General features: G+C 37.1%; 5 protein-coding genes across 5 annotated transcripts in view; 3 read left to right on the forward strand and 2 right to left on the reverse strand.

Moving 5' to 3' along the window:
* Nucleotides 1–4567: 4567 nt before the first annotated feature.
* LOC132558196 (inverted formin-2-like) lies at nt 4568–41743 on the forward strand. The gene is made up of 15 exons (XM_060222727.1): nt 4568–5347; nt 15161–15276; nt 15712–15871; nt 16156–16337; nt 16603–16682; nt 17011–17711; nt 18018–18181; nt 18528–18578; nt 19618–19782; nt 37047–37304; nt 37563–37744; nt 38496–38616; nt 40680–40844; nt 41032–41113; nt 41298–41743. The coding sequence occupies exons 1-15, from the start codon at nt 4867–4869 to the stop codon at nt 41441–41443; spliced, it is 3054 nt and encodes a 1017-aa protein (XP_060078710.1). The 5' UTR covers nt 4568–4866; the 3' UTR covers nt 41444–41743.
* On the forward strand, nt 28669–32622 carry LOC132558195 (uncharacterized). The gene is made up of 4 exons (XM_060222725.1): nt 28669–29276; nt 29959–30066; nt 30945–31016; nt 32362–32622. The coding sequence occupies exons 1-4, from the start codon at nt 28709–28711 to the stop codon at nt 32583–32585; spliced, it is 972 nt and encodes a 323-aa protein (XP_060078708.1). The 5' UTR covers nt 28669–28708; the 3' UTR covers nt 32586–32622.
* An 8111-nt stretch (nt 41744–49854) lies between the features above and the next one.
* Nucleotides 49855–51910, forward strand: LOC132558189 (uncharacterized). Its single transcript, XM_060222721.1, has 4 exons — nt 49855–49919; nt 50081–50202; nt 51012–51170; nt 51396–51910. Exons 1-4 carry the CDS (start codon nt 49855–49857, stop codon nt 51908–51910), a joined length of 861 nt encoding a protein of 286 aa, XP_060078704.1.
* Nucleotides 51911–54930: 3020 nt separating this feature from the next.
* LOC132558190 (spermine oxidase-like) lies at nt 54931–57800 on the reverse strand. Its single transcript, XM_060222722.1, has 3 exons — nt 57682–57800; nt 56670–56819; nt 54931–56071 (listed from the first exon to the last, which is right to left on the reverse strand). Exons 1-3 carry the CDS (start codon nt 57798–57800, stop codon nt 54931–54933), a joined length of 1410 nt encoding a protein of 469 aa, XP_060078705.1.
* A 3792-nt stretch (nt 57801–61592) lies between these two features.
* Nucleotides 61593–72089, reverse strand: part of LOC132558191 (solute carrier family 49 member 4-like) — a 12313-nt gene continuing 1816 nt past the window's right edge. Inside the window, 11 exon segments of the mRNA XM_060222723.1 lie at nt 61593–61711; nt 62721–62903; nt 63320–63438; nt 66938–67005; nt 68755–68863; nt 69213–69342; nt 69847–69935; nt 70129–70183; nt 70418–70530; nt 70532–70573; nt 71792–71882. Coding sequence (XP_060078706.1) covers nt 61593–61711; nt 62721–62903; nt 63320–63438; nt 66938–67005; nt 68755–68863; nt 69213–69342; nt 69847–69935; nt 70129–70183; nt 70418–70530; nt 70532–70573; nt 71792–71882 — 1118 coding nt within the window.

A 72089-nucleotide genomic window follows, 5' to 3' on the forward strand; every position in this document is an offset into this window, starting at 1 on the left:
AACTGAGCTGAGCTTGTGTACTTTTGCTAGACTGCGGTATGTCCGTTCAAAGCATGCTTTAATCGACAAAGTTTCTGTAGAAATACAACACCGATGTAAGAATGTCATTTGGATACCAGTGCGTTGCTTTCGTTTAGAAAAGAATTTCGCGTACAGTTTTTATTTAAATAACAGGATGTAAAAATTTTACTGTACCACTAAGATAAGAAACAGTAAGGCCGAGAGGAAGTGAGGTTTAGAGGGCTCAAGTGACAGGGTAATTCTCGGTGAGAAATTCCTTAAAAGCACTTATATATGTCGACGTGTTTGGCAAAATCCGCAAGGAAAACGAGCTGTGTTTAATAGACAAAGGAAAAGCGTTACCATCATAATTAAAACCTCCTAATAAAAAATGTATGAAAATCATAACACGTACAATATACAGAATACACAGTCCTTTTAATCATTATACTATAGCATTCTTGACTTATATGATACTTTTCTTTGTAAACGCAGATGTTTGGCATTTGACACATTTCTTAATTAATAACTTTTGTTTTGGGATTGTTGAAATTAAAGTAAATCAATTATACTGATAGCAGAGAGGCAATGGACATTGTCGGTGGGTGCGGTGATCACGCACTCTCCGTCCACCTAGGCGTGTAGGGTTCGATTTCCCAGGCGGATGTGAAAAAAAGTATTGGATCAACTGCTCGACCGCGTGGGTTTCCCCGGTTACCCCGGTTTTTATCGCGCGCTTAGAGATAAAGACTACGTATTTTTCTATCTTGGCCAATCTCAACTTCATATTACGAGGATAACTACAATAATCGGATTTCGGGGTATGAACTATTCATGCGTATCTAATAACTGAACACTTTTTGTAAATCAATCACACACATTGATACCAGAGACACAATTATGTGTACTTTTGTATGACCTATATTTGATATATCTTAATTCAATGGGCTGTGAAAATTATTTCGACTCAAACGGAATTTCGACTCTAGCGATTTTGAGACAACGAGTTTCAACTGTATTGTTGAATATCGAATAAAAATATTGTTTAAAAATAAATGAAAATCGCTCTTGTGCTGATAATTTCTAGATATCAGACAAATGAGTCTTTCAGATTGTTTATTTATTTAACGGTTTTACGTCCACTATTAGCTGAAGAGGTAGCTCACATAAGTAAGTATGGGTTACCTCCCTTCATGTAAAAAAAAAAAACCCACACACACACACACATTCGGAACACCTTGCCTCGATAGCAGTGCCTTCCATCATAGTTAAATAACGAATCAGCCGAGGTGTTCCGACTGCAAAAAACAGTTTTTGAGTTATCTCCCTTTTAATAGAAAATCACTTGTCTACCATTGAAATGTTAACTTTGCAAAGTAATAAATAAATTCGGGTATGTATGAAATCGCTCTTGTTTCACATCGTCTACTTATTGGTGAGTCACATTCGACTGATATTCTGCTATTAGGCTTAAGACGAATGTTTAATGCATTTTTTACTCGTTCTAACCAGTAAATAGTACTATCTGCTGCCAAATTACATTCTAAAAATATCGTATTCATTCTATAAATAAGCCTTAGTGAGTTACGACATAGTTCACTGAAAAAGATAAAACATGGGAATACCGGAATGTGTTTTGGATAGTCTTAACAGTTCTTCGTATGATGTTTTCTCATCTGCTTTTATAGAAACCGAATCCAGATTTGTCTCCACTATTAATGTTTCGGTTCTCTGAATTAAAGAACAATACACTTGTTTGCTGGTAAATAAATCATGGAGATCCTACGTATTACGGTGCCAATATCAAACAAAGGATGAAAGAAATTGAATACGGATCTTCAAACTGACGATTGTTAGGATTATCTCTAGTAGTGTGTTTTTACATTAAAACATTTCAAAATACAAATAGATAAATAAATAAATAAATAAATAAATAAATAAATAAATAAATGAAAGAAAAACGTATTTATGAATGACTTGGAAGTGGATCCCAACTTCTCCAGTGTCGGAGGTTTCTTTGTTGACACTGAAGAGCTTAGAATTAATCAGGATACCATTCAACTATATTTAAGAATTTTCAGTTCTAATATGATCTTGTTGACGTCTGAATGTCCAGCGGTCCTCGTATGACCTTTAGCCGAGTGAAGTCTCCCCTGACTAGTCGTCCTATGTCCTTAGCTGTTTATGTTTCAATGTCCAGTCGTCCTCTCTTGACCTAAGCTGTTGATGTTTCCATGTCCAGCCGTCCATTCATAATTAGTTGCTGACGTCGGCTTGACAAGCCGTCATAACATTACGCTATTTTCTTACGTCTCCCTGACTAGCGGTCAAATGACACGCGTTGTTGCAATGACGTCATATAATTAAGGATGCACTTCTTTGACGTTTGACCGGAAGTAAGACATGATACAATACAACGTGAATTCCAACATGATATCTTGGACTTTTGTGTTCTAATAAATTTTGTTATCTATACTTATACCTATTACTTCAAAGAGAGCGAATTTTATGATATTCTGAAGAAATTTCACCTGTGGACTACTTTTTTTGACGGCATAGTTGCCGTTGTGATTCGGTTTACAGCATCAAAAACAACGTCAACGTTTTCTGTTTGCTACTCTTGAGTATAAGTCTGGAAGTCCTGAGTGGATTCCAACTAAATTTTGCACGAATTATCAACACAAATCACAGAATTAAATTTAGGAAATCCGACTTGGCATACCATTTTCCTGATAAAGCTTAAAAATATTAATTCTATGAGTTGATGAAGTAAAGGATTTAAGTAATTTCGGAACTTTTTCATTTTTTTGTTGCTATGCACTTTAACGCTCGTTAAAACAGAGTTTTTTTCACATTATTTTTTCCTTTGCTATCAAAGTATATATGTACCTTGTAATGGAAGACGAAATATTGTTTTAAAATGGTTGCCGCGAAAATAACAGAGAATGTGTTTTATTCAGGAAGAAATAAGAATGAGATGTGAAAATGAATTGTTTCCCGCCACAGGCATGTAGTCGGAAACATGTTGAATTTTTGCTTTCAATCTAATGTCTAAAATCAAAACTTCCCAAAATTCATCAACAGAAAAACTCTAATCTTATCACAAAACTTTAGAGAGCCCATTTAACGTAGAATGTAATTTCAATTTGCTATTAAGGACCAGACGATTCTAGAAAACCTATTGGTCTAATGCCTTAAAAGACAAACAACCCCCTGGATATCTATTCATTAAGACCAGTCACAGGATAACGTAGATGTGAAATCATTCTAGGTTGATATAATCGTGTCTTTGTATTGTTCCTGAAAGAAAAATATGTGTTCTGTTTACTTGGTTCTTCTTGCTGTCATACCTTTATTTAACCTTGTCTTCTTTATAGCGATGACTGTTAAAACTATTTGTGATGGAGGCTACCAAATGTGTAAAACACTTAATGACCATTTCAAAACATCCATCTCTTAATGACTTCAAAGTCAATATTGTCGATTCAGGTTCAACCGCGTTGTTAATGACAAGGATCTCGAACAAATGTACTTCATAATAAAATCAGTGAATTTTTGTTTGAACTTAAAATATCAAAAATAAATAAAAATTGAAAGAGCAAAGAACTAATTTATTTTCAAAGACTCGAAGGAAACTTTATAGAGAGAGAATCGTGTTTACCATTAGAGGTGATAGAAAGATGAATGGAAATAGCGAATTAAAAGTAATGCTACCCTTAAAGTATGTCTGTTAGAAATCACTCTACCTAAGGAAGACCTGGTGATGGTTGTAGAACTTTGTAAAACTCAAGGACCTGGTATATTTAATTATATGACTGCGTTCAAAGAATAACATCGAGACATGTTCAAAATATTGAAAAAAAGGGCTCCAAATGCACACAGATACGAATTATAAACGACATTGGGGATTGGACTTTTCTATCGAAGTTACACAGAAGTGATACTTTTTATTAATCAGACAGGCTTGATTTTTCTGGCCAGTTTTGACGGAATGTTTTCGCATTGCTATCTAAAAATATCTACAATTTACACCGTCTAAAAAAATCTTGTATGGTCATTGAATGTTACATAATATTCTTTAAGACAAGGTAAACAGTATGGACATGTTGCCCAGTACTATGTGACCCGCGGGAATGTCGTGATATCGTGTCCAGTGACCCGCTGAAGTGTCGTGATATCGTGTCCAGTGACCCGCTAGAGTGTCGTGATATCGTGCCCAGTGACCCGCTAGAGTGTCGTGATATCGTCGTTATAGCACAGTGAAACTAAAATTTCTGTAGAAATAATTCTGCCGAATTTCAAGGCCGCTGATCTCATTGTGCCGTACAAGTGGTAAGGCAACGAATGCATTTTTCACACTCTTTTATGTCATGAGTCAGTCTAACCACTAATATGTGTACGTACACATCAGTGAATGTGTTCTCCTGTTCCTGTACGAGAGGTTCCGAGTGTGCCGATGCAAGATAAATGTCATTAGTCGCCTGAGTGGCGCTATTTGATCGGTCTGTCATCAATTACACTACTGTATACTATAGACCGCTGTATAGGTAAAACCATACAGTGCTAATACAAGTATATGTATTGTTTGTGTAAAAATTGCTGCGATGTGCTGTATAACAGTTATATACACGTGCCGGTAGGCAATTTGTGCACTCCCTCCGAGAAGCTGTCTGTAAATGTGTGATATTATCACGCACCAACAACAGGGATGTTCCCCGCTTGTGTATACTGGAACATAAGGCTTCTCAAACTTCCCAACAAGTCTAAACTATCCATTGCGCACATGCATACCGTGTGGTTCGGATGCGCATTGGTACCTTGATGAATACAATCGGGGATTGTTTTGGTTACCATCGATAGGGAACAATGGACACACCAAAACATTCAAACGGAGTGGTCAAAGTCACAAAGGCCAGCAGGTTCGCCAACAAACGAAAACAGAAACGAGTCCAGCGGCACCGATCTGATGGATTTGTTGTGGGATTGGACTTGGGGAACTCCGAGGACGAGAGCTCTCCGGACAGAGGAGCCGGGGGCGCAGACGCCGTCAACTTTCTCCAATGGATTCGGAATCCTACCATTGCTAACTTGGCCAAATTACGGCGGTCCATCAAGGGAAATGACCGCGACTGGATGTCGGAATTCCTGGAGTTTGACGGTCTCGGATTCCTTTTCCAATGTCTAAAGAAGCTTGGTGAGATTGGAGGGACTCATTTCTCGGACATGGTTCTGAGGATGGAGTGTATCATGTGTATTCGGGAAGTGGTAAACTCCCAAAGTGGACTAGACTGTCTCCTTACGTTAAAGGGCCGTAACGACAACCTGTTTGGAAGGAGATTCGCCTCGGGTAGGTAGCTATCTCTAACCCCGACCTCACCTTGCTTATCATTGGTAGGTAGTTATCCCTGCCCTTCTCCGAAAGGCAATGCCCAATCCCTCACCTTGGAAGGTACCATGCAGCTCCAGGTAGGTAGTAATCCCTTATCCCCATCCTGTTGGTAGGTATCTTTATTCCCTCCCCAACCCCTACAACCTTGTAAGTAACTGTGGGGTAGGTATTTATCCTTAACCCCTCCTTGGTAGGTACATATCCCTAACCCCTCTCCAACTTACCCTGGTAAGTACAATGCAGCTCTGCGCCAGGCAGTTATCAACATTACTTCCCTTACCCCTCCCGATCTTAAACTGGTAAGTAGCATTGCTGGAGGTACTTATCCTTAACCCATTCTTGGCACATAGTTATCCCTAACCCCGGTTTGTTAGATAATCCCTATTCTTGCCGATCTCACTCTTGTAGGAAGCTCCCTGGTGGGTATAGCAGTTATTCCTCCCCAGTAGGTGGTTAACCTTAGCCCCTCCACAAAGCTCTTAACCCCTCCCCAGTAGGTAGTTATCCTTAGCCCCTCCACAAAAGGTCCTAACCCCTCCCCAGTAGGTAGTTATCCTTAGCTCCTCCATAATAGGTCCTAACCCCTCCCCAGTAGGTAGTTATCCTTAGCCCCTCCACAGTAGGTCCTAACCCCTCCACAGTAGGTAGTTATCCTTAGCCCCTCCACAGTAGGTCCTAACCCCTCCACAGTAGGTCCTATTCCCTCCCCAGTAGGTAGTTATCCTTAGCTCCTCCATAATAGGTCCTAACCCCTCCCCAGTAGGTAGTTATCCTTAGCCCCTCCACAGTAGGTCCTAACCCCTCCACAGTAGGTCCTATTCCCTCCCCAGTAGGTAGTTATCCTTAGCCCCTCCACAAAGCTCTTAACCCCTCCCCAGAAGGTAGTTATACTTAGCCCCTCAACAAAAGCTCTTAACCCCTCCCCAGTAGGTAGTTATCCTTAGCCCCTCCACAAAAGGTCCTAACCCCTCCCCAGTAGGTAGTTATCCTTAGCCCCTCCACAAAGCTCCTAACCCCTCCCCAGTAGGTAGTTATCCTTAGCCCCTCCACAGTAGGTCCTAACCCCTCCCCAGTAGGTAGTTATCTTTAGCCTCTCAACAGTAGGTCCTAACCCTCCACAGTAGGTCCTAACCCCTCCCCAGTAGGTAGTTATCCTTAGCCCCTCCACAGTAGGTCCTAACCCCTTCACAGTAGGTCCTAACCCCTCCCCAGTAGGTAGTTATCCTTAGCCCCTCCACAAAGCTCCTAACCCCTCCCCAGTAGGTAGTTATCCTTAGCCCCTCCACAAAGCTCCTAACCCCTCCCCAGTAGGTAGTTATCCTTAGCCCCTCCCCAGTAAGTCCTAACCCCTCCCCAGTAGGTAGTTATCCTTAGCCCCTCCCCAGTAAGTCCTAACCCCTCCCCAGTAGGTAGTTATCCTTAGCCCCTCCACAGTAGGTCCTAACCCCTCCATAATAGGTCCTAACCCCTCCCCAGTAGGTAGTTATCCTTAGCCCCTCCACAAAGCTTCTAACCCCTCCCCAGTAGGTAGTTATCCTTAGCCTCTCCACAGTAGGTCCTAACCCCTCCCCAGTAGGTAGTTATCCTTAGCCCCTCCACAAAGCTCCTAACCCCTCCCCAGTAGGTAGTTATCCTTAGCCCCTCCACAGTAGGTCCTATTCCCTCCCCAGTAGGTAGTTATCCTTAGCCCCTCCACAAAGCTCCTAACCCCTCCCCAGTAGGTAGTTATCCTTAGCCCCTCCACAAAGCTCCTAACCCCTCCCCAGTAGGTAGTTATCCTTAGCCCCTCCACAGTAGGTCCTAACCCCTCCCCAGTAGGTAGTTATCCTTAGCCCCTCCACAAGTAGGTCCAAACCCCTCCCCAGTAGTTATCCTTAGGTAGCTCCTAACCCCTCCCCAGTAGGTAGTTATCCTAGCCCCTCCACAAACCTAACCCCTCCCCAGTAGGTAGTTATCCTTAGCCCCTCCACAAAAGGTCCAAACCCCTCCCCAGTAGGTATCCTTAGTTAGGTCCTAACCCCTTAGCCCCTCCACAAAAGGTCCAAACCCCTCCCCAGTAGGTAGTTATCCTTAGCCCCTCCACAGTAGATCCTAACCCCTCCCCAGTAGGTAGTTATCCTTAGCCCCTCCACAGTAGGTCCTAACCCCTCCCCAGTAGGTAGTTATCCTTAGCCCCTCCACAGTAGGTAGTTATCCTTAGCCCCTCCACAGTAGGTCCTAACCCCTCCCCAGTAGGTAGTTATCCTTAGCCCCTCCACAGTAGGTCCTAACCCCTCCATAATAGGTCCTATTCCCTCCCCAGTAGGTAGTTATCCTTAGCTCCTCCATAATAGGTCCTAACCCCTCCCCAGTAGGTAGTTATCCTTAGCCCCTCCACAAAGCTCCTAACCCCTCCCCAGTAGGTAGTTATCCTTAGCCCCTCCACAGTAGGTCCTAACCCCTCCCCAGTAGGTAGTTATCCTTAGCCCCTCCACAGTAGGTCCTAACCCCTCCCCAGTAGGTAGTTATCATTAGCTCCTCCATAATAGGTCCTAACCCCTCCATAGTAGGTAGTTATCCTTAGCCCCTCCACAAAGCTCCTAACCCCTCCCCAGTAGGTAGTTATCCTTAGCTCCACCATAATAGGTCCTAACCCCTCCCCAGTAGGTAGTTATCCTTAGCCCCTCCACAGTAGGTCCTAACCCCTCCCCAGTAGGTAGTTATCCTTAGCCCCTCCACAAAAGGTCCAAACCCCTCCCCAGTAGGTAGTTATCCTTAGCCCCTCCACAGTAGGTCCTAACCCCTCCACAGTAGGTCCTATTCCCTCCCCAGTAGGTCCTAACCCCTCCACAGTAGGTCCTAACCCCTCCACAGTAGGTCCTAACCCCTCCACAGTAGGTAGTTATCCTTAGCCCCTCCACAAAAGGTCCAAACCCCTCCCCAGTAGGTAGTTATCCTTAGCCCCTCCCCAGTAAGTCCTAACCCCTCCACAGTAGGTAGTTATCCTTAGCCCCTCCACAAAAGGTCCAAACCCCTCCCCAGTAGGTAGTTATCCTTAGCCCCTCCCCAGTAGGTCCTATTCCCTCCCCAGTAGGTAGTTATCCTTAGCTCCTCCATAATAGATCCTAACCCCTCCCCAGTAGGTAGTTATCCTTAGCCCCTCCACAGTAGGTCCTAACCCCTCCCCAGTAGGTAGTTATCATTAGCCCCTCGACAAAAGGTCCAAACCCCTCCCCATTAGGTCCTAACCCCTCACCAGTAGGTAGTTATCCCAAAGCCACCACCCCTTGTATTTACAATACAATTATCCCGAATCCGTCTCCAGCATAGTCTTTACTATACCAGACCCACGGAATTCTCTTCTTTTTCCGAACTCCAAATATAGTCAAGTTATTCTGATCTGGAATACAAGTTACACCATTTGACGTAAATTGTCGAGATATACGTGTTTATTTATATTGGACTGCAATACCACTAAAAAAAGTAGGTACACTGTACTGATTACCGAGTAGAAACAATGAAAGTATACAAATCTACACGTATAAGGACATTTTATTCTGTAATGTCACGCGTACTGAATGATAATGTGAATTTTAAACCACCAGTTAAACTACAGCCCTGTGGCTATTTCACATTTCAACATTATCAAAACATCGCGTTTTCCCGCAGTAAGGTGACTATCGACGCGTGCGGTGAAGAAAGAAAATATGTAATTTCTTAAGATCGCTGAAGCCCTAACTACACTAACAGAACTCCGTACTACCTATACAGCTATGTCTGGCTTGAAAAATATTTCTAGGTTTACTCACTTCACTGTTTGTGGTAGCGATCTATGAACTATGCTGAACACGTGTGTTACTCGTGAGGGACCTTGACGGTGATCAGGGTTCAGGACCCGGTTTGTCTAATTCGAGGAGTCTAAAGGCATGACTAATGGCTACTAATATCATCTTTTTGTATCGATTGTTTGATGACGTCATTGATCAGCATTTTGGTCAGACCAAACAGGTCATCACTGTATCTGGATTATTTAAATCACAAATAAAATGACTCCTGTCATGACGAAAAATATTCACAGGAAGGGAAATAAATTCGAGGAGGGATTTTTAACAAAACTAACTAAGAGGCTTTGAGCCAGTATTACTGTACACTGGTGACATGACAGTACATTTTTTCTAAGTAGATTGCAGAATAAAACACAAAATGGTTAGGTCATGAGCTACAGCTGTGTCGGAGAGCTCCGACGTTTTCGAAATGATGTAAGGGAGAGTTGTACTGGGAAAGGTATATCCAACGGAGGGCTCATATTTCATGGTTTTAGACGACGCAAGGGTAAGTTTGACAGCTGAAAGCTTTTCCACAATGTCTACGGTAGTCCGAATTATACTGACGTTCTATCGATTTTTTCTATATCGATCTGGAGTCGATAAACTATAATTCTGACGTCATTCATCGTCTCCAGACCGATCTAAAAAAAGTCGATAGCATATTAGAATAATTCGGCCTATACTTGTGAGAGAGCTCCGATATTTTCAAGATAATGTAAGAGAGCAAGTCTGCCGGCACAAGCCTTATCCATGTCCACCGGGAAAATTCCAATGTTTTTAGATTATGTAAGGGAGAGTTGGCGCGGGAAAAGAAAACTCTTTCGCGACAGTTACACAGAAAAAAGAATAGTTAATAAAAGTGCAACAAATTTCAACTTCCTGAATACAGCATCCTTCTTCTTAAGTGAAATCATGGGGTCGTAGGTTAATAACCTACTCGTTTGAACCTCTTTAGAAGATAATACGGTAGAATATCTTGCTTGTTATTTTGTATGTTGAACTGGAGGCCAAAAATACATCAATGATGAAGAGGGAAGTACACGACCCAAGAATGTTAGCTATGTGGTTGAAGTATATTGAAGTTGTGATGATTCTCGGAAATATAGGCTTAAATTATTAACAGTGGTCTTTACATGTGGTTTATAAGTGGCGGTTTACTCCATCGACACACAGTGAACTTTCTAAAAACTTATGATAAAACAGTAGTTACATTTACATAGCGGAAAACGTCCGTTAGCTACTGGTGACGTTTTGTGGTCTGTTTAATTCAGTGTTTGTCACATGATCCTACCAAACGCGTTACTAATACTACATGTACGTACCGTCGAATATTACCTCTAATCTGAAGAGTTACGATTTCATCTCCAACATGCATCTGTTATATGATATTGCCCATGCTAAGAATTGCACCTAACACAAAGTAAGGATATTATCGGCAAAACATTCAGCACAATTTTGGGTCTAATTCATTCTCACTACATGTTTTACTAGAGAGAAAATGAACGATATTTTTAAGATATCAAAAACCACCTTTAAATATTTCATCATGTAGCTGGTGTATTGGTGTGTACCGACTGGCTGTGTTATTTAATAAGTGCCATGTTTTGGATCGTGTTTGTTTGTTTCAAGTTACATGCACCTCCGACAGACTGCTCCAGTATTGTATCTGGTTAATAATTTTAAGAATATTTGTTCTTATAGAAAACAGATATCTCGTAAAAAAGATAGAACTCTTTTAGACGAGAAATTCCTGTTTGTTGTGTAAGTACAGTGGTTTCTAATAAAGATTCTTACTGTGTGTTTATTACGTCATCGTTGTAGACGTACATATAGTGGTGATTCTGGCAGTTTACCTTAACCTTGTATACTTATATGACGATTTCTCCAACTGCCAGTACGATGATTCATAAATAAGCGTTTCTCCCTACAACATATGTACATTAAGTTTATTTTTGTTGGGTTTTTGCGTTGTCGAGCTAAGATTTTCTGAAGACGGATGTAGACAGGTATTCTGATAAATAGAGACATTTATTTACTCATCACACGATTATAATTTATAGTTGTAACCTACCTTGTCCGGGTGTTATGTCTGTAAGATGTGTACAGATCTTACTGATGATTCACAAAACGTTACATTATCGTGGTTGTCTGTAGAACTAGTGAGTCTGACACCGTTACACAAGGTTCCCCTATCTCATCACTGTTGACATTTAATGTCATTATCTGTTGTGTCCTTTTATCAAACATCTGATTATATCATCCCACATGTTGTAGCTGTGTATATAGAACCTTTGGAACCACACAACTCCACAACCACTACTATTATACCATATAATATATTTCTGATCAAACAATGCATTACTTTTTATGCTACAATAGTACAATAGTGTATTATCCTAACATTACATAATATCTTGTTTTAGACAACATTAATTCTACTTCTCATTATAATGCATTCTTTTCATATATTACCTTTTATTACATACGTGGTTAAGTTCATTATTCGACCTTGTTATACATTGTAATAGTACATTATTAATAACACGATGCATTACTTACACTTAAAATGTATCACAACACATTGCTTATTACACAACACATTACGTATTGGGCAATGCATTAACTATTACAAAGTGTATTAATTATTACACAGTGTAATAAATATTATACAGTGTATTAAGCGTTACACAAGGTATTGATTATCACACATTCTATTAAGTATTACACAGTGTATTAAGTATTACATAATGTCATGCTTAATACAAAGTGTACTAATTATCAGATAGTTCAGCAATTATCACAGTGTATTAAGTATTTATTATCACAAAGTATAATATTACGTTGTGTATTAATTATTACACAGTTTATTAAATATTACACAGTGCATTAAGTATTGCACAGTGTAATATTTATTACAGTGTATTAATTATTACACACCCTATCACTTTTTACACACACAACTAGTAATCATTATCACTCTGCATCTGTCTACTTACCACACTCTACTGTGAGTGTAAGTGTACCTAGATATACCAGTATTTTACATTCCTATAGAAATATACTTTCAAGTAAAGACAATGATATTATAATTGACACTATCTATTAAATCATTACACCATGGAAATAGTTATATGTCACAAGTTCTTCCAACCCTAATGCATCGATTGTACAGATAGAACGTGAAAACAAAAAAGTACCGGGAAACTTGCAGTTTACATATGATACAGCTATTCTGTGTTAAATCACCACAAAAAATACCCCCCTACATATGATACAGCTATTCTGTGTTAAATCACCACAAAAAATACCCCCTACATATGATACAGCTATGTTAAATCACCACAAAAAATACCCCCTACATATGATACAGCTATTCTGTGTTAAATCACCACAAAAAATACCCCCCTACATATGATACAGCTATTCTGTGTTAAATCATCATAAAAATACCACCCTACATATGATACAGCTATTCTGTGTTAAATCACCACAAAAAATACCCCCTACATATGATACAGCTATTCTGTGTTAAATCACCACAAAAAATACCCCCCTACATATGATACAGCTATTCTGTGTTAAATCACCACAAAAAATACCCCCCTACATATGATACAGCTATTCTGTGTTAAATCACCACAAAAAATACCCCCTACATATGATACAGCTATTCTGTGTTAAATCACCACAAAAAATACCCCCCTACATATGATACAGCTATTCTGTGTTAAATCACCACAAAAAATACCCCCCTACATATGATACAGCTATTCTGTGTTAAATCACCACAAAAAATACCCCCCTACATATGATACAGCTAGTCTGTGTTAAATCACCACAAAAAATACTCCCCTACATATGATACAGCTATTCTGTGTTAAATCATCACAAAAAATACCCCCCTACATATGATACAGCTATTCTGTGTTAAATCACCACAAAAAATACCCCCTACATATGATACAGCTATTCTGTGTTAAATCACCACAAAAAATACCCCCCTACATATGATACAGCTATTCTGTGTTAAATCACCACAAAAAATACCCCCCTACATATGATACAGCTATTCTGTGTTAAATCACCACAAAAAATACCCCCCTACATATGATACAGCTATTCTGTGTTAAATCACCACAAAAAATACCCCCCTACATATGATACAGCTATTCTGTGTTAAATCACCACAAAAAATACCCCCCTACATATGATACAGCTATTCTGTGTTAAATCACCACAAAAAATACCCCCCTACATATGATACAGCTATTCTGTGTTAAATCACCACAAAAAATACCCCCCTACATATGATACAGCTATTCTGTGTTAAATCACCACAAAAAATACCCCCCTACATATGATACAGCTATTCTGTGTTAAATCACCACAAAAAATACCCCCCTACATATGATACAGCTATTCTGTGTTAAATCATCCTAAAAAATACCCCCCTACATATGATACAGCTATTCTGTGTTAAATCATCATAAAAAATACCACCCTACATATGATACAGCTATTCTGTGTTAAATCATCACAAAAAATACCCCCCTACATATGATACAGCTATTCTGTGTTAAATCACCACAAAAAATACCCCCCTACATATGATACAGCTATTCTGTGTTAAATCACCACAAAAAATACCCCCCTACATATGATACAGCTATTCTGTGTTAAATCACCACAAAAAATACCCCCCTACATATGATACAGCTATTCTGTGTTAAATCATCACAAAAAATACCCCCCTACATATGATACAGCTATTCTGTGTTAAATCACCACAAAAAATACCCCCCTACATATGATACAGCTATTCTGTGTTAAATCACCACAAAAAATACCCCCCTACATATGATACAGCTATTCTGTGTTAAATCACCACAAAAAATACCCCCCGACATATGATACAGCTATTCTGTGTTAAATCATCACAAAAAATACCTACATATGATACATATAAATCATCAAAAAATACAGTGTTATTCTGTGTTAAATCACCACAAAAAATACCCCCCTACAGCTATTCTGTATGATACAGCTATTCTGTGTTAAATCACCACAAAAAATACCCCCCTACATATGATACAGCTATTCTGTGTTAAATCACCACAAAAAATACCACCCTACATATTACATAGCTATTCTGTGTTTCACCACAAAAAATCCCCACACAATTCTGTGTTAAATCCACAAAAAATACCCCCCTACATATGATACAGCTATTCTGTGTTAAATCACCACAAAAAATACCCCCCTACATATGATACAGCTATTCTGTGTTAAATCACCACAAAAAATACCACCCTACATATGATACAGTTATTCTGTGTTAAATCACCACAAAAAATACCCCCTACATATGATACAGCTATTCTGTGTTAAATCACCACAAAAAATACCCCCCTACATATGATACAGCTATTCTGTGTTAAGTCATCATAAAAATACCCCCCTACATATGATACAGCTATTCTGTGTTAAATCATCACAAAAAATACCCCCTACATATGATACAGCTATTCTGTGTTAAATCATCACAAAAAATACCCCCCTACATATGATACAGCTATTCTGTGTTAAATCACCACAAAAAATACCCCCCTACATATGATACAGCTATTCTGTGTTAAATCACCACAAAAAATACCCCCCTACATATGATACAGCTATTCTGTGTTAAATCATCATAAAAAATACCCCCCTACATATGATACAGCTATTCTGTGTTAAATCATCACAAAAAATACCCCCCTACATATGATAGCTAAAAATACCTCCCTACATATGATACAGCTATTCTGTGTTAAATCACCATAGACTCTAGACTACATCAATGTGCACTCTGAGTGTAATTCCTTTGAAACCAATGTCGATTTTAGGAGTATAGAATAAATGCTTGTAGACAGTTATTTAGTGTATAAAAGGCCTGTACTGTAGCCATTGAACGTATCTGTTTCAGCTCTGGAGACGAAGAACCTGATGGTGAAAATGCAGGTGTTCGAACTGCTGTCCGCACTATGTGTGTACTCAACAGACGGTTACTACCTCACACTGGACGCCCTCGAAAACTATAAGGTGCGTCTGTACGTAAGACAATTCTGGGAAAAGAGACGTTATGAACTGCTGAAATTATTATGAAAATACAAAAATAATCAATTCTCTTTTCAAAAAATGATTTAACAATCAAACACGAATAAAAAAAATGATTGGCCAAATTCCCGGGAGATCAGGGCTCGCACTACCGACAGCGATTATGTTATTTGTATCGACACATACTGGCGTCAAAACAATATCCTATTTCTGGGATATCACTCGAGGTCCTTGGTGCATCAATACATTTAGTAACACCATAATGATCTATAGGGTCGTATCTACAACAGACAAAGTAAATCCAAAGTATTGAATTAAACTGCATCATACAGCTGCTTTATCATTAGATATTTAACATTGCTGTCAGATTACTGTAGTGTTGCTGATAAAAAATCTTTAAATGCGAGTGTGTTGTTCCAGGTATTTAAGAAACTACAGTACCGCTTCAGCCTTCTGGTGAACGAATTGCGGAATTCTGATCTGACTACGTACAACACAACCATTATGGCGTTAATCAACTCCATCATTGTGGCCAATGAGAGACTCCAGGACAGACAGCGAATCAGAAACGAGTTTATATGTACGTGTCGTCCCAAACATAATATGAAAAAAACTTCATTTGGTACAGTACTTGATGGGCTTTTGTTGTATCCAAATTAAACTTTCATTTAAAACAATGATGCATAGTCATTTAAGTGACATCAACCTTAATGTGATAAGCTCATTTGTGAGAAAATGCACAATTATAAACACGCAATACATCCTAACACGACAGGAAAGGATAAAATACCAAGGATGGCATTCAGTGACCTTTAATCACACATTTGTATACCTCCTTGCACGTATATTATTTTTATAAACCAGACCTTGGGATCGTTAGTACCATAAAGAGCCTGCGCATTGAGGATGACCCTGACCTTAACCTACAGTGTGACGTATTTGATGAGGAATATGGCGCCGATATGGAAGCTGTGGAGGAGATGCGAGAAACAGGAAATGTCAACATAGGTGACCCAGAGGCCTTGTTCAAAGCAGTCTACACAAGGGTCGGGTCATTTACTTTAATGTTTTATACATATTTTGTAATAAATTCTGTAAGATATTTTTCTAAATTTTAAAACTTTAAAATGAGACATTTCTTTTCGGAACTGCGTTTCATTAGAAGGTGATGTTCTTGATACATTTTTGTAAGCACAAACTGCACGTGGAAGAACTTTGTTTCACGGAATTGTCTTTTGTTAATGTACAGAACTGATTTCATAATGATTTGATAAATATGTCCTCCTTTCATGTCCGTTATGAACATTTTAGGTGCGAGACACGCCCATTAGCTCCTCCTTGCTCGGTATCCTCTACAATATGTTCCAAATAGACGTTGGTACCACGCAGAGGTAAGATATTTACTAACACAATGCATGTGCACAACGCACATGTGATAGCAAAAAGAGATACAAATCAGGGTTCAAAGCGGAATTATTTCAAGATTTTCGAAAACAAGAACTATTTTTTCTTAGCATAGAGTTTAAAGATTCACCAAGGTCTCCATACTGATACCCAGCAAGTAAAACTGACCTTAAATGTAAAGAGAGGTATCAGGTTATATTAAGTTCTGTCAATACCAGAGTGTTGGCATCCGTTTATTTCACGGATGTCACCTGTCTGTCCGTCTTACAGTGAAGGAATAAGATTACTTAGTGTAGTGTATTGTGTATGTTATAGCGAAAGTACCTGGTGTTTCCTAGAGAGATTGACACAGGATGTTCTCACCGCAAAGTCCGAGCAAGAGAAACTCCGAGTGAGGAACGCGGCCAAAGTGAAGCTTCAGCTAACCTCAGATAAACGAGTCCAGACGGACGAAGTGCCATGCAGCCCGAAGTCTTCGCGCCATATTAACAGGGGTAATCCGCTGTCTACGGAGGCGTACCAGGGCGTCACAGATGTATTGAATGCGAGAACAGCTACGCTTCCAAACACATCAACGTATACAATTCAACTGGCTAAGCCTTTTGTCACTGTGACTCCTCCACCAGCACCACCTCCACCTCCAGTAGTTGGAGGAGCGCCTCCCCCACCTCCTCCGCCACCCCCTGTTCCACCTGGAAGTGGAGTTCCTCCACCACCACCTCCCCCACCTCCAGCTCCAGGTTGTCCTGCCCCTCCACCTCCTCCACCTCCTCCACCTCCTCCAGGTGGATGTCCACCACCTCCTCCACCTCCTCCAGGTGGAGGTCCACCACCCCCGCCCGGTGGAGGTCCACCACCTCCTCCAGGGGTGCCCCCTCCCCCAGGATCACCATCTCCAGGAATGGGATTTCCTGCCAGCCCAGCTGTTCCTCTTCCACCGACAATATCTACACCAGAACCTAAATGCAAGATGAAACACCTCATGTGGAGCAAGATTCCAACTACTGCCTTTAATAGTGAGTATCGTATCCTCCCTCACGTATCATTTAAGTGGACACATCTAAAACGAATCTCCCTAAACGGCGCGAGTCTTGTTAATGTAACAAAGTTATCACGTATGAATGTCACCAGTATCCGGGAATGGTCTCTTGTCCGATATTGTAACTAATTAAACGTTCCTGTGTATGCCATCAATTTCAAGGTTATGATAACGTTCTTTCCGTTTCTAGATAGCAACCTACTAATAACTTTCTGCCATTAACAAAAATAATTTCTTAGTTTAAGATTTTCTGATATTAATTAGAACTTGCTTTTGTGACTAGATGACAGTGTATGGGGCGATGTCAACAAAATGGCTGACGATATACCGGTTGAGTATAAGAAGTTAGAAGAGATGTTTGCTCAAAAATCCTTACCTACAGTATCTGAACTCCGACCAGACTCCGGAAAATCTCCGTTGGCTCGTAGACATTCCGGCGCAGCAGAGGTACACTTACCTTTTGTACAATGAAATACATGTTTAATTATTAATCAGGATAACAAACGATCAGATATTTATCAATATAAGTTTGATTACCGCTAACTCTCTGTGGTATAGTTCGTTGACCTATTCAACTTAAAAGGTGAAAAATGAGGAGCCTTGTGGCGAAGTAAAACACCAGCTACTCTTTCAACATGTACTCCTGCACATATGCATACAAAACGATCTGACATGCGAATATACAGCCAAGAAAGATATAGAGAATATTCTCTGTAATGGCGGCATACAAGATCCCCGTGTTTTAGTTCATAGTGTATGAAAATTGGCATCTCAAAGAAATTTTGTTTTGAAGGATGATACAGGGACTGTGAATGAGGATAGTCCTGGAGGTAACACGAAGAAGGTAGTACATGTCGAGTATGAATCTCTTCACAGCAGTTTTCCTTTTTTCCTGTAGATAAAGCTGCCCATTTCAGCTATGACTGGTGCATTATTTGACCATAATACCGTTACCATTTCTACATTAATTTATTATACAGTTGAACCTCGTTATCTCGAACTCGTATAACTCAAAGCATCCTTTTCAATCGATTAATTTCATCGGTTCTTGTCTAACTGCACACAAAACATTTGAGTTCGCTTAAATTTAACACTCGGTTTTCTCGAAGTTTTCCCATGGTTCCACCGAGTTCGAGATACAGATGTCCGACTGTATGTGCAATGTCTGTATGACGCTTCATTTTCTGTGTTAATGCTACACGTGATATGATGATGTATACACTGCCTGCCATGTTTTTTCCAATCACAGTTGTCAACGTTGACCACCGTTTAAAAGTGTGTTCAAAGGGATGGTTATGCATGTAAACCATACGACAAGAAGAGCATACCTTCTCAGCAATATTACGAAATCTTTTTGAGTTCTGCTCCACATCCTTTACTGTCCATCGTCCATTAGTTTACACAGACATCAACAGGCTTAGCTGTTAGATTGACGCCCTGGCTCCTTTTGCTATCCACATCTTTCGGTCTGTCCTTACCGCCATTATCTGTCCTTGTACCCTGGCTCCTCTTGCTAGTCTATCCACATCGTTCGGCCTGTTCTTACCGCAATTATCTGTCCTTTAGAACTCCCTATGCACTGTTTCTGTGATGCACTCAAAGCTTCCCATGCTCCTTTTTGATTCTTGTATTTCCTTTTCTAAAATACTATTAAAAATTCCGGATGGATACGGCTAGGTCTAAAATTAGTTGAGTATCATACATAAAACAGTCAAGACTTGATATCTATGTTCCATTAATGTTAACGTCTATTGAACTTGAATAAAAAGTATTACCTATCGCTATGCAACAGATCACAAGTCTACGTTAACATTTACGCATTTGTTTCATCACAAAAAAAAAATTAAATTAAATATTGCTGTCTCTGTGATTGTGATTTGCAGATCGCCCTCCTTGACCCAAAGAAGAGTATGAACGTTAACATATTTCTGAAGCAGTTCAGGAAGCCGACAGAGGTTGTTGTAGAGCTCATCAAGATGGGCGACAGCCGATCTTTCGGTGTAGAGAAACTAAAAAGCCTTCAAAAGATCCTGCCTGGTCACGACGAGGTAGGTGTGTGTGTGTGTGTGTGTGTGTGTGCGTTTGTGCTGCTAACATGCCGAGGTAACTCATTGAACTACACACCCACGTACCGAGGTAAGGGAAACTACCGAGGTACTTTTCTCCATTACCTCGGTAGGTATACCTCGCCAACTACTTCGGGAGTTCGTCTTGAACACGCTCGCTAAATTTCGTGACTACCTCCCTACAACGGTGAAATGTTTGTGCGCGTGTGACGGTTACATGGGATCAACTTTTTCTTTTCAAACACACACGACACCGAACACCACACACTACGTTCGGAATGCGCGCGCAATCGCGCACGCGATTCGGAAGTCGTCGGAACTTATCCCGACATTGTACGGAAAAGGCGCCAGCACGAGGTGACGGTCCTCAGAAGTGTCCAGCGAGGTAAGATTTGGGTTTTGGGTTTATGCAGGTTATGGAGGCAAAGAAAACTGCAGGTTATATTGTTACACGACATTATAAGAATTACGATCAATGTATTTGCTACTGCCTGTTTCACTCACTGGATTTTAATAACACGTTCAGGGCTGATACCCAGGAATTCTTCGTTGACGTATTTTCTACAAAGCATCTGTTGAAATTAGCAGAATTTATTGCACGTTTAAACATAGAGGCACGGTTGGTGAATATTGTGCATGATATGCCATTACATAGCCAGACTTGTGGTATGTATTGACGGCCATTTATATATATAATTAGATATTCAAGTTGAAGCAAATGTGATCGACGGGTGTCACTTACACTTAAAAGTCAACTCGTCTATGTTTCAGGTAGGCCCAAAATGAATGACAACAACTTTAATGTCAGCATTTTAAGCAAGTTTGTGTATGTTTCAAAAATTACAGCAAATGGGCAACCCAAAATTTGAATATAGATATAGTGACAATAAAACCTTAATATAATAGGCCTAGTGAGTATTTAGCTTCATCAGCACTGTGGTTGTGTCTTGTATGTGTCACTTGCTACAGGTGACTGGTCATTGGAAACTCAACTCAGCAACTAAAATTCCACTGACTATTATGGGAAACGTTTTAGTGGATAGGTTAACGTTGGCAGTGATTTTTTGGGGTACATTTGGGGCCGAATAAATGCCCCTCCCCCTAGAGAAATCTTGTTACATTTTATCAATTTCATGTTCATATTTTCCCAATCAGAAAATATAAAAAAATGTCCCTGTTCAATTTGAAGAAATTTTGATTAAAAAACCAAGGAAAATGGCCCTATAAACATCTTATTCATTTGAAGCTAACTACATAAGTGTAAAACAAATATCTGTTCATGGTATTTTTCCATTTCAAAAGAAAGAACATGTTTTCCCAAATGCCAGAAAATACCACTGTATTTTCCCAATTAAAAAGGTACAGGCCCATGTATAAAAAGGGTAAGAAAATCACTGGTTGGTGAGTATTTTACTAGTGTAACAGGAAAGAGAATAGTGTGCCTCAACCAGGAGTCGAACCCTCAATCTCCAGGTTACTTGTCACAGTAGTCAGACGCTCTACCACTGAGCTAAAGGGAAGTTCCCCCTAGCTCAAAGCTAGAAGGCGACCTAAGGAACGAGGAAAGGAGCCATCAGAGATTTTTTTTATTTACACATACATGGGTGGCTAGTAATATGTTGTTGAGCAGTTATTTGATTGAAATACATCACAAAATACTCGCCAACCTGTCCACGAACACCTATGATGGTCCGGCTAGTAACCTGGAGATCTCCAGGTTACTTGTCACTATCATTTGAGCTAAAGGGAAGGCTCAAAGCTGACCTAAGGAACCAGAGATTTTTTTTATTTACACATACATGGGTGGCTAGTAATATGTTGTTGATGATTGAAATACATCACAAAATACTCGCCAACCTGAGAAAGTAACCTGGACAATGGTAATACAAACATTAATAACTCAAGCCCCGACAACTAATGAATTGGTCAGCTCCAACCACTATCAAAATCCTAGACCTACTGTTATTGTCACTATGTATATGTACTGTAATAGGAAAGAGAATAGTGTGCCTCCACCAGGAGTCGAACACTCAATCTCCAGGTTACCAGTCGGACGCTCTACCACTGAGCTAAGGGAAATCTCCCCTAGCCCGAAGCTAGAAGGCGACCTAAATCCTATGTACAATTAAACCCTGCCACACTACTCCCCCCTTTTAAATGTGTTTGCCCTCAAACACCACAATCCAGGTCTAGCTCCCTATCATTTCAGGGAGGGTGTCCGACACCATTTGTAACAGGAAAGAGAAAAGTGTGCCTCCACCAGGAGTCAAACCCTTGATCTCCAGGTTACTAGTCTGACGCTCTACCACTGAGCTAAAGGGAAATTCCCCCTAGCTCAAAGCTAGAAGGCAACCTAAATCCTATATATATGTAAAATTAAAACTGAAAAAAAAATTAATCAATTAAATCTATTTCATTCACTAAAAGTAGGACTTAAAGTACATGTACATGCCTAGGCAAGCCTGGAATGCAGTGTTAAATGTTGAAAAAGCTAATTAATGTCAGTTTCTAGCTTCTTATAATTTCATGTCGCCATTGGCATTTCCTGGCTACGATCACACATACAAGAACCACTTATATGTAAAGGTCAGTTGTCTCTAAGGATGTTTAACTTTGAGGAACAAACATCATATTATAAGGCTAAGAATACTTTTTTTTTTTTTGACAGATTGATGCGCTTTTTATTTCATTGATTTTGTTTGCATTTTGTTTGACCATGGATGACAACATTCCTTTTGGTTTTATTGGTTTTCTTTCTGATTTTGAGTACTCCCAACTTTGTTCCTTTTGTTCTGACTTTGAGTTTGATGTCTTGGAAGTATTTCTTTGTGGTTTCAACTTTTTGATATTTTACGGTGCAGCTGGATTTTACGCCGCAATTTACTTTTGTTCTTTTCGTAATTTTAATGTGTTTGCTTATGAATTGGCATGATGGTTAAAGCATTGCAATGGTTTACTTTAAAGGTAAGATTAATCATATCAGGCACAGTAGTGAAATTAATAGTACTACCACAATTAGATAGTTGCTGAAGTATTATTTTACATTAAGGCTAAAGCTATTTATGATCAATAGAGATGAGGATTCCTCTCCAAATAGCTACGTGGGAACCAAACAGGTTACAACAAAGCATTTTACCACCTAATGTCAGCAAGTTTCATTAAAAGGTTTGGGTGCTGTTATTCCTAAGCTTGCTCTGGCTCTATTATTTTTATACCACATTACAAGAAAAGGATCATTTTAAAATGTTTTGGTGTCTAGGTCTCTATCAATGATGATTCACTCAAATTTCATCTCTATGTGCAAATGTATGAATGCATTTGTTCAGCTCAACAATTTCGGAAATTATAAATCTCTTGTTTTTCATTTAGATGGGGAGGAAAAGGAGAAAGACAAATCTCAAAAAGAAAAAGCAGAATGGTAAGTGCTTTTCTACATGTACGCTTGGTTTATAAATCACAGGTCCGCTGTATAGAACCCCCTGAAGAAAATGGGACCTAAATTAAAATACTTGTATTGTTTGTTTGACTCTGACCGACCATCCCAAAAATAAACTGCCAACTGGAAAAAAATTATTGGGTTTCTGCATGAGTACATATATATGTACCAGGAATGTTAAATGGTATTGTATCACCATTTTAAACAAGTTTTGTTTAAAAATGAAATTATAAAATTATTTGTAGTAGCTACTCATAAATAATTACTTTTACATGATGAACTTTTCATACTTCATCCAAATGAAATATTTTTACTACCTTGGCTATATCAACCAAAGTAACAAGTTGCTGCAAGGTTGCATCTGTCAGAACCAAACAAAGATTATATTAAGGATTGCCTGACTGCAGATCTTTGCATATTTTAATAAAGCTAGCTGTTTTCTTTATGCCAAAGCACTCCTATTACTTAGATGTTATTTATGAATTCAATAACAAAATATTGATAATTAAAATAGTCAGATACAATAGTGTAAGAAGAAATTTGGATGTCATGTAATTGAAAACACGATAGAGTCTGTAATTGAAAACACGATAGAGTCTGGTGACATTTTTATTACAGATTTGCATGAGCCTAATGGTAATCTGGGTGGAATACTGATTAAGATAGATGGAGGCATCTGGTGGCCAGGGTATGTGGTTGATGGTTGCGGAACATTTCTTAATGAGGAAGAGGAGGTTAGGTAAGTTATAAATACTAAGTAAAGTGTTTATCATATTAATAATTATTGGGCCAATACATAATTATGTATGCTTCAGAGGTAACCCAACCATTTTGAGATTTTCAGTCTGACCCCAACATTTGTACTGCCATTTTCAAATGAAATCAAATGCACATGTGTTGTCAATAACACCGGACAAACCTGGCAGAGTAAACTATGTAAACAATCCAAATCTAAGACAGAAAAAACAAAAACAATTAATTTTGCAGAAGGGAATACCTGCCTATTGAAGAGGGTCATTAGAACCACCCTATCGACACCCGACCTTAGACCTAATTATTGCACAATAGTTTTCATTTTGCTTCTTTGTATTTTTTGCTTTTAACTGGAATTTTATACTGTATTTATAATCTATTTCATTATTCTTTTGCCTTGTAGCATTCCATTGACATGCAGTAATTGGTGTCCCATTCCACCATCTGCTGATGATACCAGAATTAAGAAGTCTCTAGGTAAATGAAACATACATTGTTGTTATGCATTGCATCATCATATTACAGGTAAAGGTACTGTATTATATAAATTAGGGCTGCTACAAGTAAAATGTTCTACTTTAACAAAAATTGTTAATATTTGTTTGCTATTCCATTATTTTGTCATTTCACATGACACATCTCTATCCACTGTGAGACGGTATCTTGGAGCAGAAACATTCCTCTTTTTTTATCGACTTTAAATGTGTGGTCATTGAGTCAATGGTGACTGCAGATATATATCTTAGTGACTGACAATTTATCAACGGCAAATACTGAATTTAATATTATGGAAGTAATTCTTTGAAAGAATTATATAATGCAATAATTGCAGTCCAACAGCTAATTTCAAACAATGCTGATCATCCTGGAAACAGAGCTGTAATGAAAATTTGCCAATTCATACAGGTGAACCAAAATTGATTATGCTATAGTTTTGTTCCCTGTCATAAATATAATACAGTATATAAATTGATTACATCTACTTCACTTTACTGTAACTTCAAAGCCTACCGATGGGGCTAGAGATAAATTAAGCAGACATTGTAGTGACTGTTTTCTGGATTAATTGCAATAAGGACTGCTAATCTACTGTTTAAGGATAATCCATTATTCTTAGCTGCCCTAAATATCATTTTCATGCTTTCAAGGAAGGAAGATGACTTAAGTTGGTAGACATGTTTACTACATGTGACCTAGTTTTACAGCAAAGTTTAAGTCTAAAAATAACAGATTTGGATATGGCTGCCGGTGGCCATCTTGAATTGCCACTTGTATTATATGTGCAAATGGCATCTAACAATTAAGAGTAAGAATTATTTATCATGAAACATTAAATGATATACATACATGTATTTCAAGCCACATTGAGGAGGTCACCAGTCTATTTCAGGCAAATTAGAGTATTTCTAATTCAATTTGAATTTTACAATGTACAGTAACATCAAACATCATAAAATATAAAAAGCTAGTTATTAGTTTTCTATGTTGTAATATATTGTTTAGTTAAATGTTGATTATGAAGGACCTCAACCAAATAGGTCAAAGCAGCTGAAATGTTTTATAATACATCTTAACCTTACAGGAAAACTGTCTGCAGAACACAAGAAGTCATATAAGCTGGACCTTATGAAGCTTCAAGGAAAAGGTAGGAATTTTTCCCCATGTACATTATGCATACTCCCTGTTCATGTTAGGAATCACAGAGTTTGTTGGGTTTAATTCCTCTTTGGCAAACTTTGAGCCCCCCCCCCCCCCCCCCCCCCCCCCCCCTTGAACTGATAAAGACATGTTTTTATTGCCGTGTTTTTAAAAGATAAATTTCATTGCACCCGTCCTTGATCAATTGGTTCATTTTCTAATTGGGGTCAATTATCAATTTATATCTGAAATGCCAATGATTTGAACTTCCATGTTGCGTCCCCAAATTCTAAGCCATAGGCGACTGTTGAATACCCGATCAAATGTGAAAAGGTTTGGGGTCACCTGCCCAACCACATGGATTTTCTGTGGGGCCTTTGGTTTCCTCCCACATTAAGACTCCTGCACGCTATCATCCGGGCCAAGAGTGATTAATGTTAGTTAAGATATCTTGTTTCCTACTTGTTGTAAAATAAATAATATTTATAGTTAACAACTAATTAAAAGGCTTTGATTGCCTAAAATAATTATATCTCGACAACAAAATCAGAAGCTGGGAAGAAGCAGATAAGTTTGATGTACGATTAGTGGTAGTATAAATTGGTTGAAATTACATTAATTAATGGTCAGAATTGATTGTTTGTAAATCAACATCAGTTTTGCTCATATTCTTAACAAATTTGAAAATGATGCAAAAATGTTGCAAAAAACACATTCCATGTATTAATGGTTCTAACTATTACTAACGATGATTTTTATGCCACAAAACTCTCATTTATATTTATCACACTTACATTCATAATTACACAAATAGCTGTTATATTGTTCTAAGATAAAGTACTGCCTATGCCAGCTATATATTACTTAAGAGACACTAATTTGATATTAAACTTAAAAATTGTACAAATATAAGATCAGGACCTTGTTACAAATACAGGGTCATCAGACATGCAGTCTTCAGACATGGGCCAATCATCAGACATGCAGTCTTCAAAGATGGGCCAATCATCACACATGCAGTCACCAGACATGGGCCAATCATCAGACATGCAGTCTTCAGACATGGGCCAATCATCACACATCCAGCCTTCAGACATGGGCCAATCATCACACATCCAGCCTTCAGTCAGCCTTCCGTCAGTCAGACAGCCTTCAGGCATGCAGTCACCAGACATGGGCCAATCATTAGACATGCAGTCCTCAGACATGGACCAATCATCAGACATTCAGTCTTTAGACATGGGCCAATCATTAGACATACAGTCCTCAGACATGGGCCAATCATCAGACATGCAGTCTTCAGACATGGGCCAATCATCACACATCCAGCCTTCAGACATAGGCCAATCATCACACATCCAGCCTTCAGTCAGCCTTCAGTCAGTCAGACAGCCTTCAGAAATGCAGTCTTCAGACATGGGCCAATCATCACTCATCCAATTATTAGACATGGGCCAATCATCACTCATCCAATCATCAGACATGGACCAATCATCACTCATCCAATCATCAGACATGGGCCAATCATCACTCATCCAATCATCAGACATGGACCAATCATCACTGGACCAATCATCACTCATCCAATCATCAGACATGGACCAATCATCAGCCAGATGCCAGCCTTCAGCCAGCCTTCAGTCAGTCAGGCAGCCTTCAGACATGGGTCAGCCTTCGGGCATTCAGCAATCAGTCATGGCGAAGGCTTCAGTCAGCCAGCTCTTAGACATAGATCAGCTTTCAGATATAGACCAACTTTCAGACATGTACCAGCCTTCAGACATGGAATTTAACGATTGGGAAGATTTTGATGCTGATCCAGATTTTGTGCCAAAATCAGATTTGGAGGATGATTCAGAGGATGAAAAAATGTCAGAAATATTTCCAGAATTAATGTGGGATAACACTGAGGTTGAAAGATTGTCTGATTCGAAATGCAGTGTATTACAAGTGCAAATATCTAAAAATCAGGATGGTGTTCGGTTTTGGGATAAGAAGCATTTCTGTTTATATTGCCATGAAGGTTATACAAACATTACAAAACACTATTTAGGCCCCCACAAGAATGAAATGGAAGTCCAACGAATTTTATCCCATCCATTAAAGTCTGAGGGAAGAAGGCTAGGCTTATTGAAACTTCGAAATAGTGGGGACTATCATCACAACACTGATGTTTTGAAAAGTGGAAGTGGAATATTTGTAACGTGGACAAGGAATGAAGATAACACACTTTCACCACATGACTATTTGCCATGTGAGGATTGTCTTGGTTTTTTTCTTAAATCAAACCTATGGAGACATAGAAAAGTGTGTCCACTTCGAAAGGATGCCACACACATACCAAGACTGAGGTCAGAAGCTAACCTTTTGCTACCTGCTGCTGCAGATGTGTGTGAAGCCATGCAGAAAGAGGTCATTGGCCGTATGAAAGCTGATGAAATTACACAAGTTGTCCGCAATGATGCCACCATAATTCGGCTAGGGGAGAAACTTTTCCAAAAGCATGGACACCTGCCTCATCTGTTTGTGTATGTAAGTCAGAAAATGAGGGAGTTGGGTCGGTTCTTAATCAGTGCACGGAAAGAGGATCCAGCAATAAACTCTCTTGCTGATGTTCTTTTGCCAGAAAAGTTTGCTACTGTTGTGAGATCAACTAAAAACCTTTGTGGCTACAGTTGTGATGACAACAAATACGCCAATCCATCGCTTGCTTTAAAGATTGGACATCTCTTAAAAAAATGTGCTATGATCCAGAAAGCGAATGCTTTGATGACAGAAGACACATCATTGGGATCCAAATCTGATGCTTTTCTGTCGTTGTGTGAAATGGAATGGACAGATTCTGTGTCAGGTATGGCCCTTCAGACCCTGAGCACAGCAAAGATGAATAAAGGACAGCTTTTGCCATTGACAGAGGACATCAAAAAAGTTCAGGATTACCTGAAAGAAAAAACTAGTGACCTGACAGAAAACCTGAAAATCAGCTTCTCCAAAGACACCTGGAATACTTTGAACCAAGTAACTTTGGCCCGTCTTGTTTTATTCAACAGGAGAAGAGGGGGTGAGGCAGAAAGGATCACCATGAAAGATTACCGCGAAAGACAGAAATCAGGGAGTTGTCTAAAAGACATTGAAGAATCATTAAGTCCAATGGAAAAAGTCCTTTGTTCTACCTTCGAAAGAGTAGAAATCCGTGGAAAAAGGGGACGTATTGTCCCAGTTTTGTTAACTGCTACCCTACAGAAAAGCATAGAGTGTCTTATGAAATACAGAGATGCAGCTGGTGTTCATCCGGATAACAAGTATGTTTTCCCAAGGTCTTCATTTGACTCGCTGAATCCAATCAGAAGTGCAGACAGCCTGAGACGTTTTGGTAGGGAAGCCAAACTGTCGGTACCTGAAAACCTTACTAGCACCCAGCTTCGAAAGCATGTTGCAACAGTAAGTCAGGTTTTGAACCTAACAAAAAATGACTTGGAAAATATTGCTGGATTTATGGGGCATGACATTGAAATCCATAGGTCATTCTACAGGTTACCACAGGAAACTTTGCAGGTTGCAAGAATGGGAAGGTTACTAACAGCATTTGACAGTGGAGATGTGGCCAGGTACAGTGGGAAATCAATCGAAGAAATTCCAGTTGATGAGGGTATGTACATAATTATATTGATTTATTACAACTCTGCAGGACTGAAACTTGTGTTGATGATTGATTATAATCAATGTCTAATCGAAAAGGCAACCCATTCCAGACGATCAGTTAAATGAGATGGGCGTTTTCAAAACCAGAAGTGCAAGTCTAGTAATCTGAAACAACAATCATTTCGGTGTTTTTTTTGTTGTATTCACATAATGACACTTACTTCTGTGTCCATGAAATGTCATTTGAATTGGGAATCTGTTTCTCATCAATACCTTTCTAGTTTTTGCACACTTTTTAGCTCGCAGAGATAGAGCCTGCAGAATTATCTTTGAATTTTTGGGGTAAAAACATATATTTTTGTACATGAGAGGTTAAAGTTTTTTGGTAATCCACCAGATGAAGTAGGGCCAGCATATTTCTAGTGTTTTATACACGTAGTCATGTACCTATAAAATTGTCACTAAATATATTTACCTTTGGTATACATGTATGGGAGAGAAAGGCAAACTCATCTACATATCCTAATTAAAAGACTTAATTGTCAATAATTGGCAATGTTCCTCAGATAATTTTTCTTGCATGAATTGATCTTTCTTATTGTAAAGGGTTGTAGGATTTGGAATATAATTGTTTAACCATGTAACTCTCATCATTGTCTTTATATGTGTTAGCTTAATCTATATTATAGACTTGGAGCTTGATGATCAACCTGAAGGTGGTGATGAACTTCCAATTGATAACGAAAATGATCAGTCTGAACCTAGTAATGATGACATGGAAAACGTTTCGCCTGATGGTAAGGAGTTTGTGGAAATTATATAAATAGTGATTTCGTAGTATTTTTTGTTGAATACATTTGTCAACTATTATTAGGTCAGTTATCTGATGTCCTGCTGCCTTCATGCTTCGTCCATAGTGGTTGCATACATTAGACATTTCACATAATTGGAACTCCTTCCAAAGAGGCTGTTTTTCAATGACCACAAGCTCTTAATTTCTTCAAAAATCCTTTAGTAGTTCCAGAATTGCTAGTACTAAAAACTCCAATTAGTAGATTTAAAGATATATAGTGCTTTATCAGAATTGTGAGTTTCGGTCCTGGTATGTCCCTTGTTGCCCCCTGGGGAGGGAGTACTGTGAATGTTAGTGAAGCATTTTAATAGTATCGCCTCTTACATAGTTAGAACTTTCGTCAATAAAATATCTTCTCCATGCATGTGAAATGGAACTCAAATACATTGCTTTTGAATTCATATTATTGATGAAATGTTTTTGAAATATGAGCAACAGTGCTGATATTAACATTTGCACCTTATGCCTTAATGGTTACATACTGTATCCACAGTACTCCATGCAGTCTCATTGCAATTAGCTTGTAACTTTTATCCATTATGGAGGTACAACATCTCTAATTTAAATACTGACCTTCCTGTTGCTAGGGGGTAACAATTTCAGTAAAACAAGTTTCTGAGTTTATAACTACCAAGAACACGATTGCATACAAATGTTTTCCCAGACACTTCATTTCAAAAATATTCATTTACACATTACATTTTTAATTACCGCATCCCTGATAAATCTGCAGTGATTTATAGACATTCTTTGTAATAAAAAGAACAACATTTGTGTATGTGTAGCAATATATAGAAATTGCTCTATTGTTATATATTCCAGTGACACCTAATCCCAATCCCCAGCAGAACCACACTGTTAGAGTAGCGAGACCATGTCATTCCAATAGAAAAGGTACTGTATATGGAGTAGAAACAGATGGAGTCTTTGCTGTATTCGTGTTCTATTAGCTTCCCTCCTTTTTTATGGTCTTTTTGTTTATGAAAATACACTATCGAAAAAGATTTAAGGCCTGTTACATAGTAAATACTGGATATAAAGTTTTAAATAATTGTTGATTGTATAATTCCTAAATATGTTTGTAAACAACTTTTTTTATGTCTTAAGTGTTCCTCTGTCATGGTTATTTTGTCTTTTTAAAATTACCAAATCAACCACCCTTTTCATCAAAAACTGAAACATGGGTAAGTCATCTGTTTCCAAAAATGAAATCACAGCCACCTTATTAGATTGACTGTCAAAACAAAGAAAGTGTCAACACATTTTCATAATAAAAATTTAGCTAAAATGTACCTCAAATCATTGCAGATCTCATATGAATATTGTTTGTGAGATTTAAGCAATATCATAAATAAAATCTCCAGCTTGACAAAGGCCACCAATCTAGAGATCTCTAGCTTGCTATGAGCAAGGCATGTCATACTATTTCATTACCATTATAGCATACTGTATTCGACCCAATAGAAGTTTTCTAAAACTCCATAATATGATTTGATAGCCATTTGTCAAACAAAAATTAAAAAACAAAAACATTGTGACATCATAATAATGTCTGTGTTGTTTTATTTGCAATTCCCCAAACAGTTAATTTTGATGTAATCAATTATATCATTTTTTATTAAAGCATTAAACCTCTTATATGAAGTCAAAATAATACTAGTATAAGCAATTTTGTAAACTTATTCCTGTATGTCCATTTCATGCTTCATTCTTTAACATTTGATCAAACTTTATACATTTATACAAAGGTCATATATGAGTATACATACTTAAGATTCTGTGGTGATTCAGGGTTTTAAAGTCAAGGTCACTGTTACTATATATAAAGAAAGTGATAACTAATTCTGTTGTTTCAAACTACATGTAAACACTTCTAAAAGTAAATTCTTCGACAGAATTTGATAAAACTTTATGGGAAGGTCAAGTATGAACATTTTTAAAATATTGTTATAATTCATGGTCCCAAGGTCAAGCTAAGGCTACAGGTTACTGTTGCTATATTTAGAACAAAATCATGAAATAATGCATCCTGTCCACATTCAGTGTAAACATGGCATCAGGGGATTTATGTCTTCCAGAATTTAATTTTTTTTTTGGGGGGGGGGGATGTCAAGAACAAAGCGATATTAAAGTGACTAATAATTTACCCTTAAGTCTTGTCTAAAATTGTTTTAGTTCAAGTGAAGTTACCTATGACATAGTGTCTATGACATCTTGAATTTGTACTTGTCATTTTCAGGCCAAGTGAAGCTAAACGTGACTCAACAGCAGTGCCTAAAGCTGATTTTTCATGGAAATGTCCACCTTCGCAAGGAACTCAAAAGGAAAGAATGTGAAGAAGCTATTGCAGCACATAGCTGCCTTAAGGGGTTGGAATGGAAGAAAATAAAAAACACCATTCATAATTGGATAACAAGCAAAAAAATCAAAACCAAAAAAATGTTGAAACAACAGGAAAGGTAGGTCGCTATGTGGGCCCACAAAAGTTTAGAAGTTTTGAACAACTATCAAAGTATGTAATCACATTTTAGTCATTTCATTGAAATGATTTTATTTTTTTTGTACTTTGGTAAGTGTTATAATTCTTGTTATCATTGCGTCCATCAGTATGTTCATCAGCATTTTCGCCAAAGATTCTTTTCCTGTTTGATTCTTCTACACATACTTGTAGCTTCTACAGTATGAAGATTGGTAAATGCCCTAGGTGGCAATATCTTTTTTAATAACACTTTTATTGGATGAAAGAGGACCTGAGAAACAAGTACATTTTTCTTTAGCCTATTGCAAAGGTATTGCATCTGAATAAAGTATAGAAGTTGATTCGAATTAAACACCTGAGTGAGGGGAGGGGTGAGCAAACAAGGTGATACAAGTTTACATTGATGATGTAATGAGAGAAAGAGGTTATTATAGAAGCAATTAATTCAAGGGTCCTTCCCCAGGGTTGATGTTTTGTAATAGCCCTTATGAAGTATGTAGTTTCCGCATCTATGATACATGAGCCCTATCGGAACTACCTTGTCTGTCTGTCCATTTATATTTGGTTTGCATAGATTATTTAAAAGTGCACATGGTAATAGCCTATGGTTTGTAGATGTGCAGTAATCGTTTAATTTTTTCTTGGTAATCCAAAATGGTCACCAGGGCCTCACTTCCAATGTGGAACATTTTGGAATATAATTACTGTTCTAGTAAACCAATTCTGATTACACTTAAAAGTGATAAGAGTGATTCATAGGGCAATGGATTTAAATTGTAATTCAATTAGTTTAATGAAGGCTTCTAGTTGGTCAAAATCTACTTATTTTTTATGTAGATCAAATTTGCTTTGTAGAACTTATGACTTATGTCTAACATAGTCATAACAGTTTGGTTGCCATGTTAGCAAAAATGGAAGCCTCTTTCTAATTGGTCAATTTACACACCTGTATTTCTGAATTTAGAGTTGCAATTGGCTGGGGGCCTTTTTTTGATGAAGTACATCAGTTTTCTAGTTTTATTTTGTATGATTATATACAGTAAATCAGGTTGGCAATAAAGTCTGATATTTTTCAGAAATAACTGTATAATTCTTGATAATGGCATTTGGTGTGGGTAACTTGCCAAAGGAGGTGCCCATATTAGGTATAATTTTTTACCATAATTTTGTTATGCAGAAAATTCTGTTTCTCTTCAATTGCTACTTTATATGTGGTTTTGCAACTGAATCAGATACAGAATATTACATGAATATATTCAAAATAGCTATATGATAAAATAAAGATTGCTCTCCAAGTGGCCAAGCGTTAGATCAAAACTTTCTAGCACAACATGGCATTTTACTATCTTATGTTTAGGAATTTTATTGAAAAATTCTGGGAGCCTCCTTATTAAGAATGATGCAATGTTTTACAGACAATTTTATCTATGTTCATGTATCTCTTTTTATTTTATTTTTTTCTATCTGAAAATAAATGTTAACTCAAGTGAGTCAAGAAATTGCAATGTTTGTGACCTTATGGTCAAATTCTGTTTTTTTTCTGTTGTCTTACTCATAATGTTTTCTCAATTTTGTAGTTGTGTTTTTCTCTATGAATATAACTTGTAGTTGTTAAACATAAATAAAAATTACTCGATAGTTTACATCCGCTTCTAATTTTCAATATTTTTGTAAAACAATCCTGAAATGGATCCATGGTAATTGGGTCATTTTAAACAGAATAAATAGCAACACAAATCACACTTTTTGCATGAAAGGTTTTTCATGAATATTGCAATAACATATAATTATTATCATATTTCCTGTTTTATTATTCTGTACTTGGTTTGTTCCAATGCTGTTATGTAAAGATGAGTAAATGTGTGTGCAGAACTACTAATTTAATGGTGGTGAATATTCCTAAACTGTTTCCTGTATTTTTACATACACACCATGATTTGGTTTAGTTGCTTTGCAGGTTCCAAACTTCATTATTGTCATGATTTTTTTGTTTTTATCAATAAAAACTTTACATCATGTCTTCTTAATTTTCTTTTTCATATTGACAGTAATTTTATATGGGGTCTATTCTTATTACTGAGTCACATTTGGAACTTCTGGTTGCAGTCAATTAATTTTGATTGGTAAAATTGTAATATATTCCTGGTGTTCCAGTCACCTCTTGTTTCCTGGAAAAAGTGATTAAGGGTCAAACATGATTTCACAAAAACACATTTAATCTCATGATTTGGTTCATTACACAGTAATTTGAAGTAATGAAATAATAGATGACCAAGTGTGAATATATTGCTGTCGGCATAGGTTTGTGTCTGCATGCTTTTTTTAATGTCATCTGACCTGATTGCTCTTCTAGAGTTCCACCGGTGGGATTCTGCTCGGACTTGTCAGAAATGCTGAGACGGTCCTGACAAAGTGTTGATGTTTATATAAGGGGTCTGTACGAAATTTGAAATATACACTCAAGTCTGTCAAAAGTGAAAATACCTCGGGAATATACACTCATGTCTGTCAAAAGTGTTAATACCTCGGTAATATACACTCATGTCTGTCAAAAGTGTAAATACCTCGGGAATATACACTCATGTCTGTCAAAAATGTAAATACCTCGGTAATATACACTTATGTCTGTCAAAAGTGTTAATACTGTACCTCGGGAATATACACTCACGTTTGTCAAAAGTGTAAATACCTCGGGAATATACACTCACGTTTGTCAAAAGTGTTAATACCTCGGTAATATACACTCATGTCTGTCAAAAGTGTTAATACTGTACCTCGGTAATATACGCTCGTGTCTGTCAAAAGTGTTAATACCTCGGTAATATACACTCATGTCTGTCAAAAGTGTTAATACCTCGGTAATATACACTCATGTCTGTCAAAAGTGTTAATACCTCGGTAATATACACTTATGTCTGTCAAGTGTTAATACCTCGGTAATATACACTCATGTCTGTCAAAAGTGTTAATACCTCGGTAATATACGCTCGTGTCTGTCAAAAGTGTTAATACCTCGGGAATGTACGCTCGTGTCTGTCAAAAGTGTTAATACCTCGGTAATATACATTCAAGTCTGTCAAGTGTTAATACCTCGGTAATATACACTCATGTCTGTCAAAAGTGTTAATACCTCGGTAATATACACTCAAGTCTGTCAAGTGTTAATACCTCGGTAATATACACTCAAGTCTGTCAAAAGTGTTAATACCTCGGTAATATACACTCATGTCTGTCAAGTGTTAATACCTCGGTAATATACACTCAAGTCTGTCAAGTGTTAATACCTCGGTAATATACATTCAAGTCTGTCAAATGTGTTATCAGATCTTGATATTAATTAAAAGTCCTAGATATCTTTGATTACCTCAGTACTCCATATACTATATATAGCAGAAAGCTTTCATATATTTAAAAAAAAAAAGGTAACACATTGAATTTTGCAAAATAACGGCCATTGTATCTTTATAGTTATGGCAGGGTTCCCTCACTTATTTGATGTCAGAATTCAAGGCCTTTTCAAGGCTTTTCCAAGGTCATAAAGAGAAATTCAAGGTAATCTACAATCCAAGGTTTTGGAATATATAACATTGCATGCAGCTTCTTACTGTTCTGCAAAGATGTACTATGTTGTAGTCAGATTCAACAAATAAATACATGTATTACTTATATTTGGTTAATCCAAATGAGTCATGTTGGCTCTTTTACACCAGGCTAGTATATCCTTTGTTTGATTATTGTTGGTGCAAATAATTTTCATCAACTGAATCAAATAATCAAAACTATAAATTATGAAATTCAGGCTTTTTTCTTCTTTTTTTTTATGATATTTCACAAAGTTTTCCCAACCAGGAAATTTGTTTTCTATTTTCCTGGCTTTTTCAAGTTTTCAAGGTTGTGTGGGAACCCTTTTATGGATCAAATTCCATCAATAAGTCTAGTTTAAATATTGTGTTGGTTTTTACCATTATTTTTCATTAATAGAACCTGGCGACTTTAACTATAATTTGCAATTATGAGCTATATTTTTATCCCTACCTCGGCGAGATAGATGAGTTTTGTTACGGAGTGTTAATATATTCTATATCTACCAATACCTCTGTAGTATTGTAGACTGTTGTAAATACCTCTATAACAGTGCGTAGTGTTGATGACTTTTATGACGTACTGGATTCTCTTTTTATCGTATTGAAATGATTTTTACCAATCACAAAGCATAGCCTTCGATGCCGTGTGGCACAGTGGGTGATTTAAGTAACGGAAAGTAATGACCTCGCTATGTAAGTGTAAATGTATGTACCTCTTCATGTTTGTCGCACGGGTATGTGTGTGTGTGTGTGTGTGTGTGTGAATAAATGAATTAAACCAAATTATCTCTTACACATGCCACATCAAGTAAAAATCAAGATGAGTTCCTTAATTTATCTGATTAAAATCGTATCTTTCAGGTTGAGATGCTTCAAAATTTTGACGGAGATTACAAACGTCTTGGTGAAGCAGAAAAGTTCTTTTCCCATCTTATCAAGCTGGCATCCTACAAGGTACGAGTAGAAGGGATGATACTGAAGGGAGACTTTAACGCCCAGTTAGGATCCATTCGTCCGAACGTCACCACACTGAATACAGCCTGTAGACGACTGTTCGACAATGCGTCTCTTAAAACAGTGCTCCGATACGTCCTGCACGCCGGAAACTTTATAAACAAAGTATGTGACTTCGAATAAACTTTTTGCATTTTTCAGAATTTTTGTGATGATAATTTACAGTACTTTTGAGTTGTATACTTACTAGTTTTGGATAGCCATGTATATACAAACTTCTAAATTTAGTTTCAACGACAACAATTCTTCGAAATATGTATGTCAGGTCCCTTTATCGATCGATCCAAATTAATGTTCAACATTTTGCTGGCATGTAAATTGAAAAAATAAAATGACTGACTGATTCACATTTCTATGTTAAAGGGGAGTGGTTCTGGAAATGCGCTCGGGTTCAGAATCAGTTCCCTCAATAAGGTCGCTTCCACGAAGTCTAACATGGGGCGAGTAACACTGCTCCACCTAGTGGTGGAGGAGATGGAAGCCAAGGATGAACACGCACTTGCTTTCGTCGACGATCTACTGGACGTTTTACAGAAGGCAGCGAGGTAAGCTTTCTTGTCAGAATACATGTACCATCTCGTGTGATTTAAACGGTGTACAGTTGTTAAGCAATTGATTTTGGCGCGAGCTTTTGCCTAGACTCAACCAACAGATTCATTTGTTTTGGCACACCAAATATCGAATATTTTCTGTAACTGCCAAGTCTTAGAAGGAGAAACAGCTATATGATGCAGTTTAAATCATTGTTTGACTCTACTGTATCTGTCTAAATTTGTATGAAAATGTGCCATTCACATTTGTGTCCATTGTGCAATCTTACTACTGTCATGATATAATCTAATGTATTGATATGGTCCCTTGCTACCTTTTACGGTGTATCAAATGTACATGTACATTTATATGGTCATACTAGTACCGTTACAGAGCATTTACTAACTTATTGTTCTGTTAATACCTTCTTCACTTTGATATTATTCCTAAATATTGTAAAGTAAGTAATTTCAGCCTATAAAATAAGTACAGTCGAACTTTGTTAACTCGAAGGGATCATGAGAAAATTTCGAATTATCCGAGTATTCGAATAAACCGAGTTCGTAAGTTTGGATCAAAGTGCTTCGAGTTAAACAAGGTATTAAAGTTTTCTGAGTTCGAGGTAACAAAGTTCGACGGTGAAGGGAAGTGTTTCTGGATATGCAGTATTCCATTGATTGGCCTAGTTTGATACATTTTGTTTATCCGTCAGATTTTTTTGTTTACATAACATATTAACACTGATGCTTCTGTACACAATGACAGGTTTACACTAGAGAGTACAGTAAACGAGTTCTCACAGCTGAAGAAGAGTGTACAAGACTTACAGAAACAGATGGACCATGTTGAAGATGATGTAAAGTCACAGTTCTCCGAATTCCTTGAGGTACATAACAACACTATCTTTCGTCAATCGTTCAAACTCTCATTCAGATCCTGATTTCAGTCAGACAATATCTCCTAATATTTTGTACTATCCCCGTATATTTACTTTAATGAGTAGCTCTTGGTGATGCCGATACTGACATGTATTTTGCCATGACAATAGTTTTACTAACTGTCCTGTTATCAGTGTTATAACACTCGTCGTTTCTATATCTTTATCAACATGCGTTAAACGACCTAGGGGCGTTATTTTGTTAACTGAAAATTTTCGTTGCTTCCAATGTTATGTCATATATTCATGACATTATAATCATTGTGACGTCACCAAAGAAAGAGATATAGATTGGGAATATAATTTTTTAGAATAATATTTCCTCTCTAAGTTGTGTGATGAAGATAATCTAATATTCGTTCAATCGATATTTAAAAAAAGAACTCCAATCGATTTTTTTTTCATTTCACCACGCCAAAGTCTCGGTATAGTGAAAAGTTGCAGATTAATTTCATATAAGTGGAAAGTCATGTGACATTTTCTATTTATACAAATACACAGAAGCCTAAAATGTCACGACAGTCACTAGACTTAAAACAAAATACAGGATACGATAACACCAGGGTCTGTATTCATGAAATTATTCTCATGCTCAAGCCTTGAATTTGTATTCAAGATAACTTTTTTCATAATTCACCTAAATCATATCCAATGATATAAATGTCAAATATAAACATTGAATATAGAATTTGGCTTGAAACCCTTACAAAATATTTTCAAATCTTTGACAAAATTGGTCTTTCTTATCCATTTTAACTGAAACAAGATACAACACTTGAGTACAAAATCTATGCTTGAGCATGAGTTGTAGTGGACATCTTAACGACGTCATGACGGTATCAGACAGGATAGTGTCACAATTTCACTAGAACACTAAAGCTGTGGTCATATGGTGACATATCAGACAGGATAGTGTCACAACTTCACTAGAACACTAAGCTTGTGGTCAGATGGTGACATATCAGACAGGATAGTGTCACAACTTCACTAGAACACTAAGCTTGTGGTCATATGATGGCGGTATCAGACAGGATAGTGTCACAATTTCACTAGAACACTAAGCTTGTGGTCAGATGGTGACATATCAGACAGGATAGTGTCACAACTTCACTAGAACACTAAGCTTGTGGTCATATGGTGACATATCAGACAGGATAGTGTCACAACTTCACTAGAACACTAAACGTGTGGTCATATGGTGGCGGTATCAGACAGGATAGTGTCACAACTTCACTAGAACACTAAAGCTGTGGTCAGATGATGACATATCAGACAGGATAGTGTCACAACTCCACTACAACACTAAAGCTGTGGTCAGATGATGACATATCAGACAGGATAGTCTCACAACTCCACTACAACACTAAAGCTGTGGTCAGATGATGACATATCAGACAGAATAGTGTCACAACTTCACCACAACACTAAAGCTGTGGTCAGATGATGACATATCAGACAGGATAGTGTCACAACTTCACCACAACACTAAAGCTGTGGTCAGATGATGACATATCAGACAGGATAGTGTCACAACTTCACCACAACACTAAAGCTGTGGTCAGATGATGACATATCAGACAGGATAGTGTCACAACTCCACTACAACACTAAAGCTGTGGTCAGATGATGACATATCAGACAGAATAGTGTCACAACTTCACAAATTCTCTCTATTCTTGTTATATTCATGTAACTTTGAGCGTATCTCAAGCTGAAATAAGATGTAAAAAACTTTCTGGATGGACCAAAATTTACATTTTGGATGTCGTCGATGAAACAGTTGATGTATTCACTTCGAGAACACCTGGTCTTTTTCTCTCTGAGAAAAGTAGTCTGTTCTTAATACCGGCCATGGGTTCAACGATTCTGGTTTTTAAGCAAGTTCTGTTGACATGTCCGTATTTCCCCGTAGATAATGTTGGAAAGTAATTGCCACACTACAAGTTTCAATCACCTTTCAGAAATCTGCAGCATAAAACGTGTAACAAAGATAATATTTCTATGTGTTTTAGGATGCAGAGGCGGATATAGAAGACGTAGAAGAAGGCATAGAACGCATCCGCAAACTATCTAAGCGGTTAGCACAGCATTACTGCGAGAACGAACGCACCTTCAAATTAGACGAGTTTTTGGATACATTCCGAGATTTTTGTGAAAAGATCAAAGCTTGTCAACAGGTATGTTCACAGACCTTTATCTTAAAATAGAAAATTTTCAAAAATTCTTCAAAATCTACTTTTAGAGAGAAGACACGCGTTTTTTTTCAATTACCCAAGTATTCCAACCGCTGTATGAATGGTTCATACATTCATTCGTATTAATTTTGATTTCACTAACGTTAATAATGCTGTTATATGATTCCAGGAACTGCAGTCTAAGAAGCAGGAAGCAGAATCCGCCGAGAAGAGGAAGAAAGTGAAGGAAGATATCCAGGAACGCCGTAAAAGTAAGTCACGCGCACGTGTACATAAAAAAACAACTTTCGTTTTACGGTATCTTTATAATTGTAAGTACAATACAGCAAAGCACATCGGCTGAAGTTTTTACTTCTGTCTTTGCCATATATACATCATGTAATGTATCATAAATAACAATTCAAAAATAGTTACACATGTTTCTTCTGCCAATAGATACCCTCTCTCCATTTGGACTCACCCAGGATCGTAAAATAGTGGACAACATCGTCAATGAGATTCGGAACGGGAAAGTGTTACGGAGACTGTCACTCCGTAAAAACAATGGGGACTACTCCACGGCTAGATCTGGGGGGAAATGACCAGTCCGGACCCCAGTGCCTCTCCAATGTCTGTGATAATCTTGGTGATGATAAATGTTTAATCTTGATTCGGGAAAGTCTCAATCTTTTAAGTACCTTCAAACGATTGCTTGTCAATTTTAATTTCTGTGATGCCATGTAGGAGTTCATCCTACAGTGTTCACGATAAATCCAGTCTTGGAAAGCCTTCATACTGTGTGTCGGACAATTTATATACCACTGAATCATATTCCTTAAACATGTCGGCGTGATTACTCTGTATGTAATTTTTTATTGTGAATAAAATAAGTCATTGTTATATACCCTGTATGACGTTTTACAAACTTTTGATATCTGTTGTATACTTGCATGTGTTCTTAAGGCAAAAGCCGCAGTAAATTCTACTTGTCCTTCATTTATTTAGATATATATACGTACATATATGTAAATATTATCTATATAAAACGAAACACATATTGAATAACTGCATATCTTTAAAATAGATCAGCTCATCACAGATATCAATTTACCTTCGTCTCGGCTGTTACAAAGTTTGTTTTTATTATTCATATATTTTATCTGCTGAAATATTAGATTTCTGACAGATCAAAGTTTTATTACAATATGTTAATTGGCTGTTTGATTTTCGTGATTGAGTACATATGGTTGTACCTTCGATAAAAAACTCAATGTTTTGTTTGTAAGACTCGGTCGACAAAGATAAAACTATAACACGGACGAGTAACCAAAATACAATTCTAAATCAAAGATAAAAACAGACAGATATGGAGAGAGAGAATCGAAACACGGAAATTTCTTTTTAAAGGATGTTTTACACGGACATTTCTTTTAAAAAGTGTTTTACACGGAAATTTCTTTAAAACAGGGTGGTTTAGACGGAAATTTTAAAAAGTACGTTTTAGACGGAAATATCTTTAAAAAGGGTATTTTGCACCGAAATTTCTAAAAGCGTGTTTACACGGAAATTTATTTAAACATGGTGTTTTACGCGGAAATTTTGAAAATGTGCCTTACACGGAAATTCCGGTGGAAAGGTTGGTTTAATATCCTGATGAGATCATAACAGTTTCTATGAGTACTGTCTAACGTAAGGTATGGCCAGACAGTCAAACAGCGCCAGGAAAACATTTAAGAAATGCGCGTATTTTAACATACTTTCTAGTATATCTGTTGGAGTATTTTTCTCGTCCATGCCCTAATTACACCGCCTTTAGAAATACCGATCTCTGTTGAGCAATTTACACCAGATTTACCTCCCTTTGTTCAGAATTGCTCTCTGTCTGTCTGAAATAGCATTGCCCTTCCAAACACCAAGTAAACAGTATGTAACCACACCAAGACAGTTTTTAATCATCCGCCACCCCACCAAGTCACTTTCCAGTCGTCTGCCACCACACCAAGACATTATGTTACCGTCCGTCACCACAAGTCGCTTCTCAACCGTCATAAAATCAAATGGACTAGTATTCCTGTACTTATTGAACTTGCCTTACTTAAAAATTCTACTTCAAAAACCTTGATAATTTGATTAATTTTGTTGTTATGGCAATACTTTCGTAAGAATGAATTAAAGACGTATATTCAGTAATCTAGGAACTGGTTCGTTGACCTTACTCAGTTACCAGATTCCCACATTCCAAACACAATTATCGAAGCATCTCCAAATTCAGAATAGAATAGAAGAATATCATATCAATGTAACCCCAAACAAACTCCTTGTCACAAAACTATCACGGTACTCACTGGACAGTAGGACGAAAGACAGGCTAGCTACAAAGAGCTTCTGTTTCGTACTGCAAGAGAGACTTCCGCTAGGTTCACCCTAAGTTCATTTAATGCCGAAGGGAAGTCACATTTACCAAAACGATGATGCTGTGAGCAAAACTGACTTGAAAATGAAAATGAAATAAATCAGTGTCGTAGCAATGATCAAGGGAAGAATACCGAGGTTTTTCCTCATGCCAAGTATCCTGATACAGTGGCTCCACACCTGATGGGCTAGCCAGTTGTGATAGTTACAAGAAGTCGCGCATTGAGGTCGAATCGCCTGCTAGTGTGATTAATGTAGAGATGAATTCTTCATGATTTCTGCCTGTCTTCTTTTAAGATTGACATATTTTATACATGTTGACAGAAAAAGATATTTTGTTGAAAACAAGGACCGAAACAGCGAACCTATCTAATCTAGTAAAAATAAAATAATTTCTTATGTAAATCACGGAACCTGTATATAAAGCTAACAGAAACAACAGACATACTAAACAGGCAATGTCAATCACAACAATTAAAACAAAAGAAAATTCAAACATAATTCCGTCTAACAAGAGAGGTAATCTGAACAGATAACTAGTGTTGATAATACAAACAAACCCTTCGTGACTGGATTGGACTCTCCCCTGTCCACATGAATCAGGTAAATGGCTTTATTTACAAACTTAGGATTAAAGAGGAATACACACCGTGATTATGTATTGACTGGTTGGAATGGGAAGTTTTGAATGAAATATTTCAGCTTACAAAGCAAAATAAAACACAAAATACACATATATAAATGTATCAAATCGAGAAAACCAGCTTCAAAGCGGCCAGACCTAAGGTGATGAAAAAGTATAAAAAGTTGAAAATTAAGTGCAATGTAAAACACTATGTATACCCCGTTATATACTGTACATTATACAGATAACTATCTATGCACTCTTATATACTGTACATTATACAGATAACTATCTATACACTGTTATATACTGTACATTATACAGATAACTATCTATAACCTGTTATATACCGTACATTATACAGATAACTATCCATACCCTGTTATATACTGTACATTATACAGATAACTATCTATACACTGTTATATACTGTACATTATACAGATAACTATCTATACCCTGTTATATACTGTACAGTATACAGATAACTATCTATACACTGTTATATACTGTACATTATACAGATAACTATCTATAAACTGTTATATACTGTACATTATACAGATAACTATCTATACCCTGTTATATACTGTACATTACACAGATAACTATCCATACCTTGTTATACACTGTACATTATACAGAAAACTATCTATACACTGTTATATACTGTACATTATACAGATAACTATCTATACCCTGTTATATACTGTACATTATACAGATAACTATCTATACACTCTTATATACTGTACATTATACAGAAAACTATCTATAACCTGTTATATACTGTACATTACACAGATAACTATCCATACCTTGTTATACACTGTACATTATACAGAAAACTATCTATACACTGTTATATACTGTACATTATACAGATAACTATCTATACCCTGTTATATACTGTACATTATACAGATAACTATCTATACACTCTTATATACTGTACATTATACAGAAAACTATCTATAACCTGTTATATACTGTACATTATACAGATAACTATCTATACACTGTTATATACCTGTACATTATACAGATAACTATCTATACACTCTTATATACTGTACATTATACAGAAAACTATCTATACCCTGTTATATACTGTACATGCCTAGTGCTGCAGGACTCACTCGTATATTACTATTGCCTCGATTTGAAGTCTTTATTAAGTCACATGTATTTTGACATCTTTAATTGATGAGAAATGAAGTTGAAATATTGCCATCTTTTGATTTCTCATTGAGATTGATCAAAATCCGCGTGACTTGTTTACTCTATAGAATGCATTTGCATTATTCTGATGATGATGCCCTGCTGTACTGCCCTGTCATATCGTGCTACATACACATGTATCTCCATTATTAAGGGCACTGTCACGAACTATCTGTCTCATTTTATAATCGACTGTTTAAATAAAACATGTACACCAGTATAAACGTGTTCCGGATGTTGGAGGTTTAGTATGGAATAATCGAAACATATTCACGTTTTAAATAGCCAGCGGCATTAACGAATGTATTAAAGGACAACATCCAGTTTGAAACCTCATATTTAATTGAATTTTAGATAATGATTATAGATTAGAGAGCACGTGAGTCAACATATACATAAATCGAGGACACGCTGTTTGGGTTTGTTCTGATCGAATTGATCCGTCCTTATGTATAGGGAGAGACACGCATAGCAGTCCTACACCTGACCGGTCAGGTCAATCGAGGAAGGCTTTAATCGAATAGTCGATCCGTGTATATAATAACAAACAGGTATTCTACCGACACAGGTAGATATCCTGTTGGAGTGTAGTTATTTTAAGAAATTTTCGTGATGTGACGTCTGATGGGCTTTTTCTGACATAAACACAGTCGTAAGTATGTCGTTCTTGAAGTTTTTCTCGTGAAAATAATATAATGACAAATATACAGATTAATACGTATTTGTTCACCATGTAGCCATGGATCGTGCTCAGTTTAAAGTGTGACTCAGGCTAGGTTGTTTTATTATTGGGGGATATTGTTACGGGATTGTTTTGTTCAGGGTGATCCATTGTTTTGGTGCATTTTTAAAATGGAGTCTTCACAAGCAAATACTTTAAACAAGACCAGCATCTTATTGAGTTCATCATTCGCTGCCTTAATTTACAAATACTAACTGCATGAACTGTCAGCTTGTCCAAACGATATCACTGTGATGGTGATGTGTTGACACAGACGTTATCACTGTTGATGGCGACGTGTTGACACAGACGATATCACTGTTGATGGTGACGTGTTGACACAGACGATATCACTGTTGATGGTGATGTGTTGACACAGACGATATCACTGTTGGTTGGCGACGGGTTGACACAAACGATATCACTGTTGACGGTGATGTGTTGACACAGACGATATCACTGTTGGTTGGCGACGGGTTGACACAGACGATATCACTGTTGATGGTGATGTGTTGACACAGACGATATCACTGTTGATGGTGACGTGTTGACGCAGACGATATCACTGTTGATGGTGATGTGTTGACACAGACGATATCACTGTTGGTTGGCGACGGGTTGACACAAACGATATCACTGTTGACGGTGATGTGTTGACACAGACGATATCACTGTTGGTTGGCGACGGGTTGACACAGACGATATCACTGTTGATGCTGATGTGTTGACACAGACGATATCACTGTTGATGGTGACGTGTTGACGCAGACGATATCACTATTGATGGTGATGTGTTGACACAGACGATATCACTGTTGATGGTGACATGTTGACATAGACGATATCACTGTTGATGGTGTTGACACAGACGATATCACTGTTGATGGTGATGCGTTGACACAGACGATATCACTGTTGATGGTGACATGTTGACACAGACGATATCACTGTTGATGGTGATGTGTTGACAGAGACGATATCACTGTTGACGGTAACGTGTTGACAGAGACGATTTCACTGTTAATGGTGATGTTTTGACACAAACGATATCACTGTTGGTTGGCGACGGGTTGACACAAACGATATCACTGTTGACGGTGATGTGTTGACACAGACGATATCACTGTTGGTTGGCGACGGGTTGACACAGACGATATCACTGTTGATGGTGATGTGTTGACACAGACGATATCACTGTTGATGGTGACGTGTTGACGCAGACGATATCACTATTGATGGTGATGTGTTGACACAGACGGTATCACTGTTGATGGTGACATGTTGACATAGACGATATCACTGTTGATGGTGTTGACACAGACGATATCACTGTTGATGGTGATGCGTTGACACAGACGATATCACTGTTGATGGTGACATGTTGACACAGACGATATCACTGTTGATGGTGATGTGTTGACACAGACGATATCACTGTTGACGGTAACGTGTTGACAGAGACGATTTCACTGTTAATGGTGATGTTTTGACACAAACGATATCACTGTTGGTTGGCGACGGGTTGACACAAACGATATCACTGTTGATGGTGATGTGTTGACACAGACGATATCACTGTTGGTTGGCGACGGGTTGACACAGACGATATCACTGTTGATGGTGATGTGTTGACACAGACGATATCACTGTTGATGGTGACGTGTTGACGCAGACGATATCACTATTGATGGTGATGTGTTGACACAGACGATATCACTGTTGATGGTGACATGTTGACACAGACGATATCACTGTTGATGGTGTTGACACAGACGATATCACTTTTGATGGTGATGCGTTGACACAGACGATATCACTGTTGATGGTGACATGTTGACACAGACGATATCACTGTTGATGGTGATGTGTTGACACAGACGATATCACTGTTGATGGTGATGCGTTGACACTGACGGTATCAATGTTGATGTGATTATTAATTTCTTAACACTTTAATCAACAATGGTATACAGAGCTATAGAAATTATATAAAATTTAAAGTACAAGTAATCCAGACATTGCTATATTCGATTCAGACATCGTACATCCTATTATGTAAATGGAATTTCAATCAATATTTTCCTTTAATAACAATCATCTTACACATTGATTATTATGAAATAATGTTGAATATTTTATCAGCAGTAATCATGAAGGGACCTTGGTCAGTGACCACAGGATGTACGCTGTTGGTAATATTGCAGTGTGTACAAACAGGTAGGTTTACGTAATAATGTATTATCTTTGTCCATGGCTTGTAGATTACATACAACAAAGTTAGACACACCGTCTAAAGAATGTTTGTCAGTGTGTCTTATATATAAAGAATGTCTAACAAAGTTAGACACATTGTCTAAAGAATGTTTGTCAGTGTGTCTTATATATAAAGAATGTCTAACAAAGTTAGGCACATCGTCTAAAGAATGTTTGTCAGTGTGTCTTATATATAAAGAATGTCTAACACAGTTAGGCACATCGTCTAAAGAATGTTTGTCTGTGTGTCTTATATATATAGAATATCTAACAAAGTTAGACACACCGTCTAAAGAATGTTTGTCTGTGTGTCGTATATATAAAGAATGTCTAACACAGTTAGACACACCGTCTAAAGAATGTTTGTCTGTGTGTCTTATATATATAGAATATCTGACAAAGTTAGACACACCGTCTAAAGAATGTTTGTCTGTGTGTCGTATATATATAGAATATCTAACAAAGTTAGACACTCCGTCTAAAGAATGTTAGTCTGTGTGTCTTACAGAGATAAAATATCTAATAAGTTAGGTACACTATCTAAAGAAGGTTTGTTTGCACGTCTCTCTTAAAGGCTGGCGCAGAAGAAAGACTGTTGTGGCCATGGTTTTTAATTCCGTTGGATTGGTCTGATGGACAAAAGCAATATATTTTGACTTTACACATAATCAATACAACGTTAAGAACTTGGCAAGGTCTTAGTAAACTATTTTGATCAATCAGTGTTCAATGGAAGTAAACACGTCAGCGAAAAGAGTAGCATAGTTAGTGTCCATGGGAAACCCGATAGTCTGTCGTCTTACCATCAAAGCAGAGGTAGATATTGTCAACCTGAATTTCAAACATTCTGATGAATCGCAAATAATGCGGAAATGACTTGTATGATTACAATGTTTTACAAAGGTAGATATGTCTTGTATAAGGTGGGGTTGTATTGAAAACAACAGTCAAGAAAATACCGACACGTTTATAAAACCTTTCCTTAATTGATTGTTTGGCTCTTTTGTATCTCTCTCTAAATTATGAAAAGGTGTTATTCATTTGTGTGTGGTTTGTACAATACTTAAACTTCAAAATCGATATATTTTTGCGATATTGTTTTGTATCGAACGTGGAATCGATTTTATGTTTAGATTTGAAATACATAATTGTGTAGCTATGCAAATACATCCGGGCCAACAAGAGTGATTAGTATAAGTTGACATAACTTGTTTCGCAATTGTTGTAAAATAAATAAAGTTTATATAATACCTAGACACGCCTTTCCGTATATCATCTTCTGTTTCAAAAATATGTTCTGACCCTAAATCTTGAAATAATTTTCTGAGATACTGCTAAGTTCATTTCTCCATTATCGTCTATCCGATGTTGTACCTATCAGGATTTTGTTTAATTCTCTGTAGAATTAACAAGATAAATCACTTTTCCACTACGTTCTGAAAAATCATTTTTACGTATCACACGCATAACTCTGATAGGAAAGATTTGATCGAGGAACCAAGCTTTGAAAGTAATAGTGATTTTGTATATTTTAAATCTACACATACTTGATGCGAGAGTATTTTAGAGATGTTTTGTTGTTAGTGCTACAGACAGTAAAATATCTCGTGGGTAGCTGAAAAGCCGTACATGATTAACATTTTCAATAGCCCATTGTATCCGGAGTTATTACATATACACAACTACCTTCTCCTGATTTGTTTTGTTGCTCATTTATTTATTTTTTTAAATTTCTACACAAAATAGGATTTGGTCACAGAAGAAAACAAAAATGCTCGACAATGGATCTTGAAGCAGAAGACGTTGATAAATACATTTTTTCACCATCATACGGCTCTTACGCAAAGTGAGTTGTAGATATTTTTTTATCGGTCATAATTACATACTTAGTGATAAAAGGCTTTAAAGAAAGAAAAAAAAAGACATCGAACACCTTTTTCTGACATAATTTACAGAAACTGCAAACACGTGAAATCATATGAATCACTTTACCGTTTTGTTCTAAAGTAACATCGACATGTGCTATCGGATCCTGGCGTTGGAAGACAGGGTTATCGTCATCACTCTTGAACACGTGGACCTTGAGGACCAGTCCGGCAACTGTGTAGACTATCTAGATATACTGGACGGTACGTATTTCAGCATCTCTAAATATCTTTATTTACAATCGGTGTCATGGTTACGAAGGAAATTCTAGACAAGGTAACAAATTCATTGAAATGATGAACTCGTCCGTAACGATTCAAAATGTCTACATACAAAAGACATGCAATTGAGCACCTGTAAAGACACCGTCTGAAATACGATTTAAGATATGGTCTTTTAGCAACTACATGCCTTTAAATATCAATATCTACAGTTATAATTTGATTTACTGGGATGGAAATCCGTTTGACTTTAACGAGGGGATGTTTGATAGGATTTATTCAACCAATTACGGCATTGCCAACACGTTCAAATGATGTTTTGAGTCTTGTGTACCTTACTGCTAAAGTAACACACTTCTTCAGTGTAGAATCCTTACCATATTTAGGTATATGATTTACATGTTTTTGAAACATAAATTTGATAAAACCTAATGCGTAAGTTAAATGTTATATGGGCTTCAGTCAACAGGTGTATGCAAAGCTAGACGAGAAGAAAGTAAAAACCATTAACCCTCAAACCAATTCTACGTTTTCTTATCAACTCTAATTCTGATCTTTTGTCGGTGCCTGAAAGAGCTTTATACTTTGTCAAGCATGAGAGTAACATATGCTGAAACATTCAGAAATAGACATGCTAAATTAGCAGCGTGTACGATTACTAATTACGATATTTAAAAGATATAAACACAAAACGTAAATATTACATTTTAATTGCGATGGTCACGTGTTCACTACGTCTTCATCTGGGGGTTTTCTTGATCGGTGTTGTGCAAACTCCTTTTTGTACACAGGCGATCACTCCCGCAGTGCGTCATTAGGACGGTTTTGTCAGGTTAACTCCACCATCATCCAGACAACATCTGACGAGGCTTACCTACGTTTCCGCACTGACCAACAAGTGACAAGAACAGGGTTTAAACTCCGCTACCGACAAAGCGCGGACACGGAAGGTACCATAAAAATTCTTTGTAATAAAAACGGAAATTGAGGTAATTTTGTTATATTATGGTCTTGAATAATTAATAATCACAAATAAAACTATTGCTTATTTGAAAAAAGACGGTTTGATCTTTTAACTCTGTTCAGCATTAATATATAATCATATAGCTCAATGAGATAACTAAATCCGATTTGTCATAACTGTTGTGAATATATATTTGTTTTTTTCTCAGCAGTTTCCATGCTGACTCCAGCACTTGCAGGGGTCGCAGGAGGAATTGCTCTTATCTTGATAGTCTTGTGCTGTTGTTGTCTTTGTCCTAAAAAGCATAAAGTGACCAACAGAGATGCCTCCGCCGTACACCCTATCCAGCACTACAGCACAGAGGACCAATCAAGATCCTACAGACAAAGCGGCGACAGAATCTCACGACCACGAATTTGGGAGGATCGACAAAACACAAACATTTATCATGTTGTACTTCGGCCAAACAGAGTAAAGCAGGAACGGATAATCAAAAGGACGAATGTGGAACCGACTAAACCTCCTGTTTACGAGGAAAAAGACACATCCCCCGAAAAACCTCCTGCGTATGATGATCTCATGGAAGATGAATTCTCCCGAATCATTTCCCCGCCACCCTCGTATAGAGAGCACGAACAAGGGGACATAACTCTCCCTATGTCTCCTCCTCCAGCATATCCAATCACCCCTTCTCCAGCGCCAGCGGGACATCATCTACAACTATAACAGAAAAAAACACGGTATTTTTTTATATGTTCGTCTAGAATTTCCGTCCTGTGGTGTATGACCTTGTTCCTCGACAGTCCCACGAGGCGGTTAGACGCGGTAGAACTACAAAAGTTGTAGGAGACAAGTGATATTTGGAATCATTGTGGCTACTTTGACGTTTACAGTATCCTCGACTTTCAAACTCATCTTAAAAAGAAATTTGTGTAAACGAGTAGCTCGTAATTTTCTTTCGCTGTCATAAACTTCTGGCTAAGAGTTCAATTATTTCTTCAATGATTGCGCACGGAAGACGAATACTTGGATAGCACCGCCCGAATGAACAAGAAGAGCTAACAGACAATATAGACCCTAATATTCTGTAATGACTCCGGGTTGTCATGTGCCTTATATGGAACATGTAGAAGGGCATCAGTGATACTTTTTCTATAGAAAACCTCTGCTGAAATATTGATACCTTTATACATGTTTACAAGGGTTTGTCGTTTAAAGTATGTACTGGATATACCTATAGTTACTTATGTGTTAATCTTTGATTTGTTTTTGTTTTTGTTTTCTCTCTTATTTCATTTGTTATGAGTTTGAATTACGATTTTGTTTACGTTGATATTTTCTTTTTGTGCCTTGAAAAGTCATATTTACGACGGAATGTGTCTTTGTAGTGATGATCCAGCATAAGTAAACAGCACGACGTCTATACCATACACAAAGAAAAGAGCGAATAATGAGTAGCCACAGCCTCCATGGAAATGTTTTTTATTATGTTTTTTTTTTCGAATTCTATACCTAAATAACGACAGTTCTAATACAAGTGCTCTACAATGATGTAATAATCTTTTGAAATGTCTGAATTACACATATTATTTCTTAATATCGTCTTAATGTGTCATCACTTGAACATTAAACTTCTTCGTCGGCTTCACTTAGATATCACGTGACATCACAGCACAAGATGGGAATCCCCCTATTTGACGACCATGTGGCATTTAAACAGATGCTTAGATATGGTCACAAATTTAGTTCAAAGGATGGTAAGGGTATTCCCTTATTTACAGTGGTTACAAAGAATAAATAAAATTCTGTCTGAATGGTAGCGAGTGTAACTTCCGGCATAGCATCATTCCGAACCGATTTTCTGTTGGAGCAGGAAGGCCCTTTTTGTCGTTCGTCTGAAGCAACGTAGCTCCGTTTGTCGTCTTCTAAATTTAAACAGCTTTGTTGAAGATATTTCGTCTTTTACGTCGTTCAGCAACTCTTCATTCCGTTCTTTGTTTCTTTGCTGACTTAGATTTGAGTGATCTTACGGTTGATACGGAGTTCCAGCGAAACCGTCAGCCACCTGCTTGGTGTTCGTTAACTGCAACGACTTGAGTGCTCATGCTCGTATTTAAACTTTCTGATGTGATTAATTTCCGTACTTTAGGACGAAGTGAATACTTTAAACATTTTTTTATTTGAGAACTTTGGTAAGTAACTGTAGTATTAGTGTAAAGAGGATATTTTTCACTATATTTAACGCCTAATGTAATTAGAATAAGTTATTACACTGAGTATAGCGTTCATTAAAACAATAAGATCTGCATGTCTTTATTTCGTATATAATAGCTTGTATAACAAAAATAAAGCAAATTTGATATAAGATACAAAATTATAAATTTCTCTGAAAAATGAATACAGATTGCTCATCATAATGATTAGACACAACCCCATCTGAATTTCCGTGGAGCGTCGAAGACAATACGACATACTATATAAGGAAGAACGAATCATTGTCAATATATAACACATGAATGATTGAAGCACTCACAACACAAGAAACACGGGGGTGATTGAAGCACTCACAACACAAGACACAGGGGGGTGATTGAAGCACTCACAACACAAGAAACACGGGGGTGATTGAAGCACTTACAACACAAGAAACAGGGGGGTGATTGAAGCACTCACAACACAAGAAACACGGGGGTGATTGAAGCACTCACAACACAAGAAACACGTGGATGATTAAATCATTCACAACACAAGAAACAGGGGGGTGATTGAAGTACTTACAACACAAGACACAGGGGGGTGATTGAAGCACTCACAACACAAGACACACGGGGGTGATTGAAGCACTCACAACACAAGACACAGGGGGGTGATTGAAGCACTCACAACACAAGAAACACAGGGGTGATTGAAGCACTCACAACACAAGACACAGGGGGTGACTGAAGCACTCACAACACAAGACACACGTGGATGATTAAATCATTCACAACACAAGAAACACGTGGATGATTGAAGCACTCACAACACAAGACACACAGGGATGATTGAAACACTCACAACACCAGAAACACGTGGATGATTGAAGCACTCACAACACAAGATACACGTGGATGATTGAAACACTCACAACACAAGAAACAAGTGGATGATTGAATCATTGACAATACAAGGTTCCTCCAAACGATTGAATAACTGACAATACAAAGTACCTCCAGGAGATTAAGTAACTGACTATACAAGGTACTTGTAGAAAACTGAATAACTGACAATACAAGGCATCTGTTGAATATTGAATAACTGACAATACCAGGCACCTGTAGAATACTGAATAACTGACAATACCAGGCATCTGTAGAATACTGAATAACTGACAATACAAGGCATCTGTTGAATATTGAATAACTGACAATACCAGGCATCTGTTGAATATTGAATAACTGACAATACCAGGCATCTGTTGAATATTGAATAACTGACAATACCAGGCATCTGTTGAATATTGAATAACTGACAATACCAGGCATCTGTTGAATATTGAATAACTGACAATACCAGGCATCTGTTGAATATTGAATAACTGACAATACCAGGCATCTGTAGAATACTGAATAACTGACAATACCAGGCATCTGTTGAATATTGAATAACTACAATACCAGGCATCTGTTGAATACTGAATAACTGACAATGTAAGGCATATGGGAACCTCTCAAAGGAATAAGTGTTGAGTGATATTCTTCAACAAACTAGTTGGTTTTCCACTTCACGAAACGTTTCGCCTCACGAATCCCTGACAACATCGCACCGTGTACACTCGCATAATGGTTATCGTGTGTGGCTTCTCCAGCAAACATCACGACTGGTTTTCCGAAAGTATTCAGAAGAGGATGTGATAGACGACCGATGTCGTCATAGTGACAACCAGAAGTGACGAAGGTGTATGCTCCAAGGGTGTGCGGGTCGGTGCACCACTTACTAGTTCGGACACTGGTGGGTTTCGGTATCCGATCATCATTTAGGAACTGTTTCAGAACCTGGGTGCATACGTCAGCTACACGTGTCTCACCTATCGACTCGATTAGTTCTGCTGAGTCCCCGTATATCCACGCTATCAAAACATTGTCGATGTGTTTCATTTCTTTGAACGCAAATATACCACGTGCCCATGACCTATCTCCTAAGTCACATTCGGCTTCCTGATCCCACACCAATTTAATTCCACCGTTACCTTTAGTCCAGAAAGGTTCGTCGTAATAAAGAATTATTTTATTAACCTGACCAAAGCCAAGCTTTTCAATGAGATTTTTTTTGTCGACAGGGAGACTCGGACTGAATAGCTGTTGATGATTCTGCTTTAGAACCCCAAGCGGAATTGTGCTAATCACGTGATTTGCAGTATACGTCATTTCCTTTCCTCGTTCAACACATCTCAGCACAACAGAATGGACTGCGTTTTCTTTCTCTGACCAGTCAATCATCTTGACTTCTGTTTCAAGTTTGATAACATCCGATTCAAAGTTGCACATCAGTTTTCTTAGAAGGGTGTCAAATCCTGCCGGAAGTGTATGGTCATTGCTTCGGAAGTCGTCTTCGAACCCGTTACAACTCAATGACAGCCGCGTGAGCTCGCCACCGCAATCCTCCTTTAGAATGTTCAACAACGACTGGAATATGTTTGCAGCTTCTTTCTTTTGTTCATCTGAAATAGGAGACAAGATGACCGGCATCCGACTCGTTAGGTATTCGTCGCATGTCAGTGTTGATTTTGAGTCTGAAAATGAGAAATCCACCATATCTTCGACGGTTTCTTTAAAGATAGCAATCACGGTGTCTAGGAGTGATTTATCTACCCTGGTCCCGTTTTCTTTGCAATAGATTCCTGCAAATCTGCCAAAAAACAAATATTTCGATGTGTTGAAGGCGAGGCAATACGTGGTAACTTAAATAATAAGAGTATCTCTTTGTCATATTTTCAGAAATTAAATGAATATATTGTTGTATATCCCCATGTATGAAGTGATGTTATTTCAGTTCGTATAGTCATTTCCGAATATCCGGTTGGACCACTCATTCAGAACAGCTCTCTTAAAAATAGCACCGATGCCTTGTTATACTAATACATTGTTTTGATTTGTTCCAATCAAATGTTGTTTCAATACTTCTCTTTATCATGATAATAACTCACATGAGGTTATATTCTTTGTTTATATGAATGCGACGCTGAGTTAAGATTCTCGTGTCTGGTCAAGCTGTAGTGATAAGTCCCATCTAATGATTTTTATCTCTAATTTTCTTATTTTCGTTTCACCGGCACCTTACTTCCGTACTGCACTCGTCATTTCAGTATTTCACATGCATTACTATTGATATTGCTGCGACATGACCAAACAATCCAAAATCTATGATTTTTTTTTGACTTGGCAGGTGAAATAAAAGTATTCATCAACAACTGTCACACTATGATGCAATATGTGTTTAGACTTACTCGTCGTGAATGCTGCTTGAGCCCAATAAATCATGCTCAAGGGCCATACGATAAACTGGGTTTTCTGCCCCTCCATGGATCCATTGCGCCCCCAGTTCAACAGAACACGCGTCTGACCCTAGCGGAATGGTATGAATCCGTCCTCCAATCCTGTGGAAAATTTATAAAAGTTAGGTTAGGTTTATACACGCCCATCATCCTTATATAAAACAGACTGACAAATTACTTCTACTCATGCACGTTAATAGCCTATTTCAACGTAGTGAAGATCATGTCATTTGCGGGTGTACCGCTGGGGAAGGAAAAGGAACATATTGAATACTGATGAGCGGGGAGATTTAAAGGAAAGTAGAGGATTAAATGAGATAATTTCACAAGGGAGACTGTTCATGTTTTTACAAGATACAAGAAACTTTATTTCACGTCGAATATTACAAACAGTAAACATAAGCTCTGGTGAATTTGTACTTCGACATAACATAATACAAAACACAATAACATGCAACATAATATTAGCAATAAGCAGCTGAGGATATATATCTAAGTCAATAGCAATTTATACACAGATTATAAACAAAAAGAAGTTATCACATTTTATATATCACTGAAATTAAGTTATCAGATAAGACTAAATAGGCTAAGATTGAACACCTACATATCGGATATACACAGGTATTTATAGATGCAAAGGATATAAGTGTAATATACATATATGCTAATATAGCAAAAAATAGAAATTGACAGACTATGTTACTGTCAATGTCAAGGTTATGAATAGTTATCTTTTGACTGTACGAGATTAAAAGAATTCTTCCTGACGACCTATAAAAAATGGTTGGAAAAGAAGTTTGATGACTATGTCAAATTTGTCCTGTCAGTGAAAAGACAATAATGAGAGAACTTGTTTTACAGATAGCCCGAGTCTTTTATATTGCTCAATCATTTCGTCACATCTTGTTCGAATGAACACTAGAAATGAACCCAGCAGGAAATCATCTAGGTATAAACTTACCTGTTCCTTGCTTCCAGTATCTTCACGTCCTTGTAACCAGAGGCGAACAGGGTATTGGCTGCTGTGATTCCAGCTACTCCGGCGCCGATGATTATTACTTCCGCTGACTGGTTCGCCATCTACCTGTGCCGGAAATATGCATGATACAATATTCTCATTAACCTTCAACAAAACATGCCTGGATGACAGACAGAGATTTATCACTGACAAAATAAACACGTTATGTTGTGCGTTGTAGAATATCCCAAACCAAACATTCATAAAACCCTGAAATATTGTATATCAAAACCATTTCTATAAATTCCAGTCAGTTTATGTTGATTTCACGACACGAACAGCTGTTTCAAACACGCAAGCATCTGTTGCTTTACTTTCTCTCTCTGCCCGTGTTCTATTTGCAGATGAATATATTATGTCGGTATTTGGTATGTAGAAATGCTTCCTCGCTAGTATCATTACAAGGTGAGCTGAGTCATATTGAGATCGCGTGTTTTACTGTGCCACGATCATTTCACGTGGAAAAGTAGTGATTCAAACGTATTCATTTCACTAATCAGTATGTAAACATGTTAAGAGTAAACGGTGTCGACATCACGAGGGAATTTTATACATAACCCAGTTAAATATACAATGTACATGATGACCTCCCCTATCTTTACCACTAAAGGCATCACAGGAAATATACCATAGGAAATGTCGACTTCTCAACCGGATGTTGATACATAAAGATACAGCTATAAACAATTTGAAGAATTTATACCAACAGGTAGTACGTGTAATGTTTAAGTAGATCAGATCTGAGTTTAACGTTCCTTAACATGAAAGTCTAGTAAATAAATTCTCATGAAGCTGGTCTAAGAAGACATGTTTTTGTGCTTACTATTTGAGTATCCTGTTGAAGTACAGTTTGTGTGTCACCTGTTTACGTCCCAGTTATGCTGTTACCGATCCCCACCACTCTCGATAGGTGCACAGAATAGAATCAGCTGTTCGGGATGGTCTACGGGATAAATCTGTTGTGTAGTGAACCTTGACCTGATAAACTCTTACCTATTGACTTTTGACCTATTAAATTATGATCCAATGATATCATTCTTGTCTGTGCTTATAAGCACGTGACGTCATCTACCTACGCTACTTTTGTTACATTCCATGGTAGTCTATTTTGACACACGTCTACTTCAAAGAAAAAAAAACCCCAAAATCCTTTAATTGAATGATAAATCACATTTATTTTTGCTAGTTTTTGTTCCTTTTGTATTCATTCTTATTGTGCCCAATTATCTGTCCAATATTCTTATTCGTCGTTATCTGTATTGTATCGTTGATGTTTTGTATCTTAAAATCATATTTAAGCAATATTTGTAATCTACATTTATCCTTTTATAACAAACGATAACATTTTAAGAGGAAAACTGTCATATTATAAGTGTGAAAATTCACCAGGAAACACATACTTAGCATATAACACGAATAAGTAATAATAATAACAATAATGAAAATAGATAAATACTCCCTTGAGAAAGGATAGAAGTATCAGCAGTTGGTTGGGTGAAATGTACGGTAGAGTGATGATATATTATATCCTTTCATATACAAATACTGAGACACCAGCAGATTCTCGTTGGCTACAATCAAATTTTAAGTACAGATAAGTTTGTATCTTCCAATTTATAAACCATATTACTACTTGTGTGCCCCCCTCCCCTAGAGCTAATATTCACTAACACTTCAAATATACCCTCCAATACAGGTGACATGCACGTACACTATAAATATACCCTTCAATACAGGTGACATGCACGTACACTATAAATATACCCTTCAATACAGGTGACATTCACGTTCACTATAAATATACCCTCCAATACAGGTGACATTCACGTGCACTATAAATAAACCCTCCAATATAGGTGACATGCATTCACATTTCAAATATGCCCCTACAGCTGGCATTCACTAACACTTGAGATATGCCTGACTAATATTCCTTTACACTTTAAATCTGCCCTCCATTACAGCTAACAATCATTAAGACTTTAAATATGCCCTCCATTACAGCTAACATTCATTAAAACTTTAAATATACCTTTCTCTACAGCTAACATTCAATTACACTTTGAATACACCCTTCATTACAGCTAACATTCATTAAAACTTTGAATACACCCTCATTACAGCTAACATTCATTAAAACTTTTAATATGCCCTCCATTACAACTGACATTCATTAAAACTTTAATTATGTCCTCCATTACAACTAACATTCACTTACACTTTAAATATGCCTTTCTCTACAGCTGACATTCCCTAACGCGAGAGATATGCCTCCACTAGAGCCCACATTCCTTTACTATTCAAACATGTCTTCTTCTACAGCTAACCTTCATTGAAGTTTTAAGTGTGCCTTCCATTACAGCTGACATTCATTTACACTTTAAACATGTCTTCTTCTACAGCTAACATTCGTTAAAGCTCTAAATATACCCTCAATTACAGCTGACATTCACTAAAACTTTAAATATGTTTTCTTCTACTTTTAACATTCAATAACTCTTAAAATATGTTTACTACTCACCTGACAACGGCAATGCCTGGTAAAAGATATTAAATTGAGGCTGAAAACTACACTGTAAGTAGGGTGATGTTTTAACCCTGCATCTTTATATATGTATGGTATGCAAAAATGTGGAAATAAGGTTATTTGAACTGTATACCTGATGCTATAAAATATCGCACCACTTTAAAGCTTTGTGTTACAAGGATATCACTTTTGTCTATATACTGATTTTTTGGTGTAACTATGTATGACTGATGTATTTGTGTATTTTTGTATGACTTATTTTATCTGTATATTTCTGTTGGAACAAAATGTTTTCCAATTTCCCCCTTTGGAGCCTCGAACCAAGTCCCTAAGAGTCGAATCAACTTTTCGAATTAAAGACTTTTTTTACCGATTTCTACATTTAATACAAACAAAATTTGAATGAAATCTATTCAGGGAATAAGGAAGAGTAGCGTCTTGAAACAAAGTTTTGTCTATCTACCCTTTTGGGGCCCTACCCCTAGGTCCCTATGCGTCGAATCAACTTTCTGAATTTAAGTAACGATTTTGCACTCCCCAATGATGTATCAGACTAAATTTGGTTGAAATCTGCCAAGGCTTCAATCAGGGGTAGTGTTTTAAAAGAAAATTTACGGACGACGCACGGCACACGACGGACGATGCACGACGCTTGGGGTCAGATGACCTAAAAGTGGACACCTTGTGTGAAGACCTGCACCAGCTTCCAGTCTGTTATCTGCCATTTTAGAGATAAGTCATTACCACATGACATCAGCGACACGTTAGTCTCCCATTTTGATTCCACAGCCAAACTGCTGTGTTGTCTTTGTTCAGTTTTGTCTGTTATTAATTAACAAGGACATAGAATATTTATCAAGGAACCAGCATTACGTTAAAAATTCCCTGTCATTACACAAAGACGTACGTTAAGCAAAGAATATTCATTGATGTGTATATTCAGTGTCCATGTCCAATTATTCAACTGTCTGATACTTCAATATCTATTCAACCTATTGAAGACTAATAACATCTGTGCATTCGTCACCATCACATTGACATAAGATGATTTTATTGATTTACAATACTCTACAAATCCAGTATTTAACAACAAAGTAGAAAGCAATCATTTCTAAGGTCATGTATCCTATTCCACAGCGTGTACTACAGTTCGGTAATTATTATATTGAGCGGCTAGCTCGTAGAGCAATTTCTGTACATGACCCCAGAATCTTAGAGAATGCGTGCAATTATCGTTAAGGATGGTCATGAAAAAGAACTTTATTAATCTGTTATATATCGAACACAAAATCATTGATTGAAAATTTTATAAGGTTAACGTGACGATCTATGTTTTGACTGCTTTTTCGTCCACTTCCAACCTGTTGTAGCGTTCGTCCATGGTACAAAGTATAGGTATACAAATCACTACCGCCCCAAGTACACACCAGTTTTCCCAGCTCGTACCTGTGAAGGTTGTACAAAAGATACACAAACGATCAGCATTTTTTTTGTTGTTAATAGAAATTTCGAGTTAGATACAGTAGAGCCAAACTGAATTAAACTGAATCATACAGCCAAGCCATCTCGTCTTTCTAAGACTCGTCACTACTGCTAAGGGCCTAAATTTTGATGCCTTGGTGGTGACTGAATAAAATCAAAAGAAAAGTCAAAATCTAGATGCGGAGGTGCCCTAGTCCTATAATTAAATTACACGTAATTTCGTAATTTTCATATAGCAGATGATCTTACAACAATGTCAAATATATGTTATATTCTGAACCGAGCAACTACCCGAATTAATTAAAAAAACACACTTTAATATGTATAGTGATGCATCACCGGCCATAGCCTGAAACTCTAAAAAGTCGTTATTCAAACTTAAATTACAAGAGGAATCAGGGTACAGAATCTCGCAAATTGGCCACATTCGAATGCATTTTTCTCATATTTTCGCTCTATTGTATCTTGTGGTATACTCTACTATTTTTGTTTCAATTTTACCACTAAGCCAGTATATTTAAATGTATTAATCTCGTTTGAAACACCACCACATATATCGGCCATCTTTTGTCTTTAATATATATGTATATAAGCACAATCAAATGACCACCTGCTCTGATAAACGTTAATGTGTTATGACGTCATTAGGTAATTAAATGATTGGTACATCTAATGGTTCGCTGGACGGAAACAAACTGAATTTATTACAATTCATATGACAAAAGTTCGGCATTGTGCACCCAATCGACAAAGAATTCTTAAAATTACAAAGAAGTTACATGCACGAAGCAAGCAGTATATAGTTGATGCGCCACTGTAATTTGACAAATGTGCATCATCAAAGCTGTAAGCTGTAAATGGAGTTACCTTTCATTAAGACAACTAAAACCGTAGCTCGTTTTTTTTTTTTTTTTAAAGATATCCATTAAATAACAAAACCAGTTTTTTTTGTATCCATGATATATCACCTCACCTATGTTGGGGATCATCTGAACTAACAGAAAAAGAAGACCGCCGACATTGTTGATCATAGTCAGCCAAAGGTTTGTAATGCCCTCGGCCACAGGGTAAGTAATCTCACACGCCGTTTCGTAGTAAAGTGGAGGCGTTGCGTTAAGAAGCATTGTCCCAAGGATAATCGATACATACAGGGACGCTGCAACAACAGAATTGCAATGCTGGCATCCAGTTCTCGAGATTGATATAATCTATTGTGTTTGTTTTCTAACTTACCTATATACATGTACTTGTATTGTAGTTCATGGAGAACATAAAATGGAATATAAAAAAAATTCTTGCGTTCATGTGTTAATAAGATTCGAGATGTTCGAAAATTGTTATAACTGTCTGTCTATTCCTGTTAGAATTAAGTTCAAATATGGAAATATAATTGTCTTATTAGACAATGAAGACCATATATTAAATTGATTTTATCTTATTTCATTCGAATAACATTAGTGTACCAAAATGATATTTTTTTATATGTGTATTTCTGTATATGCATAAATAAAATCTGTTTTACGAAATGACTTGAACCTTACGGTCATTTCTAAACATGTACAGTATACTTACTTGTGGAGTTTGGTATGTAGCCGTTGACGAGAATTGCGAACCATGTCATTGCCAAAGCACCGCCTGAATAGAGGATTACCAGGAACAGACGCATGTGCTTGGTAAAAACGTCGGAAAACCTACCAACAATAATTATAGAGATGTCATATCTTGTCGCTGAAAAATAAGATTGTCATCGTTCAGCAGTGAACCATGGAGAGAATCGATATTTGTATCATTACTTCAACCTCCGGGACCATTTTGTACTGCCGATTAATGTCCGTACTTTGGAAAACAAATACCACCGTACATATGACCTCATCGTGTGAACACCCTACCGTAGACAACTTGAGGTACGTTAGAGGGTTTGGCACTGCTGCGCAATATGGCTTAAATGCTCGCGTGGACTTTTGGAAATTTGTTTAGTCCTGGATGCAATAACACTAACGTTATGGCTTTATTCACTCCTCAAATTAGACGTAATAGTAGCCACAGACAGAGCCATTACAATAAATCTAGAGTATTTACCCTTACGTAAAATCTAATGGATACTTTACAGAAACCAATCGGTATTCATCATGTTCGAACTACGCTATATTCGCTTCCTCTCTCGGTGGATTCAGCTTTTGGTGACCTGTTGAAACTAGCATGGAGACTACATAAACGTATCGATGATGTGGCGCAAGTTCATTCCACCATACCTTTCAAAAGAAACACCCCTGTAATTCCCTCGAGTTACTCCAAGCTCACGGCCGAACTCTCCAACTACAAACAAACGCTGCAGCAACTGAATGTGCACGACATCAGACCTAATTCTCCGTCAAATTTTTCTTTTTATACCTCTACTTATGGTCTAACATCGAAACTGGTGATTCAGCATTACTCAAACTGTCAAGCTACGAGAACTTTTAATGCAGGGCTCTAAATATCCCGAATACCCGTCCGTCAAGAAAAATATGAATTTCAAGATAATTATGGATTCTGTTGAAAAGCATGCAGCAGAAAGGGCGAAAAATAGAACATGCTGCTTTGGATTCGTTTCTGGGTATGTTAAGTCCATTCTAGACTATCATTCGTAAAATAATTTGCATCTTGAAATTGAAAATGAAAACAAAACACAGGTCTGCTTTCCTCAATCCTGATGTTAAATCCACACTTCAAGTTTCCTTGATAGGTATGTTATTGTGCCAGCTAAGTTTTTTTTTATGTATTTCTGTAGGAGTTTTCTCCCTTACATTGTTAATTTTATTATATGTGTTTGTAGGTATTTTAGATTGGACCTGTAGCATGTTTTTCTACTTGTGACAGGGTGTCACATGCGATTTTTTAAGTGACTTAATAAAGATGACAGAATCAAAAACAGCTGTTGTTATTATAAAGAAATAACACCCTGCCACATATACATTATACAATCTTTCAAAACGCGAAATATTAACTATTAATGATATTGGATCCTTTCTCTTCACAAGAATCAATATAAACAACGTTTTATTTCTGGCTCGTCTAGCTATACAACCAAGCCTTCGTCAAATCTACTAACCACCATTCTAAGAGATATCAAATCTGGGTTAAAGTCTTATTGTGATACTGTTTACTCAAGAAGTGACATTAAAAGTATGTGGATTCTGAAGAACTCCAAATAGCTTTTGCTCAATCTTTAACAGTCTGTTCTAAAACATTTCTTCTATAAGAACATTTGATTTTTCCACTCTGTACAAAGCCCTACCCCATTCAAAATGAACGAACGCATTAGTTGTCTTGTTATGAAAGTTTCATCTCCGAGTTTGGCGGTAAGACCCTCCAACAGACTATTGGCATACCTATCGGAACTAACTGCGCCTCTCTGTTTGCTGACTTGTTTTTGTTTTCATACGCGGCAAGATTTACTGAAGTAAAATCAAGGACAAGAATAGCTCTCCTCCATCAGTCACCGATCTCGATCTTTTACTACAACGAAACCGAAATGGACAGCTTTCCATCAAGGTGTATGATAAGCGTGTTAATTTCAATTTCCCTATTGTGAATTGTCCATTTCTGGATAGCAGAATCCCTGCATCCCTAGCCTGTTGTGTTTACATGTCGCAATTGATCAGATATCAAAATGACACTTCCTAATTTCACGATTTTCGAGCAAGACGTCGCCAACACACTATTCATAGGAATTTCCACAAGGGATACGGATCTGTAGTAAACTTCATTGACAAACGAGCACAAGTAGTGATTACTGACAAGTAATCTCTTATTTTCTGTCTAGGATTAATTTGTATGTTGTGTTTTCTGAAGGATTAATTTGTATGTTGTGTTTTCTGTCTAGGATTAATTTGTATGTTGTGTTTTCTGAAGGATTAATTTGTATGTTGTGTTTTCTGAAGGATTATTTTGTATGTAGTGTTTTCTGAAGGATTAATTTGTATGGTGTGTCTTCTGAAGGATTATTTTGTATGGTGTGTCTTCTGAAGGATTATTTTGTATGTAGTGTTTTCTGAAGGATTAATTTGTATGTAGTGTTTTCTGAAGGATTATTTTGTATGGTGTGTCTTCTGAAGGATTATTTTGTATGTAGTGTTTTCTGAAGGATTAATTTGTATGTTGTGTTTTCTGAAGGATTAATTTGTATGTTGTTTTCTGAAGGATTATTTTGTATGTAGTGTTTTCTGTCTAGGATTAATTTGTATGTTGTGTTTTCTGAAGGATTAATTTGTATGTTGTGTGTTTTCTGAAGGATTAATTTGTATGTAGTGTTTTCTGAAGGATTATTTTGTATGTTGTGTTTTCTGTCTGAAGGATTATTTTGTATGTTGTGTTTAGGATTAATTTGTATGTTGTGTTTTCTGAAGGATTAATTTTGTATGTAGTTGTGTTTTTGTATGTTGTAGTGTTGTGTTTTCTGTCTGAAGGATTTATTTGTTTGTGGTGTGTCTTCTGAAGGATTATTTTGTATGTTGTGTTTTCTGAAGGATTATTTTGTATGTTGTGTTTTCTGAAGGATTATTTTGTATGGTGTGTCTTCTGAAGGATTATTTTGTATGTTGTGTCTTCTGAAGGATTATTTTGTATGGTGTGTCTTCTGAAGGATTATTTTGTATGTAGTGTTTTCTGAAGGATTAATTTGTATGTTGTGTTTTCTGTCTAGGATTAATTTGTATGTTGTGTTTTCTGAAGGATTAATTTGTATGTTGTGTTTTCTGTCTAGGATTAATTTGTATGTTGTGTTTTCTGAAGGATTAATTTGTATGTTGTGTTTTCTGAAGGATTAATTTGTATGTAGTGTTTTCTGAAGGATTATTTTGTATGTAGTGTTTTCTGAAGGATTAATTTGTATGAAGTGGTTTCTGTTTGGTATGGAGTTCAACTTATAATTTCAGTGTATCATTGATGACAAACCCTTTTAATGTGTGTAAGTAGGCGTGAGCTTAAAAACGTTGCCCGTGGGAACGTGTGCACAAGAAAAAATTAGGTCACTAGGTCTTTGTTTCAATGATATGTCTCTTGACGTATCTTCACCAAATGTTTCCGTGAACAGGAACATTGTTGTCCCATATTCCCTGTCACGTAATTGTGATCCAGCGCAACTTAAATTATCAGTTCACATTTCACTTTGAAACCAAATAATAATCATGAAAAATTTCGTAAACCCACCTCGCTACCATGATACACACAAATGATGCTGCCAACGTAGAATAGAAACCCAGCCACCCTGCTTCATTCTGGAACAAGAAAATACGTCATGTTTAGTAATACTGTATAACTAAAATAGGGTTGATAACTAATTTTAAAAAAGATGTTTTAGGAATAAACAAGAGGTACAAGGGCCTTAACGGTCATCTGAATCATAATGTTGTTGTTTCCTGGTAATGTAGAATAGAAATAACATTATCATCAAGGTAAGATAAATGTAATATATTGTATATGCAAATGTAAAACGTGTTTAACATTAAATGCTATCCCATGTTATATTCATGTTTAAAATGAAAACACGCACTCAAAAATGTAATGTTCCTTTATAAACTCCTCCATCTATGAAGAGTACTTAAATACTTCTGTCATATCTGGGTTAAGAGATGAATTTTGAAATTTCCACCAATTTTACCCTTTTTAATTATTTGAATTATTTCCAATGAATTATAAACAAATTATGCCCAGGAATGTGATTTTCCTATGGTGCACTTTACCCCCTCTCCAGGGAGAAATGTAAGACCCTGGGGTCATGAAATTTACAATTTCGGTTAAGAATCTTAAGACTGTTCCATCCATGAAAAGTATTTATTTCTGCTATACTTCGGTATTGAGAAAATTTCAGAAATGTCAATAAACTGTATTTTGACCCCTTTTTGCTCCCGTCCCTTGGTCCCTGGGGATGGGAACCTTATGATTTATAACATTGGTTTTACCTTGGCCATGGAAGGTTTCTGCAAACATTCATTGAAATCTCTTTAGGAGTTTTCCAGAAGTCGAAAATGTAAAACGTTTTATAGACGGAAGACGCCATACGAAAGGGGGTCTGATTAGACTTAGTCTTGGGTGACCTCAAATGAATGATTTAGCGAGTCAAGTGTCTACAAATCCCTCCGTTTCTATTATCGTTAAACTGTAGATACTTAAAACAACGTAGATATTGATTTTATGCTTTCATCACAATGGCCGTTTCAGATACTTGTATAAAAAACAATACTGCTGTAACCTATTTGTATTCAAATCCCTGATTCCATAAACTACCTACTTTTTAACGGTGCATGTAATTCTGATGATGTATGATCTACATAAAGTCAATGTTCTTTTACTTATGTTGTATCCATCAATTTACATTAAAACAGCATGTCGATGTACATAACTAATATCTTACAAAAGTTTTATTTTAAAAAGGTTAAGGATGACCTTTGACCTTGATCGATGACAAACGTTCGCTAACTTCTTTAATTTGATGGTGTGATGTTATTGTCGATCATTTCAATTGTTCATGGGCAACCTTTAACCTTTGGTCACCAGAAACTTATCAGGTGCACACGTGATGTTATGACCTTATAGTGTAAATAAAAACGCGTGCACAAGCTTTTTATTTCAAAGTGGTTGAAGGTGACCTTTGACCTTTAACCTTGAACGACGACCATCAAAATGCATTCATTTATAGAATTTTAAGGCGTGAGATCACTGTGTGAATAAAAAACTAAATTTATCTAGCAGGTAATGAAATATCTTGTGCAAACTTTTTTGTTTTGTTTCAAAAGGCGACCTTTAACTCTTAATACTCGACCGATGACCACCAAAATATGATCAAGGTTTGTGGCATTATGTTATTTTATGTGAATATGAACTAAATATGGTGAAACGTTCATGAGATATTTTTTGCACAATCTTAATACGGACTGACGCACAAAAGCACGGACATGCGCACGGACGCATAAAGTGATTACCATATACCCTTAACTGAGTAGGAGAGCAAACATGGGGACCCTTACCTCGGATATACCGTGTGGTTTTAAATTGACGTCCAGTACACTCTGCCAACAGTTAAACACGCCCAGGGACAACCCGTAAGTCAGGCACACCATCCAAAATTTAAAATTCCTGTCAAAAGATTAGAAAACTTTATCCCGCTGTTAGACATACAGAAGTATTTATACATTTTGGTATAGTGATGTCACTAGTATGTTATTACATTTAGAATTACCATAGAGACATCCATTCACCAGCAATACCGGTGTCCATCTGATACCTGATGTGCTTTAACCGTCATAGTTTGAAAATCTACTGAATTATTAGCCAACAATGTCTTTTCCTATTTTTTTGGTCATTTTTACAACCTATCTTAGTTACCATTTTTAGCATTTTGTCACTATACTTGAACTGAAATTTGTAAAATAAATCAAAGTAATGTCACTGACACAACAAAGTACAGGTCGAATTATATACTTACCGTATCAACTGAAACAGTCCTTTTTTGAACTCTACTCTCTTAATGGAGGCAGTAGTACAGGGAGGTAATTTTGGTTTATCAGGAAAGGACACAAGTGTCAGGAGAAATATTAACGCTGCGAATCCAAATTCTACAAAATACGATATTTACATCATCACATCTAAACTATAACAAATCCAAAGCCTGCCAAATATGGTACAGTATCACAAACTGAAAGAAAAAGGTTAAAATGCTTTTCCTTTGTGCTATATGAAGATGGACGTGTTTGACGTTTTGAAGAATGCTTGGTGATTCCATTATTTTTTTTACTTTGTTCTCGTTTTGGAACACGACATTACTTACTTGGATTGACCATGATTTACAAGTTGCCTGTATATGGCAGGCGTTGACGATAAAGCAGGAGACGCTAACCCTTCCGAACCATCTGGTCTTATCATCCTTGTACTCATGAATCTCCTTGTAGATCTTTCTTTTGCTCTTATTTGACATAGTTCCATCAAATTTGTGATTGGAGATTGGAGATGTTGGCATTTTCATCGCTGTTTTGTTCATGAAAGTTTCTATCGCAATAAGATTAAGGCGATAACCATATCTTGGATAGAATATTTATAGATAACTTTTAACCTATAATTACCTATATACATTAGAAACATTATTTCACTCCGTTCATTTGCGATGCGGACAGAGACGTCAGTCGTATTTGGTCCAATGGTGGTAGGAAAGCTGGAATAAGAAAGAGAAACGGTTTGAAATATTGGGAAAAGATATCGGATGAAGCAAACATGCAATTATATTTACTGCATTAACTTAATTAAATCCGAAATGTTTGATTAAAATGTTTGTGTAATTATAAGACCAACACAAAAAGATATAATAATAGGTACAGCTTACTGCTACTAGGATATAAGTATTTTACCTGGCATTGGAAATCGACGAGTTGTCTTGTGGCTTATCTGATACAAGATATGGTCCTAGAAAAACATCACAAGCTACGATAATATAAATATGTTATATATGCACACAAAGCACATGATTCTGTATTTGTACGGATATTCTATTTGTACTTTAAAAGCTTGCAGAACATTTCAGAATTTAAATGCAGTTTATAAAAGTATCCAACAGCATTACACAGAAGGATTTAACTCCATTCCAATGTTACTACCTTCCTAGTGATGGAGTGGAATGACCGATCGCCCAAGCCTTACCTATGATAAATGACGCACCAACACCCAGCCCATTTAGAACTTGGGCAATGGCTGTGGCAGTGGTTCTTTCGTGCGGCGGGAACCAAGCGGCCGATAACACCGGCGGCAATCCCAGGGCCGCCTAAACCATTTAACAACTGCCCAGTGTGTACTGTCCTGTTAATTTAACGTGAGAGTAAATCAATGTTTCTACGAATGTCCATATTAAAAAAATGAATTTTAAAAATGTATACAAAATTAGCACGTGCAGTTGACTAATATACACTGTATATATATTGCATGTACACATAACTTGAAACTCAAAAATCAAACAAAAACTACTGTCCGTTTGGTTAAAAATATCGTTCACATCACCAATAGTGACTCCCGTATAGATAGCAGGGCATTCTAAATTCTGTGCAGATTTAAGAAAAAAATGAATGGTACCTGTTGACAAGGAATTCGGTATTACTTCAAGAAAGGCCATTCAATGAAAGGTAGGGATGCATTGACAGGTGAGTAAACACAGGAACCAAAGGACGTATAAATAAGTGTTAAAAACAGAAGGTGGGAGATTCCGTAAACCGTTGAGGAGTAACTTACCAAATATGTTATATTAGATGACTGTTAACTAGCTCCGACTATTAAACGGGAAAAAAAATTGTGTTCTTTCAAATACGATCGATTTACGGAAATTTGATACTATAGAACACCAGGCGATATTCACTATAAATACGGAGACAAGGGATATAGACGTTATTTTCAATATATAAGTGGCAAGATTATCAATAACAATTAGTTATTGCAGCAAATCATGTCTTCTTAAGGCATTCGATTTCTCGCAGCGACGGAAAAAACGATGACGACGGTGCGGCCATATTGCCGTTTATAACGTCACACAGACTACATGTGACGGATAAAAGGATGACATCGGAGCGGCCATATTGCCATCTATAACGTCACACTGACCACAAGCGACGGATTAAAGGATGACGGCGCCGCAGCCATATTGCCGTCTATAACGTAACACAGACTACAAGCGACGGATAAAAGGATGAGGGCGGAGCGGCCATATTGCCGTCTATTTCGTCACACTGACTACAAGAGACGGATAAAACGATGACGGCGGAGCGGCCATATTGCCGTCTATAACGTAACACAGACTACAAGCGACGGATACAAGGATGACGGCGGAGCGGCCATATTGCCATCTATAACGTTTCACTGACTACAAGCGACGGATAAAAGGATGACGGCGGCGCGGCCATATTGCCGTCAATAAAGTCACACAGATTATAACGTCAAATCGCCGACTATAGTAATCACGATGACCACTATGTAATTTTAGATATCGATTTTTTCCTATCATTACACTGACGATATAGCTTTACATACCATTTTACATAAGGAGGCTCACTGGTGATGCACCTGAAGCCAGCTCCAGCTGTCACCAAAAACATTGTTATCACCATTGAAAGCCGAATGCCTGCATAACGAACAAATAACAATGTAAACACAAAGTCCTGGAGAATCGCCAATTTACAAGCATTTCTGTTCAAATTTCTAAAATATAAAAATGAGTAACTCCAGACTACCCGCCAGTGACTGTTTATTTTATTAGTCATTACTTTTGCATTGATGTATGACATAAAACTCACAGCGTATATGAAACTAAGCTAGAAGATAAGCCTGT

The sequence above is a fragment of the Ylistrum balloti genome, unplaced genomic scaffold (assembly GCF_031769215.1).
Source record: "Ylistrum balloti isolate Yb309-2 unplaced genomic scaffold, AGI_CSIRO_Ybal_v1 Utg370768, whole genome shotgun sequence".
Lineage (NCBI taxonomy): Eukaryota > Metazoa > Mollusca > Bivalvia > Pectinida > Pectinidae > Ylistrum > Ylistrum balloti.

What these genes read in the sequence shown, in the direction of transcription:
- LOC132558196 (XM_060222727.1), top strand. Translation starts at nt 4,867, where the DNA reads ATGGACACACCAAAACATTCAAACGGAGTGGTCAAAGTCACAAAGGCC. An exon ending in TCCAACTACTGCCTTTAATA is followed by an intron (nt 17,712 to 18,017) that starts GTGAGTATCGTA and finishes TTTTGTGACTAG; the next exon opens with ATGACAGTGTATGGGGCGAT. An exon ending in AGATCAAAGCTTGTCAACAG is followed by an intron (nt 40,845 to 41,031) that starts GTATGTTCACAG and finishes ATATGATTCCAG; the next exon opens with GAACTGCAGTCTAAGAAGCA.
- LOC132558195 (XM_060222725.1), top strand. Translation starts at nt 28,709, where the DNA reads ATGAAAGATTACCGCGAAAGACAGAAATCAGGGAGTTGTCTAAAAGAC. An exon ending in GGAAAACGTTTCGCCTGATG is followed by an intron (nt 30,067 to 30,944) that starts GTAAGGAGTTTG and finishes TATATATTCCAG; the next exon opens with TGACACCTAATCCCAATCCC. An exon ending in ATGTCATTCCAATAGAAAAG is followed by an intron (nt 31,017 to 32,361) that starts GTACTGTATATG and finishes TGTCATTTTCAG; the next exon opens with GCCAAGTGAAGCTAAACGTG.
- LOC132558189 (XM_060222721.1), top strand. Translation starts at nt 49,855, where the DNA reads ATGGATCTTGAAGCAGAAGACGTTGATAAATACATTTTTTCACCATCA. An exon ending in TCATACGGCTCTTACGCAAA is followed by an intron (nt 49,920 to 50,080) that starts GTGAGTTGTAGA and finishes TTTGTTCTAAAG; the next exon opens with TAACATCGACATGTGCTATC. An exon ending in ACAAAGCGCGGACACGGAAG is followed by an intron (nt 51,171 to 51,395) that starts GTACCATAAAAA and finishes TTTTCTCAGCAG; the next exon opens with TTTCCATGCTGACTCCAGCA.
- LOC132558190 (XM_060222722.1), bottom strand. Translation starts at nt 57,800, where the DNA reads ATGGCGAACCAGTCAGCGGAAGTAATAATCATCGGCGCCGGAGTAGCT. An exon ending in ATACTGGAAGCAAGGAACAG is followed by an intron (nt 56,820 to 57,681) that starts GTAAGTTTATAC and finishes AATTTTCCACAG; the next exon opens with GATTGGAGGACGGATTCATA. An exon ending in TCAAGCAGCATTCACGACGA is followed by an intron (nt 56,072 to 56,669) that starts GTAAGTCTAAAC and finishes GTTTTTTGGCAG; the next exon opens with ATTTGCAGGAATCTATTGCA.